This window comes from Anas acuta, chromosome 2 (genome assembly GCF_963932015.1).
Source record: "Anas acuta chromosome 2, bAnaAcu1.1, whole genome shotgun sequence".
Taxonomy (NCBI): domain Eukaryota; kingdom Metazoa; phylum Chordata; class Aves; order Anseriformes; family Anatidae; genus Anas; species Anas acuta.
The window spans coordinates 75678841-75750929 of record NC_088980.1 but is presented as its reverse complement, the minus strand read 5'-3'; positions in this window follow the sequence as shown (position 1 = coordinate 75750929).

The window sequence follows — 72089 nt, the reverse complement described above, 5'->3', positions numbered from 1 at the left end:
TCTCAGATGCATAGTTTGGCCACATCAATTACACTGCTTCAAAATGATCACATCATCACAACTTTCAAGGCATATGAAAAAGCTTGATTCTATATTGTCTTGTACTAGTTTTCCTTTATAAATACATTGCCAACTGGCTAAAAAAATAAACTTGTGCAGAGATTATTTATTGCATGTAGCTTGCCTATATGAAGATGACCATACAGAACAATAGAGAATTTATTCAAAATATTTCAAAACTTCTTAATTTATTGGTGTCTTAAATACTTACTCTCAGGCCTATGTCTGACATTTATACTTTATGCAAAATGTGGCCAAATAAAAATGACAGGATTCTGCTGCCAGTTCATACTGAGTGGCCCATGCAATTAATTACTGGAGTCAGGCAAGTTGATTTCTAGGCAAAGCAAATCCCCACTTTGACACATAATCAATCATTTTCATGTTCAATCTTTGGATCAGCAAATTGCAGTTATAAGAATTACAGGGCCTACTACAGCACATATACTTCTTGAGTTTTGCATCTCGGGCTTTGAGAAAGCCTAGCAAAAAATTACCAATTAAAGCAGAGTATGTTTATTTATTCCTTCCCCTTACTGTCAGCACACAATAATTAGCAACAGAAAAATTATTTTACTATCTACGTAAGTATTAATCAGGGGGAGTTGAATCCTTAAAAGCGCTGTCAAATAGCATTAGAAGTACTCTAGATACTAGAGTACTAAATACTAGATACTAAAAACAGATCTCCCAGATACAGACATGCATATGCTACTATCTGCCTTTTCAGTCACAGAGTCATAGAATGCCTTAGGTTGGAACGGACCTTAAAGATCATCTAATTCCAACCTCCTGCCATGGGCAGGGACACTTCCCACTAGTCCAGGTTACTCAAAGCCTCATCCAGCCTAGCCTCGATCACTTCCGGGGATGATGCATCCACAGCTTCTCTGGGCAGCCTGTGCCAGTGCCATACCACTCCTTGAGTAAAGAATTACCTGCTAACACCTAAACTAAATCTCCCCTCTTTTAGTTTAAAGTTATTCCCGCTATCACTATCTGTCTGAGTAAAGCGTCTCTATCCCCTCAAAACCCCCTTTAAGAGAGGCTACAGTGAGGTCATCCCTGAGCCTTCTCTTCCTCAAACTGAACATCCCCATCTGTCTTAGCCTTTCTTTATAGGAGTGGTGCTCCAGCCCTCTGATCATCTTCGTGCCCCTCCTCTGGACCGACTCTAACAGGTCCTCATCCTGCTTACACTGTGGGCCTCAGACCTGGATGCAGTACTCTAACTGCAGTCTCTACTTCCTCCACTATGTCACAACTGCCTCCAGTCTAGGACTTTTAAAAGTAGCTCAGAACTAATTACATATAGGCCATATGAGCTTTTAGCCTCTACTACAGAGATTTTGTGGAATAGTGAGCTTTGCAAAGGTTGCCTGATTTTTTTTTTTTTAATTTTTTTTCCCACACAGATAGCAGGAGGAGTTATTTTTAAGGAGAAAAAAAAACATCACTATCACCAAGATATATTTGTTTGTGAAATTGTATACTAAAGAGTTGAATGGGCATGAACAACTGATTTATTATGCTGTCTAAAGTTATCTGATATTTTTATGTATATCTAGAAATCCAGAGAATGTGCAAAAACACCATCCAAGCTGCAGTCAATGCATGACAATATGAGAGCAATGCTGAAAGTAGATATTTCAAGGTTTATTCTCACATTTAGATGATTTCCAAATCAGAGTTAGGGGCCACATATGTAGTAGGTTTACATGGCAAAGTTTTGGTAGCAGGGGGCTGCATGGGGTGGCCTCTCTAAGAAGAGTCTAGCAGCTGCACTAGTTAGATAAGGGTCAGTTTCAGCGGGCTCCAAAGGAGCCTGCTGCTGGACAGAACCGAACCAGTAAGCAATGTTGTTAGCACCTCTAGGAGAGCAGATTTAAGAAAGGGAAAAACAAAAACAAAACAAACAAACAAAAACAAACATGCTGTACAACAGCAGCTGCGAGAGAGGAGTGAGAACCATTCCTGCAGACCCCAAGGGCAGTGCAGAAGGAGGGCAGGAAGTGCTCCAGGCAGGCAGCAGCAGTTCCCCTGCAGCCCGTGGAGAGGAGCCCCCGCAGGAGCAGGGGGTCTGGGGGAGCTGCCGCCCAGCCGTGGGGGACCCGTGCTGGAGTAGTTCTTGAAGAGCTGCTGCCTGTGGGAAAACCACGCAGGATCAGTTTGGGAAGGACAGCATCCCATGGGAGGGACCCTATGTGGAGCAGGAGCGGAGAGTGTCCGTGAGGGAGAGGTGGATGTGAAGCATTAGGGACTGACTGCAGCCCCCTTTCCCTGTTCCCCCACTTGAAGGGACAAGGTGGTAGAGGGTGGATAGAAGGAAGATGTATTTATTTTGTTTTCTTTGTTTCTCACTGCTCTAGTCTGTTATTGACAGGCAATATTTTCTTCTAATCTCCCTACAGTGAGTCTGTTTTGCCTGTGATGATAATTGTAGACCGATCTCCCTGTCCTTATCTCCCTTAAGTCCTTTTCATCATATTTTCTCCCACTTTCCCTTTGAGGAATGGGGAATGAGAGAGTGGTTGTGGTGGAGCTCGGCTGCCCACCTGAGTAAAACCACTGCAACATATTACTTAACAGAGTTGCTGACAATATAAAATCAATTCAGTAGAAAAGGGACTGACACCCTGAATTTTTGTATGCGTGGTGCTTACTAGACGTTTTACCTGATTTTAAAACAGGAGTTAACATTTGCAACATAGAGAATGTTATTTTTTTTTTTTTGGGGGGGGGGGGTAGGGGGGATTTTGTATTTTTTTTTATACATATAATCAGATTTGAAAACTGTAAGTTATATGTTCTGTTCAAGTGGATGACCTGGGGTTTTTGGTTTAATTTATTTTCTATTGTTTTTTCTACCTTGTGTTTGCATTAATACTTTATTACAATAATTTTGTCACCAAATTCTATTCATGATTTCAAACTTTTTGACTACAAAAGAGTGTGTAATATTTTGTAAATGAAATCACAAACTTAAGATATTTTTTATTGTTTCTTTGAAAAGGTGTTTTACTAAGGTTCTGATAATTTGACTCTTATAAGGTTATTAAATCTTATATAAGGTTTTAGGTTATATTTATTATAAATGATGTTTTTATTCAGCAATTTTGAATTGCTGAGAAGAGTAGGAACAACAGAAAAATATATTCAGAACTTGCTATTGCTTACATCTGATGAAGATCAAATGCAAAGTATTACAAAGTTTTTCCATGTTTGTCTTGTAACAGTGGGCATCCTCCTTGTATTAGTATACATGACTATAGAAAATACAGGAAAGGAGAAAATTTGAATCCTTAGCTGGATAGCTCAGTTAACTGTGAAAAAGCCTAACAAAACAGTCTGTGGATTATTAGGCAGTAACAGTCTTAGAGATTACTAAGCATCCATTTATTAGGAAGAGAAAAAGTAATGAATGGAAGCATCCCAATCCTTCTGTATGTGGAAGGATTAGGATACAAATGGTGATAATAAAGACAGAAGGAGTCACTGGATGAGTGAAAGACAATGAAAAAGACAAAAAGACAAGTGAGAGCGGAAGTGCTTGGCAGAGAAGGTGAAAATAAGATGTGCGTGGGAAAAAATATGACAAAGACCCAGCATGTCTCTGGTCAAAAGCAAAATGTATCAGACAAGCAGTAAGCCATTAGACTGCAGAGATACTGAAAGACATGAAAGGTCTAAGTAACAGGAAAGTGATACTGTCAAAATGTTATTTCAATAAGACTTTTCCTGAACTCATTCATTTTGGAAAGAAACTGATTTCATACAAGTAATTTCAAATTCAAAATTATTAATTTCTCAACTGCCTTAACAAAAAAGGAGAATTTTCAGTCCCATAAAGTGGTGCTTTCAGGTAGCAAAAACACTTAACTGCTATAAAAATATTAACATATTTATGTTTCTTACCAAGAAATTCTAGACAGACATCAAAGACCATATTTCAAATTTCCATTCAGTAACCCTCCATAAGAGCATGGACAATGCTAACATTGCTATCAGCTTTGCTGCAACACCATTAGATCTATATAGTGAGCTTCCTTAGGGCTCAAACAAGGTTCATTTCAGTGGAGCATAGTCATATAAGAGCAATGAAGAAAAATACAATTCAAATTAGGATCAAGTACCTTCATGACAATCATTGACCAATATGTAAATGGCCTTTTAAAAAGTATAGAAAAGAAAAAAAAGTACATTTACATACACATGTGTACTGCAGCATGTATATAAGAAAGCAGCAACATATGAATCGATATCAGCAAGTATAAATGACAATGAAAACACTGTTGCTTGCTATTTGGTTGTTTTAGATAGATAGATGTATAACGGTACAGTTTTGTTAACATAAAGGTGAGTGGCTTCTTCTTCTGCAATGGCCTTGCATGCCATAATGAATAGTCAGTTTTGAGTATTAGTCGAGAAAGAGAAAAGATAAGCTATAATAAGGGAACTGCAATGTGAAAAAATGTTTATTTTATTGTTTGTTTTTGTTTGTTTGTTTATCTATTTATTTATTTTACAGAGTGTTCTACAATCAAACCTTTATGGAGCAGTAACCTTCAACAAGAGTTAGATAGTGAAATACTGTTGAAAATAGTATACCTACTCCATCGGTATAATTCCTATCATATTAGAAATAATGTGACAATGTATATAGGCCTACGGCACATCTAGAATTGGTCAGTTTCTAATACTTTTTAAACGAATTAAAATCTTACTCTAATGCACTTCAGTAACTGCAAATCTAATTTTTCTTTGTATAAATATAACACATTGCTGAGGGTGCATTTGGAGCACTGTATAATTCTGGTTTCTATGTTATAAAAGAAAAAAAAAAAAAGATATCATTATAGTAGAAAGAAAGACAATGAAAGTGTTGAAAGTTTTAGAAAACATGATCTATGGAGGGAGGTTAAGATGACAGCATTTGTACAGCCTATACAGAAAACAAGCTATTGGAGATAAAATAAATATAGAATAATTGAATCATAGAATATCCTGAGTTGGAAGGGACCCACAAGGATCATCGAGTCCAACTCCTGGCATCACACAGGCCTACCCAAAAATTCAGAGCATATGACTAAGAGCACAATCCAAACACTTAAACTCTGACAGGCTTGGTGCTGTGACTATGTCCCAGGGGAGCCTGAGTGCGCGACAACCCTCTCAGTGAAGAACGTTCTCCTGATATCCAGGAAATAATGCCTATAATGCCTAATACCTATAAGTACCTTCCAGGAATAACAAAAACAAAAAAAAAAATGTTTAGTTTAATTTTTTAGTTTAATTTTCCATTCTAACTAAAAGGAGAATGAATGCCCTGAAATTAAGAAAATGATGGAGGCCAAAAAATAAAAAACAGTATATAACAATGAGGCCAATTAGAAAATGGAATAACCTGCCAAAATAGCTATTATCATTGAAAATATTCAAGGCATACCACAGAGAGAAATACTGGGAGAACCTATAAAAAAAAATTCTAAGTGTAATCCTAAAAAGATGGGCCAGATCACCCAACAGGTCATTCTTAACCCTAATATATATGATTTAAGGATAACACAAAATAATAAATCACCAGTAACAAAAATAGCAATGCATACTGGTAGGACTTTTTTGTCTGTTTGTAAGAAATACATTTATATGTAAATTGCAGGTTTTTAAAAGAAAATTGATACTACAAACTTGGAGTTGTTTCCCCATATCAGTTCCCTCAGGGTTTAGGAAGTACTGTGGATTTATTTTTTTTCCCTTTAAATCTAAATAATGGTCTCAAAAGTACATTTATAGTTATTAGCTAGTGCCATACAGAGACTGAGAAATTAGTTAGGCTGAAGTTGCTTAACAATAGTGTCAAGTATTCCTGCAAGTTTAAGGAGGTTTAATCCTGTGCAAAATGATCTATTAGCTAGCTCCATGCTCAAACTTACATTGCTTTTATTCTGAATGCAAGCAATTTTTCAGTTTGATATACAATACCATTAAGTACTTTTAAGTCCTCATTTAAGAACATTTATATATTAACATTCTGAGAACAATGTTTCCCAAAAGCATAAAATTTTGTCATTGATACTAGTCTATTTTCTTTTTTCTTATATTCTTATTTCCCCCCCTCACTTTTTGAACCTTTCTAAAACAATCAGGAAAAGAAACCTCTCTATTTTGTGAAAGAACATTGAAAGACAGCTTAATGGCTTTAAAGACAGTTTATTTTAAAATTAAGGTAAATAGATTCAGTTAATGGGAGAATCTATGCTTTATCAATGTATAATTGCCATGCAAATTACAAAGAATTAGAAGTATGCTCCTTCAGTGAAGGATGAGAAAATTTAAAATATGCCTGAACTGAAGTTGCTTGGAATACAATTGTTAATAAATAAATAAACACATTTTATTAAATTCACACAAAACACAGACCAGGACATGAAAAAAGGCCTCTGTGACACACTAGATCATAATTCAGTATTATGTTTTCCCCGCCTGCTGCCCATTAAATCTGATGGCAGTAGCACACACACCATGAAAAAGTCATGAGGTCAGCCCATGAAGCAAAGAGAAAAGAAAACAGCAGCAAAAACAACCCCCCTAAACTTTATAAAGGGTTGTTATAGACTCTTTTTAGTTACCATTTTCTGGTGTTTTTAGAGATCAGTTTTCAGTGTTGTTTTGCAAGTCTGAGAGGTTCAAAGGCTTTTGAAAGTAATATGAAAGGCGAGAAAATTCTGTACATCAAATGAATACAAAACTGTGGGCAGTTTTCAGCTGCTATTTTCTTTAAAAAATTACTAATCTCACCTCTTCAACACTAGGTGTGATATTTGGCAAACTCATTCATTTGCGATTTTCTCAGAACCTTGCAGTCAAGTTGGGAATTATTCCAACTTAATGAAAATATTTAATATATATATTTTAAGCAGAAGATATTTGGGACTGCAGAATCAGAAGAAAAACACTTTAAATTTTTGTTAGAGATCAGAACTTGGTCCACAGCAAACTTCACATTCTAGAAAAAAAAAATAAAATAGAGAAAGTTCTATTTTGTGTGGTAGAGCTAAGGAATGGGATAGATTTATTTTCTAGACCATAAAGACAGTGCAAGGAAACAGTATAGCTTCTCTAGAGCTGACACAGCAGATCAGTCTGTATATTGAATATATATTGTATATATCTTTGAACAATTCCATCTACTTTGGATTCATAGCTTCTACATATTTCTCTTAGTATGTTTTACTGTTGTATTGACTGATAATATACATTCCAGAGTGCTGTCTGAGAATTTGTCCATAGCGCTTAGGTGTTTGGACCAACTGGTGTTAATTACAGAATTTTTATTGCATTCAAATAATGACCGAATTTCATCTTGTTTTAATTCACTGGCCTAAAAGTTCATATACATATATACATATACATATACAATGTAAAGAAAGTTCAGGAAGAAAAAGGCTTTCCTTCCAAGAATAATTTGCATTAATATTACTGCACTAATCTGAACAGATCCAGCTGTTCATCATCCCTATGTACATATAAGAAAAGTGAGCTGGGGGAGATGAATTGTTATACTTAAATTCACAAAGTAGCAAACTAGGTTAGTATTGATTTATTTTCTTGTAAGAGTATGACTTTGTTCCTGTTCAGTTTGCATTGTTTAAAGTGAGAGCATGAGGCTGTACACAATTTTGCCTTGCAGATTTGAGATAACATATCCATTTCCTTAAAATGCAATTTCTGTTGCTGTACTATTGCTTTCATTCTCAGTTCATGCACTGATTGATTTTTCTCACCAGGTGCTGATAAAAAGGTAATACAAGTACCTATTTTGGGAAATATATATATATGTGTATTCTCATTGTTTGCAGTGAAAAATGCAAGAAATACGTATTTCAAAAACAGACGTGAGTATTTTAGCCATCTACCCCTGTACTCCGTAGTATTTTATCCTGCTTTACCTCTATGAAAGGTAAAGGCTGCATGAAAGGAAACTATTAAGGAATAATACTGTGTTAAATTAAATAAGACTGACTTAAGGTTCCTTGGGAAGCAGTGGTGATGTTTCTGGTTTGGAATGTTTCTATCTGCTCTTGACTACTCAGTGGAAGGATACCCGGAGTGCTGGTATGGAAATGCTGATACTGAACCTACAAAAAGGTAGAATAAGCACAAGTAAGGTAGAGACAGATACAGCCAGCGATAGTGAAATTATGTTTAGGTAAGGAAATATGTAGCACCATGTTTGCCTGTGCTACCTTCTTTTCCTTGATAATACATTTTTTTTTCAGTAATTTCATTCAATTTTGTTGTGAAGACCATTCCAGAGTCATCTTAGTCAGGTCCTCAAAGTGGAAAGGCAAACAAATACTGGATTGATATGTCTGGGAAACAGGAGGACTGGAGTCCAGGGAATCTTTCAATTTTTTGGAGAGTGCAGTTTGCCAGGTCTCTTATTCTATGAGTATATTCAAGAGAATATTTAAAGATTTTATACCACATTCACCTGCTAAACATGCTACTTACACAAATAAATACCTGTTAAAACATAATTAAAAATAAAAATGGAGGCTTTCCTTCAGGAAAAGTCATTAAGGCAAGCTAACCTAAAATCGCAATTCTAAAGTATAATCCCTCCTACACTCACATATTTGTATTTTGTCTATACCGACAGTTTCACAAGTATCTCTGTGAAACAGAAGACAGAGGAAGGAGCTGACAATTACTGTAAATCGCCTGCCAATTATAAGCCTGTAGGAACTGTATGATACTATTGAAGCTCTCTGCAGTTCTTACACAAACTAACAGAGACTGTTTTCATACCCAACAGCTTTCTTACCTGGCTAATCATAATTTCAGAATTACATAAAGACAAAGAGGTCAAATCTAGCTTTACTCACATAGTTAATTTCAGTTAACTCAATTAAATGAATGAAGTTGTTTGACTTGCAGTAGGGTAAGTGTCCTCTTGCATTTCATTTTCTCCTGGAGAAATCACTTGAAAGATTAAATTCACCAGAAAGCAGGATTTCCTGAGATTTCTTCATCACAAACGTTATTAATATGATTTGAAATTTAAGAGGGACCATTTGATTGTGACATATCCAAACACTAAGAATTTAAGAATTTAATTTTATCAATCCCATGCTCTTTGCAAATCCAATTGTTTTCAAAGGGATTAAGCCTATTCAACCTCTGCATCCATTAGGAGACTACGAAATTTGTAATTTCCACTTATGCTGGGTTTTGACTGCTCATTTGCTCATGGCTCAGCCATGAACAGTTTTCAGAATTCATTTTTATTTCCAGTAAAGGTAAATATTTTTGAAACATTTTAATTTATTAAGAAAACAACTCATAGAAATGCAATGGCTCTTTATAGACAAAATTGTAAATCCCCAAAGCTCACAAGCAACTTTTTTCTTTGAATTTCACCCTCCCCTCTCAGCCCCCCCTCCCCCCACCCCACTTCCTCCCTCTCCAAAAAAAAAAAAAAAAGAAGAAAAATAATTGAACTTCAAAATCCAAAAGAAACAATACTAAAGAGATTTCAGGACTCTTTCAGTGCTGCCATTGCATGGGTAAATACTGTGCATTCTGTTAGAAAACCTGCACTGAGAATTTTCTTCTTCTATACAGTTCTTTGTATTCTTAAGATATAAATAATTATGTACTCCAAATTAATTAGTTACATTTAAGAAATAGCTACAGGCTACTCAGTCACAGACTGTCCATGACTATTTCTTTTCACACATACTTTTATTTCCTAAATATAGGGATCATCTTCATTTATCAAATTAATTAGAAATATGGATCATTTATTCCTGAAATGATGCATAATTCTGATTAAATACATATATACACCTTTTTCATAAATGAGAATCATATCTGAAGTGAGGAGGTATACAGAAGCAGATCATATATGAACCATGGTACCAATGACATTGTTCACAAGTAAAATCACAGTTGATACTTATAAAATCAGACATTCGTCCTATGCATTATTATAGTGTTCCTAAGGCACAGATTTTCTTGCCGTGATCAGAAAGTAAAGAACTGCCTTATTATTTTTTTTTTTATTATTATTTTTTATTTTATCATCTGGGAATAGAAAATGATTGTCAAAAAGGTTATTTTTGCCCCTACGTTTTCTTAAAAAAAATAAAATCAAAGAATAATACTTTCAGTTAAAAGGAATTAAAAAAAAAAAAAAAGAAACCTTCAAAACAAACATCCACAAATTCCTTACAGCTTACAGTTGAGAGAAAAGATAAAAAATAATATTAAACTGATACCATCCAGAGTTAAATGAAGCTACATCAAGATTACGAATTAAGATCAGTCCTGTATGCAGTCTTGTGTAAATTCAGATCTTTGGTAACATTTCTTTTTACCTCACTGGACCTGTCTCTTCATTATTTTCTCCAGGTTATGATTTTTGTGGTGAACTTTCTATATTTTTAGGATTGCCTCAATGTTTCAATATTTCTTTGTAGAAATATTTATGCAACTTCTAAAAATGCAAGACTAGTATGCATTCTCTTAACTTTCAATACATTTGACAGTCAAAATAAAAAATGACTGAATATAGCTAAAATAAATAATCATAATAATAAAAAATAAATAAATAAATAACATTATTGAATACTTCATCTTCATATCTCACCAGTTATACCTTTGGCATGAAATTACTCCTTGGATGTGAAATACTGTTAGGGTACTTTGCTTAACTAATCACAGTTTATTTGAGGTCTAAGTGGAATAACTATATTGGACCTAATAAGCCAGGTGATAATGACTTGAAGCACTAAAATACCTCACATTTTTGCAATTGTGGGTTTCCATGATCTATTAGAAAATTTCTTCTCTAAAACATATTGAATAGTATCACATAAGTAACCTGCAAAAATGCATATGATGAAGTTTTATGTGGTCTTTTTTATTATTGTGAGGTCATTTTATTTATTTTATTTCCTCCCCACTCCTCCTTTAACCACGGTCTATTTGCCAGCATCAGGTAAAGAATTTTATGGAACACTTAGACAGTGGTGTATTACTCTGAATTCTGATTAACCGAAGGGGTCAACTTTCATTAGAAACTGCATAAAACTCAGTCCATTAAATTGTCTGTTTCAAGCTCACAGTAATGGCTTACAGTTTTGATTACATTAATTAGTGTACCTATTGCATTGCCAGACTAAATGCTTATTGTAAAGAGCACAGAGAGTTCTGGCATAGAACTAGCTTATAGGGAAAAAACAGTGGAGGACTGTAGACTTAAAATTTAATAGATTAATATTATGACAGGTAAATTATTGTATCAACAAGTTGGAATTTTATATTAATTATAGTAAAAAAAATCATTCTTTTTTACATATTTATTTTTAAATTTGTGATACTTTGCTGTTTTAGATCACATAAGTCACTTTAGCTGTTCATAAGACAGTGCCCAAAATAAAATACTTTTATCTTTGTAAGAAAATAAATATATGGAAAGTTTTTCTAGGCTCTTTTCTGGTCTAAAATTGTCTTTATTTCCACTGCAGCAGTTGATAGTACAAAACATATAATTGGATCAAGCTGTTGATCTAACTAGATTGATAATAGAATCATACAATCATCAAGGTTGGAAAAAACCTCCAAGATCATCTGGTCCAACCATCACCCTGCTTCCAATGTCACCCACCAAACCATGTCCCTAAGCACCATGTCCAACCTTTCCTTGAACACCCCCAGGGATGGTGACTCCACCACCTCCCTGGGCAACCCATTCCAATGCCTGATTACTCTTCCTGAGAAGAAATTTCTCGTAGTTTCCAACCTAAACCTCCCCTGGCACAACCTGAGGCCTTTCCCTCTCGTCCGATCACTGGTTCTATGGAAAATGACAGTTAAACATTGGAAAAGATTCCCAGGGAAGGTTTTAGATACGCTTCTGCTGACAGTCTTTTAAAAGCCAGTTACACAAACATTTGTCAGGAAGGACATACCTTCTCATCTTTCCGTGACTGAAAGAGGCCATTCCCCAGGCAGGCTCCTACAAAAAATAATAAATACTTAGCATTTTGGAGAATATCTAAAATAATATATATAATTCCTTTATTCATCCAGTCAATGTTCAAATCAGATCAAGAAAAGGGCAGAAGTAGTAAATATTCCTGATTCTAGAAGGCATGTGGAAAAATCTCAAAACAGACTGATCTGCCCCATGCTGGGACACCAGAAATGCAAGAGTATTGCACTTATGGGTCTATATCCACTGATGAGGCAGTGATAGCCTTCTGCTTAGCACTGTGAAGGATGTCACACGTTCCTGCATCATGCAGCATGGTCACAGACAGTTCTCTGCATAGGACCACTCATGGATCAGATGACAGCAGTCAGCTCTTGTAGGAAAAGGGGCTCTAATTCATTCCTTGAACAAGAATCACAACCAGCAAGCTACTCATTGATTAATCTAGTTTTAATAGTGAACTATATCTCAGAAGCCTTAAACTAGGAGCAATTCTTCCTGAAAAGAATAAAAAAAAAAAAAAAGGAAAAAAAAAAAAGTGATATATATATATATATGCATACACATATATGTAATTGTAAGAATTGTATTAACCTCACCAGTCACACATTCCAGGCTTTCATCAGGAAGAGGCACAGGGCTGGCTTCACCTCTCTTCTAGGAAGGTGCAATAACTCGTCAGCCAAAAGTTGAATGTCATCAAACAAAAGTTGAATGAACCAATGGTACTAATATTGGCAGTATTCCTGGCATTAATCTCCCTCTATTATTTCTGGGCCTCCAATGTCTCTTTCCTTGTCTAAGCAACATCACCATGTTATGTCTGTGTTAAGGCCCTGTGTCTTTTAGCTTCCCTGACCTCCTCATATCTAAGATGCATACATAACTTGAAAGAACAAAGAAGGAAAGCTGAAATTGCATCTCCTAAGTGTAAACAAGTTCTCCCCATCCTTTAAAGTTCTTGGTATGTCCTTGCCACAGAGGTGAAGGTCCACACATAGATGCTAAAGAGGTATGCCATTGAAGTTGCATGTCTTTTCCATCTTAGAATAATAGAATCATTAGGGTTGGAAAAAAACTCCAAGATCATCTGGTCCTTCACTGCCTTCCACACCTTTTCTACCTGTGAACTATAGCTGCCTTTCCTCCATTCAGAAGTATCATTTCAGTTAATATTACTGCTTAGGTCAGGTGGCTAGATACTGAGAATTCCTACATAATCCATAGGAACAGAAATTCTTCCTAGAGCTGGTTCAGAGCAGACGATAGCTTGAGTCTCTCACTGTAGAAAGTTAGCCCTCTCTGAACACATAGGCTCTTACACCATGACTATTTTTTTTTCCCAGTCTTTCCTTCCCCTCCAGTTTTCCAAACTCACTCTTTAGTTAACATAACCAATATTTTATTACTTCACTGCTTAAGGTAAGAGTGAAGGTGAGGGTGACACTGCCACTGATTTTGTAATACCACCCTCACAGAAAAACAAACAAACAAACAAAAAACATACCATACACACAAACAAAACAAATAATAATAATAATAAAAAAATAGAGCCCTGGAAACAGGACTCTTTTCTCTTTAAAAAGAGTTTTTACATTGCTTTGTGTGACTGCCTGTTACAACATCAAAGTTCAAGACACAATTTTTTTCCTTTTTTCTCCTCTAATGATTTTTGATTACATTTGCCCTTGGCAAAAGTTTCCAAATGATCAGTGCAGGACTGAAATGGGTAGCAGTTGTGTAAGCTTGCTATGCAGTATGCCAGAGCAGCACTCGCACTCGCAATGTCTGAAAGATTCAGGGCTGGAAAATAATGAGAAAAAAAGGAAAATATACATACAGCTGTACAGCTGGGCTAGCATGACCTGACTGCACTAACAAACAATTTTATATATATATATATATATTTAAATCCTTCAATTTTGGCTTCTCTATCCAAAGCAGTCATGAAGATATGTGCCTTTCAAAACATTGTTCTTAATTGTTCTTATCATATGATATATGATATAAGCTTGCTCTGACTACAGGAATAAGAAAGCTATGTAAGAAATAGCAGAAATAGCTATTCTTAAGTTTCAAATCAGAAATAATATAAATCTAGCATAAGTTTGGATAGGCTGCATTAAATTACATTGATTTTGCAAAGCTATAAGACGATCTTAAATTAGAGTCTGTCAGACTTACTAGTTTTTCTCAAAATTGCAGTTCTGATATATTTTTTAGAATCAATAGCTTTGATCTAGGTAAGTAGAATACACAGGTAGAATACACAGATTTTAAAAAGTTAAGCAGAGTTCTAAAGTTCGAAAACCTTTTTGTGTACAGAGAACAAACATCTGTAATTACACCTTAGGCAAAACAGACTGGGAGTTCTGGACTGTTGAGGCAATTTCTCTTGGAGAAGAAATTAAAACCAGATGAAAAAATCGCAGAATGGTAGTTTTAAAAATGCAGTTTGGTATGTATTTTAAAGCTTTTTGCCAATTTCAAAAAAAAAATAAAATAGAAAATGATGAGAAAAAAAATCATTTCAGCAAGATAGAATAAAAAAGAAAAAAAAAATGCCTCTTTTTAAAACTTGCATATTAGGGAGTTTTACTGATTTTAACACATTAATACACCAACAGCCAAAATTGATACATTTCCAATGTATTGGAAAACAATACCACCAACAACAAAACACAATAAAAGTATATCAGAACAATACAAAATAAAATGGTGTTTAACCTTATCCAAATAATTCTACATTACACAAAATATACATATACAAAGTAATTAATTTCCTTGTCTTACTTTCCTTATTTTTTCTCAACAAAAAAATATTAAAAATATACAATAATATAAATATATAAGGTAATTAATTTTGTTGTCTTTCTTTTCAACAAAAACTATTAAAAATATAACATTTTCATATCTCTTTTTATTTCAGATTAAACAAAAATAACTATTAGAATTTTCCAGTGAATGGATGTTAAGTTATCTGGTTTCAAGTTAGCTGTTATCCAATATTTTAGATGGCAAGTGTGTTTACTCTAAACTGTGGAAATACATATATTTTACTTCATCTTATTTGTTGTCAGAAGGTTAACTACAATAATGAAGCTGATACTCTTTTTTACAAAATTCCGAGAATGGAAATCTCTGTTTCTGTAAAGTGATGCAACTCCAGTAAAATCAAAGGATTGTTGCCCATCCGTATTTGTACTAGCAAAAGATACGATATCAAGTTTTTTTATATATTTTGGTATAATATGGATATTTGGAAAGATTTACCATCATATAAAAAGGAGAGCCAGAAAAGTTATTGTTAAAGCTAGGGTGTTCTTGTTAAAGCTAGGGTTATTGTTGTGGAACACATTTGCATAGTCATTAGTAGAGGTGATATAAGCATTATACCAATTACATCAAAAACCTTCTTTGATATTGTTTCTCAAAGACAATTTTACGTTGATGCCAAGAATCTGTGGAGCTCTGTTAATTTCAAGTATGTTTGTATTCAGTATTAATGGCAATACAATAGACCACTAGCTTTTATTCAAAGTCAGATGTATATTATCTTTCCAAGTTCTGTTTCATAGAGCACTGTGAAGATTTCATATATTGATAGAATATGAAATATAGGATGCCTGCCCTATCCAGATGACATCTGTTTTTATTCTAGAAAAAAAATATGTGTATATGCTGACCTATAAAAATGTCCCATATATATTTCTCCTGAGGTATGAAAGAAAAAAAAAAGTACACTTTTTCTGGTAGATATGATACCAGGCACCATAGAAGATTTGATAAAAGTTAATGTGCCGTGGCAGCCAAAAGGGCCATCCATATCCTGAGGTACATCAAGCATGGTATTGCTCACTGGTCAAGGGAAGTGCTTGTCCTGCTCTGCTCTGCACTGGTGCAGCCTTGACTTGAGTACTGTATACAGTTTTGGGTGCCACAAGATAAGGACATAATAGTTTTATGAGAGAGCATCCAAAGGAGGGCTATGAAGATGCTGAAAGGTATAGAGGGCAAGACATATGAGGAATAGCTGAGGTCTCTTGGTTTGTTCAAACCAGAGCAGAGGAGGCTGAGGGGAAGCCTTATAGCAGCCTGAAGCTTCCTCATGAGGGGAGTGGAGGAGCAGGCACTGAGCTCCGCTCTCTGGGGACAGCAACGGGACCTGAGGGAATGGCATGGAGCTGGGACAGGGGAGGGTCAGGCTGGGGGTTAGGGAAAGGCTCTGCACCCAGAGGGTGGTCGGGCACTGGGACAGGCTCCCCAGGGCAGTGGTCATGGCACCAAGCCTTCTGGAGTTCAAGAAGCATTTGGACAGTGCTCTCAGACACAGGGTTTGATTTTTGGATGGTCCTGTGTGGAGCCAGATGATTCTGTACTTGGGTGGGGCCAATCCCAAGCACAAATACAGGCTGGGCGCAGAATGGATTGAGGGTACCCCTGAGGGCACCTAAGGGTGTGAGTTGATAGGAAGCTCAACAAGAGCCAGCAATGTGCACCTGCAGCACAGAAAGCCAACTGTATCCTGGGCTGCATCAAGAGCAGTGTGGCCAACAAGGTGATTCTCTGCATCAAAAGACAGGACCAAGGTCAAGGGAGGTGATTCTCCCCGCTCTGCTTTGCTTTGTGAGATCCCACCTGGAGTCCTGTGTTTAGCTCTGGGAAGCCCAGCACAATAAGGACATGGATGTATTAAAACAAGTCCAGAGGAAGGCCACAAAGATGATCAGGGGGCTGGAGCACCTCTCTTATGAGGACAGGCTGAGGGAGTTAGGGGTGTTCAGTGAAGGGAAAGCTCCAGAGAGACCTCATAGCATCCCTCCAGTACCTAAAGGGAGCCTACAAGAAAACAGGAAAGGGGCTTGTTTTCATGATTTGTAGTGGTAGGATAGTAATGGTTTTAAAGTAAAAAAGGGCAGGTTTGCATTAGATATAAGGAAGAAAATATTTACCATGAGGGTGGTGAGGCACTGGAACAGGTTGCCCAGAAAAGCTGTGAATGCCCCATTGCAGGAATTGTTCAAGGCCACAGTGGATGGAGCTTGGAGCAACCTGGTCTAGTGGGAGGTGTCCCTGCCCATGGCAGGAGGTCCAAATTAGATAATCTTTAATGTCTCTTCTAATCCAAACCATTCTTTGACTCTATGATTCTATGATTCCTGTGGGTCCCTTCCAATTCAAGATAGTCTATGATTCTCTGACAGATAATCACATTAGAATTTGAAATCAAGGGGCAATAGAAGCTTGGGTGAAAAAGAAGGTTTTGCCTTTTTGCTCACATGGACAAGACTATAAGCAATATTTCTTCTGAATTTTACCTCTGAATTTACATGTTTATAATCCAGTAACTTATAACTTCAAGCAAGAGGTAATGATTTTGAGAGAGAAATCAAAATCAGTCTTCTTGATCAAACTCCAAAATGATTTTGTCTTTATAAATTTCTCAGCTTAAAGAGTCTCTGATAATGAAAATATTAACAAACTGAAAAAAAGGTAATTCAGATATTAAAACTATCATTCTTGTATATTTCCAAAATAACAGAACTCTATCTACTTCTATAAGATACAGATGTGAAATGAATAAACAGGTTCACTTTTTTTTTTCCTTCATGCTAAAAGGATATTTTCTGAGTTAAATGGATATAGATGCATATATATATGTGTGTGTGTATACATATTTTAGATGAAGCAAGAGATCACATACACTGTCTGAAAAAGGTCAGAACCCAACTAAACACACAAAAAAATCAAATGCCCAGAATATACACACAGTACAACTACTTCATACTTTTACATCTAGAAAACAAACAAGCAAACAAAAATCTACACTCATATACAGCAGCCTGCATCCTTCCTACTTTGACAGTGCAATAAATTACCAAAACACAAGTGAACAGGTGTATTTAAATGACAAACAGATACTCTCTCTGAAACTCTACATAGTGTGAAATGAGAAGTCACAGCAGATTAAAAAACAAATGAGAAGCACAATTTCAGATTGCCATCAAAGATAAGAAAGTTCTAGGAGAAGATAGTGTTCTCCCAAGCTGTTTCATGCTCTTAACCCTTACCTTAACCCTTTTCCTCACAGTGGATAAAAGAATTGTAAGCACTAACTTCTGCAACACTATAGCAAGGAAGAGTCAAAATGCAATTGAGATTGACAAGGACAGGAAGTTTGAAGACAGCTGACATAGTTAGCAATGTATAAAGACAGTGCCATGATTTTTAAGGCTGGAGTCTTGGCTCTAGCTTCCTTTTATTCCACTACTGAAATTAATGGCCACTTCTGAAATATTCATGCATCTGAATGTAGTCTGTTCACTGTACCTACAACATTCTTTTTTCTGACTTTGTCCACAAAGCAATCTGGCTTTTTTTCTAATCTCTTTCAGGATTAGGTAAGAGGGCAAGAGGACACACTCACCACCAGTGTGTTGTAGGGTAACATCATAATACTGAATCAAGAAGCTCTGACATGAGTGCACCCTCAAACTTCCTTTACAAAAGTTAACATTAAGAAACAACAAATGCCATAATAACAGTACCAAGGTAACAATAAAGCAAGCAATAAACAGGTGGATCAAATTGCCACAGAATTTCTCTAAAGCACTTTCAGGAATCTTTTCAAAGTTTGAAAGTCTATCATAAATTTTCTGTAACATTTTCATCTGAGATTTGCTTTTTTTTTTTTTTTTCTCTAAGTGATGACTAATAGAATGACAGCAGTAGATTGTCATAATAGTCTTGGAGGATTAATCATTTTACTGAATGATTAATCATTTAATCAAAAATTAATCATTTTACCTTTCTCAGCTACATCTTCAGAACTGACCTTAAAACACCAGACTGACACTCCCAAGCCCAATGGTGAACACTTCATCTTCTTGTGAATTCCACTAAAGCTACTAACACTCTTAAGTACATCAAATCCAACCTTGCTTTTATTATGCTGACAAATTTTGCTCCTGGAACTTTTTGCTGTTTAATGAACACTGCCATTACTTTTTTTTCCAGTAAAAAATAATGCTTATTTATCCAAACAAAATACTTTTTTTTTTCTTTTTTTCTCCCCAACATAATAGCATATTAAACACTTTTGTTCCTAGCCTCCTTCACCTGCCTTTGCCAACATAAGACTAACACCCAGGAATAACACTACTTTGAATGTCTCTCTCTTTTGGTTGTCTGAATAGTTTTCAAGCAAAAGATTTAAAGTAGAAGCAGAAAAGATGTGGATGTTTGCTTATGTGATTAAAAGCTCGTCCACACACATGAAGGTGCACAGAGGCACAGCATCAGGAAGGAGAACTCCAATAAACCTATCAGAAAAATAAGTCCTGGCTTTTCCCACAGCTGTCCGAGGAGAATCTCAGCCCCAAGCGTGACACCCATCACCATGGGCCAATGCAGCACGTCTGGAGATCACCTTTCCTACTGAGGAGGATCACTGTCCACAAGTATGGGATATGTTATGGGATGCAGGGAAAGAACCTTCTAGGACTGTACAGGGTGTTATAGGCTCTTTAAGGGAAGAAACAAAGGTGAAGAAAGGCAGCGATCAAGGTGCTTTAGAAGGGGGTGGGAGAAATAGAAGGATAAGGGGATAAAAGGGGCTGTTCTGTGCCAGTGGGCAGGTTGAGTATCTGAGCACAGCTGCTGGAGGGATCCAAATTACATATACATGTGTGCATGTGTTTCCCACTAATGGACCTTCATTTTAACTGGCTGTTGAGGGGAACAGTATAAAGCCATTGACACACTGATGTTGATCTGTGGGGCCAGATGTATAATGTTTGTGTTTTCACATGTACCTATTGGGAATCCTTCTTTGGCTTTGCTACTACTTGGACCTGGGCACAGAGCTGCAGCAGCCTCATCTCTGTCAGGCTATGAGATTCAGTAACTCCCTAACACTGGGGACCACAGTATGCACTTAGGAGATAAGAAGAGCATACTAAAATCATAAGGAGAGGTGCATATATGAATTTAGATAGAAGGACAGATAAACAAATTGAGAAAAATAAAATGACAATTGCTTTCTGTCATAACATGACAGACTTTTAGGATTTAATCTGTGATATGTTTAATTTCCTCATACCAGCAAATCAAAGATGAATATGTATTAGCCAAGTGACCTAAGGCCTAAGAAAGATCAATAGGTCACCTGGCTCTAGAATCTCTGGAAAGAAAGTAGCTCTGGAAGGAAAACCCAAACTGGTGCAAAGAAAGGGATTTGAATGAAAGAGGCTTTGGGGAATACCTTTATTTTAAGGAAAAGTGTCAGCTGGCAGATTTAGGACACTGAAGTCCTAAGTAAACAAAATGCCACTTGTGAAATCTGTAAACAGCAGGCTGCATGGGGTCCAGTATTGTGTGATATTCTTTCATAAACAAACAAGCAATCACTGAAAAGTGCCCTGCTTCCAACTATGGGAAGGAATGGGGAGACTGGTGGTGGCTGACTGATCCGTCTATTGCTCCTACTGCTTACAGCTTAGGGAAGGCTGGGGCTGCTTACAGCACTGTTGTACAAGGCAGAATCCAGCTACTCAACAGTTTCTCCACAATAAAAAATAAAGAAGATATTGAATTAGTATAATTTGGGAAAACAGATAATATGTCATACATTTATCTTTCTCTCTTTTCTTTTTGTTTCTCCCTCAACAACAGGTCATCATTATTTGATTGACTGGTTGTGAAGAGATAGAAGAGGTCACTGAGCAGTCAATGTGGTCTAGTCTTCCCAGATTTGGGGGTAGGACTCAGGCCAGTGTTTAAGTATGACACTTTGAAATTGAGGCTTCTGTTGCTAATGAGGGCATGGTAAATCAACTATGTATATACAGGAATAACATCTGCATATATGAAAATGTATATCTAGCCCAAAACAGATAACTACCCTTAGGAAGAAAGATACATTACACATGCACTCCGTGCATATACAGATACATAAATATATATAAAATACATGGCTTCTGTTTGATTAAGTTCTCATCTTGAAAATAATGTATTAATTCAAAAAGACAGTTACTTAAGAAAGACCCAAGACAATACTTCAGCTTCTGTTTTCAGAGCATACAATATTTGCTTGTGTCTCAGCTATCCCTGAACACCTAATTAAATTAATATTTCCCTTTATCTCAGCATGGTAATTTTTCTACTAGGACCCTTTTCTACTAGAGGTCCAAGGCAACTGGTCTTATTGAAGAACTGGAAGTAAAAGACACTTATTGTTGACTGGATTTTAAAATTTGCCTTCATCAGCCAGCTAAGCTGTGCATATTATGAAATGAACAATAGTAATTAAAACCCTGAATTTCCATTCTGGAAGAAATTATAGAATTTTTTAAAACATTTTAGCTTGCAAGAAAAACTGCTAGTGACAGAATTCCTCATGGAAGCAAAACTTATTTCAGAGGGGAAAAAAACAAACAAACAAACAAACAACAACAAAAAAAAACACATATGTAGTCTGGCTTAGCTTTTCTGAAAACAAAACAAAGCCTGACCCAACTGGGACCCTGTAGTCTGCCTCTAGCTGTGGTAAAAGCCTAGCAAAGTATTGAAGAAGAAACATAAGGATGTTCATGTTCTTAAGAACATTGTTTCATGATATTACAACTGAGGTTTCTTTGTAGTGAATCATTCCACAGGGACACCAGGTTTAATATTCAACTTCCAGCAGCTGGCATCTGCTGCTTTAGAGAAAGAGGAACAAAATAATTCTCCTAATTATCTGAATCATTATTCTTCTTACTTCACATACTATGTCTGCCTCCTGGGTCTTTTTTATACTGATCTCAATTTCCACCAGTTGTCTGAAAATCATTACCAAAATCTTGTCCTTTTCTTCAGGCCTTGTTCCTCCTCTTTCTTTGAGAACCAAACATGATAGGTGAGCATATTTAGCATCCTTTTGGTTGCACCCTTTACAGATTTATATTTATTCCTCAACAAATTTATCCCTTTGGATCTCTGCTCGTAATGCTAGCATAGCCTTTTAAAAAGCTTTCTCTCAGAAGTGTCTCAGGATGTTTTTTTCTATTTGTTGCTTCATTTGCTTAGAAGTTTCAGACTTAGGTGTCAACATCTTGCTGCATTGGAGAATATTTCTAACTCTACAGTATCCATGTTATTATTATTATTTAAAAAAATAATACATTACTGTACATAGAGATATCTTTTCCATTAATGTGGGTGCTTGCATGTGTAAAATGTCTTCCTTTATCATCACCAGCACTGCTACAGCATTTCTTGCCTAAACACTTAGCCACACACACTTTCCCATGGGATTTCTGTGGAGTAAGGCAATGTCTGGTACACTTAAAGAGGTCAAAATATCATTCATGTTAGCATGTAACAGTGTGTTTATATCCTCAAACAGCACAGTTAATTAAAAAGTTCCAACAAAAACAGATTTGGAATGGAAGCTTTTCAAACAAGGAGCATGAACAAGGAGCTCCTGCCAACCCAAAGATCCTGTTATACTCAATGCAATCAATGGTGATCTGAATATATTAATAAATAAAAAAATAAATAAAATGTTACTTTCCATTCTGCTGATCAAAATGCTACTGAGCAGTTAGAAACTAGATTATTATATTCATCCACACCTTTAATCCTCTATCATGCACTCTGATATAGTTTGGGAATAATTTCCAGATGAAAAATAGGACCTTAGCCATACCTGTGAAAATTCCAATAGTACAGCTCCAGGCAAGGTTATTTGTCAAGTAATTCAAACACACTCTTAAAAGCCATTTACATCACCTGAGAATCTGACCTTCTAAATGTTATGGAGAAGAGTTCAAGATCCTTTATCTCATGATAAGAGATGAGCATGTAAAATAAACACTTTTTTTTTTTTTTAATTAATAGATTATCAATGATTAATCAGCCTTCTGCCTTTAGCATTGAAAGATCCTTACACTTGGTTTTCTTAATAGCATGTACAGAAGGATGTGCATATCATGCTTTAATCCTTCTTTACTACTGTGATCTCAAGCAAGGATGTATTCAGGATAACCTCTCCACTCCAGAGAAATTTGATTGGCTGGTCATCCATCAGCCAAAAAATGGACATAACAACTTCAAGAAAAATGAAAAGCAAAAATGAATATCTAAATATATATTTAAATACACAGGATTCAAGCACATTGTAAATACTGTCAGGTATTTTAGTACAGAAAAATATGAATATTGTGAATTTTGAACAATACCATTGAGATTATAGGGAATGGAGAAATGAAACATTTTTTACAAAATCTACAGAAAGACAGCAGGAAAGCAAAAAGGATTTGGCCAAACAAGCACAGCAGGAATACTAATTTAAAATTTGAAAACTAAACGCTAAATTGTAATAAAAGTACATGCTGGGTCTATTTTGAATTAGCAGGTGTTCAAAGTGTTTTACAGATTAGCTATTCTCCCTGGAACAGGTACAAAATTTTAGGTACAAAGCTTATATTATTAATATACTGTGAGAAGAATCCCTGTTTGAATACAAAATTAGCATAATCTGCAGTGGGTTTGAATCACACTGTGGATATTGCTGTTTATCAAAAAATATAACACTAACAATGGCTGCTGACTTTGTTACTCTAATAATTACAGTGAATTCTAATGATAAAGGTAGTGGTAGCAATAGAAGCAGTAGCTTATATTTCTCATAGACTTTCACTGAGTCCTGAATAAAGTTAAAAAGAATCCTTTGTGTAAGTTATCAGACTATTTGTCAGATAGCCAAATTTAGTAATACATTTGAAATTCTTCATCAGAAACAAAAAACATACAAGTTCAGCAAGTTTCTTGGGGGAAGAAACAAAACCAAACCAAACCAACCAACCAACCAAACAAAAAACAACAGAAGGAACGTGATTCTTTCTTTCCAATAAGATGTATCAAGGGAGTCGAAGACCCTCATCTCAGTCCTGGTTACTGCCAAACCGCCTGCACTTTCCAGGGCCACTGGGTTTCCTCAACATCTTGCCTCAGCTCCTCAAGGGGATGCAGTGTATGTAGAGTGTGTCTTCATGGCATTCTGCAGCAATCGCACAGCCTTCTCTCACCTGTGTCTTGTTTGTGTACTTCATGAACTATTTTAGTTTGATAAGAATTAGATTCAACTCTACATTGGATTTAATTCATTTAGCTAGTTTTTAAAGTGTTAGATAACTTTTCCTATCCTTTGGCCAGGTAGATTTGCTCTTGAGACATCAGCACTGTGGGTATTTATGGCAGAGCAGAAGCAAGATTTTTGCTTAAAATTTTGGTACCTGTTTGCCCATTTTATGTAAACAGATTTGTTTACTTCAATCAGAATTGTGTTCTAATTCATCTGTTTTACATTTCAATATCTGTGAAAAAATGTGCTTTGTTGGAAAACATCTGGAGACAGATTTTAAATGGATGTTAGTATATAAATGTTGAGACAGATAAATACTGAGATCATCAGAAAATAGACCTAAACCAATCTTATATTTAAGTCCTATTAATTTCATTGTCAATTGAGTTTTGAAACCTTCTGGAAATCCTATTGAGCAAATAACCACATCTTAATAAAATATTGTGTCCACTGACATCTACAAGTTTTCACGCAATTTTTTTTTGCAAATATTTTGTTATCTGAAAGACGATGTTTGTTACCAAAAAAGAGAGAAATGACATTTTACCCCTATCACATTTTAAATTAACAAAACCAAATCAGAGTACCATGTTCAGCTGTGATCTCCATATTTGGTCCTGATGCCATTTCTTCTACCTCCATCGTAACAAGGTTTTGTTGCTTAACTTCAATAAGTAGGGGAGCCTTCACTGAAGTCAAAACAGGTACAGATTGTCCTTCCTCCCCCCTTCCTCCTTTCTCTCTTTGTTTCTTATTTTCTGAGGAGGTTTGGGTCATAAATGATAGATTCTTTATTACTTGTTTTGGTCTTAATCTTACCGATATGACCTACTTCCAACATCATTTAAAAAATACTGTTATAGTTCAAGGACCCAGCTTTATTCTGCTCTGGATAACAGAGAATAGGATACAACATGTAACAGCTTTGACAAAGACTTGTCTTGCAATTAACATAATAGAAAGTGGGTCCTCTTATTGGTCATACCATTTTAAACCTTATGTTTTTTAAATTATTTAAGTATTTTCATAAATAAAGTAGTGAGACTACAAAATCTGCTGTATAATTGTGCTGGAAACATTGGGTGAAACATGCAAAATTGATTTCCAAAGTATAGCAAAGCTTTTGCTCATGAATGAATTTGCTCCTCAGAGAATGAAAAGTAAGGAGAGGAAAACCTGGTTCTTTAAGCTATCTTACAGTCAAAAGTAGAAACATCTGCTAAAGTTATGTGTAAACTGATGGTTAGACACTGCAAAGGAAATGAAGTTGGTGTGCATTTCAATATGTTTTAAGTTTCACAGACTTATAGGAGGATTACTCTTTAAAGTACTATTCTTAATTTATACATTTGATCTGAAATACAGGCAAGGAAAGTTGTATGGGGTTCATCAAAACCCTTCTAAATAGCTGTACTTGTTAAGCTACTGTTCTGTTTACACATGACTATTTGCTCTACAACATGGAGAAAGTTCTTTGAAGGCAAGAAAAAAAAAAAGAAACAGCATATGCTTGGTAATTATTAGCATGTTTAACAAACATTTTAATTTCCTTGTCAGAGAAGGAACCAAAAAAAAAAACAACAAACCAAACCAAAAACAAAACAAAACAAAACAAACAAACAAACAAAAAAAAACACCTTAAAATAGATCCTAGAGAAAATATGTCCAAAAATGCAGGTAGAAACACTAGAAAACTACAATCATGGTATTAGCTATGAGTGAGCTTGATAAAAGGCAGGACATCTGCACGCCTTACAAGTAATCATTCCTTCAGCAAGAAAAAGCTACTTACTATAGAAAATGTTATTTTCTAAGTTGCATGGGTTTTCCTTAGTTGGGCAGCTGAGCTCCACCACAACTACTCTCTTATTCTCCCTTCTCAAAGTGAAAGAGGTAGAAAATGTGATGAAAAGGGCTCAAGGATTGAGATAAGGACAGGAAGATTAGTTTACAATTGTTATCACAGGCCAAAAAAAAATCAGCATAGGGAGATTAATGTAATTTATTACCTATTACTAAAAAGCCAGAGCAGTGAGAAACAAAACAAACTATCTAACTAAATAAAAATACCTTACCTCCATCTGCCCTCTCCTATGTCCTCCCACTGAGCAGCACAGGGGAATGGGGGCTGCGATCAGTCCCTAACACTTCATCTCCACAGCTCCTTCACAATCACTCTCTACCCCTGCTCCATGAGGGGTCCTTCCCACGGGATGCCGTCCTTCCGAAACTGATCTTGTGTGGTTTTCTCACAGGCAGCAGCTCTTCAGGAACTGTTCCAACACAGTTCCATACCACGGGGTCCATATGTCAGGAGCAAACTGCTCCAGCACGGGTCCCCCACGGCTGGGCGGCAGCTCCCCCCAGACCCCCTGCTCCTGCGGGGGCTCCTCTCCACGGGGGGGCTGCAGCTGCGGCCCGGGGCCTGCTCCTGCCCTGCGGGGGCTCTCTGTGGGCCGCAGCCTCCTCCAGGCCACATCCACCTGCTCCACCGGGGGCTCCTCCACCCACGGGGGGGCTGCAGCGTGGAGATCTGCTCCATGGGCTGCAGGGGGACAGCCTGCTCCACCGGGGGCCTCTCCCTGCACAGCCCGCAGGGGAACTGCTGCTGCCTGCCTGCAGCGACCCTGCCCTCCTGCTGCACTCACCTGGGGGGGCTGCAGGGCTGCTTCTCCTCTCTTTCTCCCTCCCTGTGAAACAGCTTCTTGTTGTTATTTATTTTCTCCTTTCTTCAATATGCTCTCCCAGAGGAGCAAGCGACATCGTTTCTTGGCTTGGCTCTGGCCAGCAGTGGAGCCGTTATCTAACGTGGGGCAGCTTCTAGATTCTTCTCACGGAAGCCACCCCTATGGCCCCCTGCTACCAAAACCTTGCCACGTAAACCCACCAGAGCAACTCTTCCGGTGAAGAAATTTTTCGTAAGAACCAACCAAAACCTCCCCTGGTACAACCTAAGGGTTTTTGTTCTTGTCACTTGGGGCTTGGGAGAAGAGAACGATCCCACCTCTCTGGAGCCTCCTTTCAGCTTCCTGTAGAGCACAGGAAGGGCTCCCCTGAGCCTCCTTTTCTCCAGGCTGCACAACCCCAGCTCCCTCAGCCGCTCCTCACAAGACTTGTTCTCGAAACCCTTCACAAGCTTCAGAGCCCTTCTCCGCACACGCTCCAGCACCTCGAGCTCTTCGCTGAACACAGTGCTCGAGGTGCAGCCTCAGCAGAGCCGCGCACAGAGGGACAGCCGCTTCCCTAGTCCTGACGGCCACTCTATGTCTGATACAAGCCAGCTGTAGAGATATTTATATACATATATATGCAGCACTAGTCCATGTTCCTTGGAAAACCGGTCCAACTCTCTTCAAACCCCGTACATTGATGGTTTCCTCTAACTTGCACTGACTGGATCAGCTGGATCCTCTAAATCCCATCTTACTGCTTCTGCTTCCTAAGCAGGTGACAGAAACTCCTAAGCGGAGAGCAGAGGAGTTGTAGTTCTGTATCCAGGAAATATTTGGAAGTTTGGAAGATGCTTCCCTTGCTCAGCTGCCTTCCCTACGTTAATCAATCAGCCGATCTTTTGCCTTCCAGCAAAAGTCTTGATGCAGTTCTTAAGGAAAGTTCTTTCTGAAAATCCTCAGCCACCTCTGTGCACGCCAAAGCTTTCATGGCACTGTGCAATGCGCGGATGGCAGCGATAAATCAGGTTGTGGAATGAATGGCACCGCGTGGGGAGGGACTTTTCAGGTGGCTTCGCGCTGTTTCGCAGGTCCCTGAATTAGAGGTAATGAGGAAACAAGCGGTAGAAACAAAACCTTGAGGGAGGCTGAGATCAAGAATTGGCTACAGTGTTCAAGAGGACCTTTGGGCAGTGGGCAATTGCTGGCTGGCTCCAGGCGCGTGTCTGAGGGTCTCTGACCAACTGGGATTTGGGCGCGTGGACAGCACATGGGGCTACGGGGAGAGGACATGTAGGAGTGAAAAAGGGCAATAAACGCCTCCTGTTCTACAGCCATCAGGAGTCTGTGTCTTGCGTCCCTTCAGCAACACAAATATTTGGCTCCAGATCCAAAATGTCATGTATTTGGCAATTTTATTTACGGTAGCACTCCCCACCCCTCCCATCCCCTCTTTTCCCTTCCCTCCCCTCCCCTCCCCTATGCTCCCTGTCCCTACACTCCCCTACAATCCCCTCCCCTATACTACCCTAGAAACCCCTACACTCCCCTACCTATACTACCCTACACACCCCAACACTCGCCTCCCCTACACACCACGACACACCCCTACACTATCCTACATTCCCCTCCCCTATACTACCCTACACACCCCTACACTCCCCTCCCCTATACTACCCTACACACCCCAACACTCCCCTTCCCTATACTACCCTACACACCCCTACACTCCCCTACACTCCCCTCCCCTATACTACCCTACACACCCCTACACTCCCCTCCCCTATACTACCCTAAACACCCCTACACTCCCCTCCCCTATACTACCCTACACTCCCCTACACTCCCGTCCCCTATAATACCCTACACACTCCTACACTCCCCTACACTCCCCTCGCCTATACTACTCTACACACCCCTACACTCCCCTCCCCTACACACCCCCACACACCCCTACACTCCCCTATAATCCCCTCCCCTATACTACCCTACACTCCCCCTTCGCTACACTACCCTACATTACCACCCTCTGCTCCCCTCCCCTATGCTCCCCTACGCTCCCCTCCCTAATCCTACCCTACACTCCCCTAAACTCCGATCCCCTACACTACCCTATACTCTCCTACGCTCCCCTCCCCTCTACTATGCTACACTACGCTATGCTACACTACGCTATGCTACACTACCCTATCCTACCCTCCCCTAACCTCCTCTACACTATCTTCCCCTCCCCTCCCTCCCCTCCCCTCCCCTGCCCTCCCCTCCCCTCCCTTCCCTTTCCCTTCCCCTCCCCTCCCCTCCCTTCCTTTTATTCCCTCCCCTTCCCTCCCCTCTTGTCTTCTTTCTTTCAGGTAAGTTCAGATCGCTTCAGTCGTTCTCGTAGCTCATATCCCTGGCTGATTCATGGGAACCCATCAGCAGCAACCAGAAGCGCTCCAGCTGCTGTGTCACTAGTTGAGCAACAGTCTGCAACTGGGAATCGCTGACTTTGTTCTGTGGCTCAGACAGGTGCCTTGCAGTTGCACCCTGGCCTGGACGTGTCCTCTTGCTGTGTCCCCACCTACATCGCAGTTCTGCTTAGAAGCAGCAGCAGGCTTTGGAAGATGTCCCACTCCTTCCATTTTCAGTGGTTTAGCTTGGCTAGCCGGGTGGTGTCTGTCAAGAGAAGACAACAAAGAGATTTGGGTTAGAAACAGCTAACTGAGTAGTTCCTTTCCACAAGGGCAAGGAATATTTACCCGTTCCTAATGGAGGCTGCAGTGTCAGAGATAACGACAGGTCCTTCCGAGAGCTTTGAAATATCCCTTGGGGATGCTGAGTCCAGAGGACCAGAGCAAACCTGTCTAAAGTACACCGTGGAATCACTCGGAATTACTCCCTGGCAGAAGCATGTGTCCGATACGGCTTCAGCTGGTTGCAGTGTTCTTCTGCACCTCATACCTAAATTAAGATAAGAGGTCTCAATGCAGATGGAAAGGTTGAGAAATAGAGAAATCACTGATGTGCTTTGAGAACTTCTAAGGACTGAGAACTAAATAAAGCCAATGTGGTAACATTAAGGATTGGTTAGAAAAGTAAACGTTAAAAACAAGTAAAGGAGAAGAACAAGTAAGCTTTCTTAAAGGATCTACTGTACTTAAAGGATCTTTAAACAAGTAAATAAGTAATGAAATATATACGCAGAGAGAGAGAGAGAGAGAGAGAGAGATACAGAAACCTAAGAAACTGCTGCGCAGCTTAGCTTCTTGCTCTCTTTTCTAAAAGTCCTAGTGAATACAGCATCTGCGTGAGTTACAAGCATTACCCTCAGTCCAGCACAGGTACACACGAGAGGACAGCCTGCAGGTTGCGGAGGCAAAGAAACTGCTCTGGCTGGATGTGAAGAGCCAAGACAGAAGTTGCTGTCAGGGAAAAGATACACAGAGGGGATGGATGAAAAACATGGAGTGTGCTTCCGACCTTCACAACGTCTAAGCAAGCGGAGATGAGGTTGTGGAAGAACCAAATGAGCTGTTGATCTAGAAGCAGCCTGAAGATTGTCCTTAAGCAGGGCCTTGCGGTCTTCATTTTTATAGCATTGCTTGCCTTCAAGTGCACGATCATGATTTTATGAACTTTCTACCACTACAGAAATGCACCGGATTCTTTCACAAAACTTACGGGTGGTACTTGGAAATATTGGTCAGCATTCTCTATTTCCTTCGTCATCTCAATTCTCTTTTGGCCTGGGAAGCTTTTCAGAGCAGAGGAGAAGATCCGCTGTAATACGGAGTTTTGGATACTGCAAAGGAAACGAAGAATCGTACTGACAACTCTTTCCAACCTCACCTGCAACCATCACAGAAAAGAATACCGAAAGAACGCCGCTTTATCATGGGAAGCATACATTTGAGCATAGGTGTCCTAGAGCTGAAGCCAGGTTAAGCAGGTTCCAAACAAGGTGAAGGAGCACACCCATAAAGCGTTTCCATTAAGCTGTGCTTGCAAACAAATGGTTTAAAGACTTAGATTTTCTTACAAGTGAAGAAGGAAAAAATAAAAAGAAAGAAAATTACCAGGACATCCAGTTTTCCTCTAGCTTGCTTTGCTTCTTTCCGAATCTGAGTCTGGAGTGACAATCAGGGAGCAGCATTGTGCAGAAATGCCAAAGCCTCCCCAGCTTGTTGTACCTTCATCGACAAGGGCTTTGATACTGCTGCCTCCTCAGCACCATCAGCAATTTCCTAGGAAAGCTGGTGTCCACCGGGTCAAATAGGAATGGGAAACCCCTCTTGCCACAACTTCACACTCACACCAGAGTTGGCAGGACAGGCCGATGGACAGAGAAGTGTCTGTAAGAGTGTTAGAAAACAGACTTTAGATTTCCGTCAACCCAGGAAAAATTACTTGCTCATCCCTTCAAACTGAACTCTCAGTAGAAGGAGGTGATCCCAAGCTGCATTCCTGACATCTATGCTGCAAAGTCATCCAATGGGACATGTTACTGTACCAGCCTGTTACGAACAGGAACAGGAGTTTGAGGTTATGCTGTTTGAGTAGAATTAAGCTCAAAGAGTTAGTCCTTTGGTATGTTTTTTGTCTGCAAGTCTTTTCACTCTTTCCCAGACAATGTCTCCAGCAAGCTAGCTGCTTGCTTCATTTGTTCTGTTCTGTTCTGTTCTTTTTGATTCTGTTTTGTTTTGTTTTGTTTTGTTTTTTCTCAGCAAGGATTCTTAGAGAAATGAGATTAAAGTGATCATATTGTATGTCCATCCCTCCCTCCCTCCCCTTCGCTTGTCCAGAGCTTTTACCTTGTCCACCAGCTTGAATGAACTCGGTCATAGGCGCAGGTGTGTCCAAGCCATTCTGTTCCTAGACATGTTGTGAAAACAGACAGCTAAGTAGTGGGGAGAGGACGTGCTGCTGTCTGCAGTGTGACCTCAGCGCTTACCAAACAGTAGGGAATACACAGAGAAGGGCGTTAGGAAAACTTCAAGCCCCAGACACATTTATGTGGAAACCATATTTCCCAAGATAACGCTGGACACAACTGCATAATCAAAATGTATTCATTTCTTGGTTCATCCAACTCCTAGGTTTTAGTTTTAAAAAGTATCTGTCTTGGCTTAAAGCACTCTTCCAATCTCTATTTCCAGTTACTAGGATTTCCTGAAATAGCTCATCCCATTTTTTTCTTTGTACAATCTCCCAGCCTCTTTGTTTTCCTCTCCCCAAGAAACTTAGAGCTGCTCTCTTCATACTTGGCAACTAGATATGGAGCTGTATCAGCCAGAAGGAAGTTTCCTTCACACCTTCCGCTTCTTACGGTATCTGGACCTTTACTCTTACTCGCCCTTCCTACATTAGCACAAAGAAAGCTGTTTGGGAGATCTGATGTCTTGTTTTCCAGAAGCTACCCTGAATCACCTTTACGAGAGCTGTCCCACGCTGCGAGCACAAGTCTTGCAGTCTGGCCAGATATTTGCCTTCTAAGTCGATAATCAAACCTGTCGAGTTAAGAACACGTAACTGATGGAAAGGAAATCCTTTTATTTTGATCCGAATTCACCTTTTTTTTTTTTTTTTTTTTTTTTTTTCCTAGACCAAGACCGAATCGTGGGAAACCAGCAAAACTCTGGTGAAAAATGAAATGAAAACTGTTAAGGTCAGGCAGCTTGCCCACTGCAATTGCTACCCTGAAAGCAGATGGAGTGCATCTTCATACCCCACAGCCTGAGACACTAGTCGACAGGCCAGCCCATGTGATGAAGTCCATTGCTGTCCTGAATTTTAACGTGACAGGGGGACTCTTAAGCCTCTTGTTTATGCTTTAGTACTTGCGGTCTCTGGGAGGAACAGCACACTCTTCTCCGTCTACCCTTATTTGTTGATCGTCTGTAGGAAGAAGAGAACGTGCAGAGGCCCTCAGCCGTACATTGGGTCTGTTCTCACTCTGTGCAGCTCCATCATTGAGCAAAGTACCAACCTTGATGCTTCTGTCAGGACTTGACACGAACTACAGAATACTAAAATGAAGCATTCACAAGAAAACCGCATTGTTTTCCCCAGCCAAGCATCAAAACACTTACAGAAGGGCATGGTCCCTCTCTGTGCACCTCAAGGGGAGATCCACAAATCCTCACGTGGTTTCATCACATCCAGCACCCTTCTCTGTCCCTCCCAGCTAAACGTGCGCAGAGGCAGCTGTTGCCAAAGTGCTGTGGTGACACAATTCCCTTCTGTTTCTGAAGTCATCACCGCAGGCGCCTCCCAGTGACGGCACAACAATCTCTGTTGCTAACGCGTATGTCTCAGAAACAGCTAGAGAAGTACCACTATGCCCAAACTGACTTGAATTAGAGTAGTTCAAACATTATTCCCTGCTCCCCTACATCTGTGGAAGGTGTGGGATCAATCTTTTCCTTGAGAAGGGATTACAGACCAAAAGAGCTTGATTCTGAGACGTTGCCCGTCCTTGTAGAGCAGTTCACCTTTTATTTCCATGTCAGAAAAAAGAAGGTGAAATCAACAATTCTCTTCCTCCGAGCTGGGAATAGGAAATAACCCCAATCATCCAGGAAGCCTTAATAAGGAAACTATGCACTTCCTTGTTAAACATCTTGTTTCTTGGGAAAACTTTTCCAGTCCTTTGCAACTGCGGTGGTCTGAATCGGCTGGGCAGCCGAGTTCCAGCACGGCCGCTCTCTCCCTCCCCCTCCTCCAAGGGAAAGGGGGAGAAAATACGATGCAAAGGGCTCAAGGGCTGAGATAAGGACGGGGAGATCACTCAACAACTATCGTGACGGGCAAAGCAGACTCAGCATAGGGAGGCAGTAAGAGTGATTGCCTCCTACCAACAAACTAGACACGTGAGAAACAAAGGAAAGAAACCCCAAACGTCTTCTCCCCACCTGCCCTCTTCCACCTCCTCCTCCCGAGCAGCGCAGGGAAACAGGGGACTGAGGGCTGCGGTCAGTCCCTGATGCTTTGTCCCCGCCGCTCCTTCTCGCTCCCTCCCTGCCCCTGCTCCCCGTGGGGTCCCTCCCACAGGATGCCGTCCTTCCCCAGCTGATCCCACACGGGCTGCCCACAGGCAGCAGCTCCTCAAGCACTGCTCCCACACGGCTCCGTCCCACGGGCTCCATCCATCCATCCATCCCCCAGGAGCAAACTGCTCCAGCACGGGTCCCCCACGGCTGGGCGGCAGCTCCCCCCAGACCCCCTGCTCCTGCGGGGGCTCCTCTCCACGGGGGGGCTGCAGCTGCGGCCCGGGGCCTGCTCCTGCCCTGCGGGGGCTCTCCATGGGCCGCAGCCTCCTCCAGGCCACATCCACCTGCTCCACCGGGGGCTCCTCCACCCACGGGGGGGCTGCAGCGTGGAGATCTGCTCCATGGGCTGCAGGGGGACAGCCTGCTCCACCGGGGGCCTCTCCCTGCACAGCCCGCAGGGGAACTGCTGCTGCCTGCCTGCAGCGACCCTGCCCTCCTGCTGCACTCACCTGGGGGGGCTGCAGGGCTGCTTCTCCTCTCTTTCTCCCTGTGAAACAGCTTCTTGTTGTTATTTATTTTCTCCTTTCTTCAATATGCTCTCCCAGAGGAGCAAGCGACATTGTTTCTTGGCTTGGCTCTGGCCAGCAGTGGAGCCGTTATCTAACGGGCTGCAGCTCCGACCTGGGGCCTGCTTCTGCAGGGGCTCTCCATGGCCTGCAGGCCTCTTGCAGGCCGCATCCACCTCCTCCACTGGGGGCTCCTCCACGGGCTGCAGCGTGGTGAGCAGCTCCATGCGGGAGCCATGGGCTGCAGGGATACAGCCTGCTCCACCAGGGGCCTCTCCACAGACTACCGGGGAACTGCTGCTGCCTGCCTGGAGCACCTCCTGTCCTCCTTCTGCACTGCCCTTGGGGTCTGCAGGGATGGTTCTCCCTCTTTTCTCTGCCAGCTGCTGTTGCACAGCAGTTTTTTTCTTTCCTTTTCCTTTTCTTTTTCTTAAATATGATTTCGTAGAGATGCAGACATTGCTTATTGGCTCAGCTCTGCCCAGTAGCAGGCACCTCTGGAGCCAGCTGAAACTGACCCTTATCTATGTTGGGGCAGCTTCTGGATTCTTCTCACAGAGGCCACCTCTGTAGCCCCCCACTACCAAAATATTGCCAGGTAAACTCAATACATAAGTATGGAGGAAAACTTTGAGATAGTAGGATTTCAGGAGCTGCAAACATAAACTGCTAATGCAATTACATCATACTGAACTAGAATACAGGAAAAAACTCACAAACCTAAATCGCATAACTTGCAGTTTCAGATTACCCAGCGGTAAAAATCTTCATAAGCATTATTTCTTCAAAGGAAAACTGCAGTGGTGCTTACCACCTTGATTCCCTAAATTCTGCATGCATGTTATATACTTTGCTATGATGTGGATTAACTAAAATGGTTAAATGAGACAAATTATCTCATCTTCTTTCTGGATAATATTACATTGCAGCATACACCTTTATGAAGGATTTGGTAAGGTCTACTGGGGATGCCTAGAAATGCAGTTAATCAGCGTCAGATATTTTGCAAGCCGTTAATCATAGAAGATGGTTATTTATTAAATGTTCATGCAGAAAGCAACAAGTTCCAAAGGAAATTGTGTGATTCCCACATAATCTTATCCATAAGTTTTCAATTTTAAACACTATGTGCACATACACTGTCAGATGTGGCTGTCTTCTAGATCTAATACTGAGGATCTGAAAGAGAAGTAAAACTGTAGAAAATATTGCACATTTATACCACTTTTTCTTGTAACTCCTGCATTATCTGGTCTGCATAATTGTTTGTTCAGGAAGACTGAAGATTCAGTTTACGCATTTGCTATCCCACTGAAAAGTGCATTTTAGGGGTCATGATAGATTACCATGATCATGGTTGAGAGGGTACATAGAACTTCAGATTAAATTTCAACAAGCACATATGTGACTCTGCAAAAATCTATTTGATCATATGGTGGTAATTTAGTGGGGTTTACTCATCTGCCTATGTTGCTCCTTGATTACAAAATCACACCACCACAATGATTGTGGAGACTGTTCAAATAAACAGACATTTCTACAAATCCCTCAATGCCTTGAGGAATTATTAGGGGAAACTGAGCCTCATATAAACAAATTGGAAATGGAATAGCTAAGAGAAATAAAATTGTGAAAAGGCTTGTTTTCTTTCTAGAGCGATTTTGCTACTTTTGTGTATTTTTAATTGTGGCTTTATAATTTGTAACAGGCCCTTACTCAGCCACAACATTGAGCTACAGTTGGCTCAACATTTTCCTTAATCATAAGTTCTCAAACCCAAAAAGCTTTCACAAACACCTCAACAACAACAACAGCAACAAATGGGGGGGGTGGGGAGGGTGGGGGGTGGGGGGATGAGGAAGGGGTGTGGAGGCAGAAAGGGGGAGCTTTTGCTTCCACCTAAAACCAATTATTTTTTTAAGAAAGTTCAAAATAGCAAGGTCAGAACAGAATTAAGAAAAATGTGAATACATGTATATCTTTTCTACTGCAACCATGAAAAGCAGTTTCTTGCTCTTAGACTTAGTCTAGGTTAACTCAATGTCTCTCTACATTACAGAAAATCCCTTCCAAATTTTATTCTTACTTTTGATGTTTTACTTTCGTTGTGGTGTAACCTGGAAGGCAAATAAGCACCACACAGCTGTTTGCTCACTTACCCTCCGGGTGGGTTTGGGAAAAAGGATGGGGAAAAAAAAAGGTAAAAGAAACCTCATGGGTTGAGATAAAGACAGTTTAATGGGAGAGAAAATACCATTCGCTTATTCTGTGGGGCATCCCTCAAAAATGTCTACTTAGTGTGTATAGTCCATGGTTTTGGGCTCCATCTGTCATAACTGTTCTTCAAGGCAGGAGGTGTGGTGTTGGATTGTTGCATGCTGAGGCCAATCTGTTAAAGGAGCCTTTGATGGGTCTGGGAAGACCCTGGCCCAGTGAGGAGCCTTGGAAGGCCCTGTGAGAAGCCTTCGAATGCCCTGGCCCCATGAAGAGCCTTTGAAGGCCCTGTGACATGCTTTTACATCCAGGTTTTCTACTTGGGTGACAATATCTTGCCACAGTGTGGCAGCCCAGAAGAGTTTGTGCACTGCCGGTTGCCCTGCTTTCATTGCTGTAGCAACCCCACAAGGTATTTGCCACCATCCATCCATGAGTCAGTATAGAGAGCACTGGCCATTTTTCTTGTTCATCAGAATCTAAAGCCAGCTGGATGGCCTTCAACTACACACAAAACTTGTGAAAATCTTGTGTTTCCTTTTTTCTAGTCGGTGCAGACACAGCTGTTATTTTGTTTTTCATATCCATTGGGATTTGATGACAACCATCTTGCCATTTTATTCCTAAATACTGGATCTTCTATGCCTGTCCTTTGACCTTTGTTTTATTTCAAAACTGTAATTCAGAAGGATTTGGACTGTTTTCCTTCGTTTCTCAAGAACTCCTGCCGTGTTGGCCCACACAATGCTGCCATCAATGTCTTACAGGTGTTCAGGAGCTTCTTTCTGTTTCAATGCAGTCTGGATCCGTCCATGGCAAATAGTAGGGCTGTGTTTATACCTTATGGGACAGTTAATTCCAGGTGTATTGGATGCCCCACCAATGAAAGCAAACTGTTGACCTCACTCTGCTGCCAAAGGGATTGAAAGAAATGCTTTATTGATCTCACTTGTGGCATACCACTAGGCCGCCTGTGACTCCAGTTTGTATTGAAGTTCCCACATGTCTCGCACTGGCTAGAGTGTGTGAACTCAGCAGTGGCGTGACTTCATTCAGGCCACCATTGTCCTCTGTTAACCTCCACTCTCCATTAGACTTTTGCACTGGCCATGTGGGACTATTAAAGGGTGAGTGTGTGAGAAATAAAGTCGTGTTTTTGCAGTGGAAAATTCCACTAACTGTGCATATTCAAAGCTGATTGTGTAGATATAACGGGGGCATAGCAGTGGTGAGTATGTTAAGCAGACAAAGTGAAGGTCCTACTGTCACAAAATAAGGAGGATAGCTAAGAAGAACAAGACAAGTGGTGCAAAATGAGTAAAAACAAAACAAAACAAAAAATAACAGGCCCTCCAGTCATGAGAGAAGAAGGAAAAAAAAAAAAAAGAAAAGGAAAGGAGAAATTAACAGTTGGTCAAATAAAATTGTACATATATGGCGTAGTAATAAGTGTTGAGTAGTTTGTGAACCTGTAGTACTCAGACAATGAGGAAACAGGAGAGGAATAAAGTTTTGGGTAATAGGGAATATAAGGTTATGATATACTTTTGCTGTGCACTCCTGCTTGCAGGACGCACGCCATTGCAATCGTGAATAAAAATGCTATTTCACTGAGATCCTCGCCTGAGTCTGTTATCGGCTACAGATTGTTTCTCACAAACTGGAGGCTTGTCTGGGATCCAGTCACCTTCTGGGGAGTCCTGTTACCACTGAAGCAGGAAGACATGCTGATCACTCCTTGGCTCTCCAGCTGATGAACCATGAATGGGAATTAGGGAATCTGATACTGAGATATTGCTGCTGGTGGTGCACTGTTGTGGTAGCAATCGGTACCTGCTGTTCTTTGACCCTCAGCTTTTGACTCTCAGTGCCTTTGCCACTCATTCCCAGCTAGGCTCACTTCAGTGTTCCATACAGTAAGCTGTTGGGATCCCCCTGCCACTCTACAAATACAGTTGGGTTCTGTTCCTCTATAGTTAGATGGCATTAGAGTACACTGTGCGCCAATGTCCACTAGAGCCTTCTACAATTGTGTGTCTGGTGTGCCAAGCCATTAAATCCACACAGTCCAATAAATTTAATTATTCTTTTCCTCCAACTGACTGGAGGCAGGGCCCCTGTAGTCGTGGTCATAGTATTCATTACTCTGAGACACTGCCAATGGAAAGTGGAGCAATGACTGTCCTGGAAGAACCCAATTTTTCCATTGTTTTTCCTTACAACTCATGAAACCATGCTTCTAGGGCTGAGGTAGATTTCCAATCCTATTTCCTAACATCCTCTCTGTGGTCACAGGTAAAACCACAGGGTGGTATACGGTGTGTACCAACTATATCCTCTCTCTTGAGCAGAGGAACACTTACTCTTACTCAGCATGAGCTAACAATGTGAGTTTGCAGCACAGAAAGACAAATGTATCCTGGGCTGCATCAAAAGAAGCATGGCCAGCAGGTTGAGGGAGGTGATTCTCCCCATCTTAGGGAGGTGATTCTCTCCCATCATCCCAGGGGACTTACCAGAGTACAGTATTTGGCTGTTTCAGAGCCCTGCTAAGGGCTTTTACTGAGACAGCCTCACAAAGTTGAATACTGAAAGTATTTGCAGTCCAACATCTGCCTGTTTCAGAGACTTGCCAAGGACTTTCACTGAGAGTCTCACAAAGTTGAACTTATTTGATAAGATGACAGATATAACAGAGTCAGAATTGTCATTGATAAATATACTTACTTCAATAGCACTAATATATGATAATAGTTCAAGCAAAATGCTATCCCCAGTATTCCTTATCAAAGAGAGAAGGCACAGAGCTTACCAAGAAGACATCCCTGTCTTGGTGGAGGAGAGAGAGCACAGCCCCTCGTAGGTTTCCAGTTTCTTCTTTTCTCCTCAGCTTTTTTTTTTTTTTTTTTCCCTCACTCTAATTTCATCTTCTTCTTTCTTCTCATTTATTTATTTATTTGTTTTACACTAACTCCTAACACTCTTTACTCTTTTATATCCTAATCTTATCTGTTCCTTCCTCTGGGGTGATGTTTAGCATGATTCGAGAGAAGAGTTGACTATTAGATATCTTTAGCAGGTACTTCTTAGGCTCATTATCATATTTTGGGGCAAGAACTTTAATATCAATCTGAGACATAATTTACTCAAAATGTTTCACTCTGTGAATGTTTGAGGGCACTGTGTCACTAAAAATTCTGCCACCAAACAGGGATGTTCCACCAACTCAAGACTCCTTACTTCAGCAACCTCTCATATCAAGGTTAAGGACCTGTGTCCACAAAGTTTGTATGAGAAATAAACAAGAACAAACTGCTCAATTCCCCTTTGCCAAAACTGGTGCTTAACAGTTAAGCTGACTGTTCTCCACAACTACCAGTTCTACCCTTCAACTACTAATTTTGTGACCTTCTGAATAAACACTATTCCACCTAAGCAAGACCAGCTGGATGCAAAGGAATATATCAATTTGCCCCAAAGTTAATTATACTCAAACTACTCCCTTGCTTTAGAGAACTATAAAGGAACTGAGATGAAACAAATCAATTATGCTGTTCATTATATTATTATATTAATATTTGAAAATTCTTCACCACCCCTACTTAACTATAACTGAACTCTTCAGAATATAGGTCAAGCTTCTTCTGCAGATGTGGTTAAAATTTTACCATAGTACTGTCTTCATACCCTGCTGTGTACATGAGCATTCATTATATCCAGCGCAATAGTATAAGGATTACTTCAAGTCACACCAGCATCAATGACTCCCCTGCAATGAAATGCAGCTGCGGCTCAGCCTAAAAAGCAAACATTGTGATTATGTATTTTTCCTCTGTCAACAGTCTTTACCTCTGCTGAACCAGGAAATTTAGAGGGGTTAAAGTCCCAGCATCAATTTTGCTTTGAGAAAAGCACCTTTTCTCCATGATGATTCCTGAGTAAAATAAATCAATGCATTAGCCAAACTGTGCTAGCAACATGCTCACAACGCTGTTATTCCAGAGGTGCTAACTGAGATGTTGTTTGCACTGGACTTTGCAAGGATTATTTAGTAAGGTAGTTTTTTAGGAAACAAAGAAAAAAAAATGGTTGGAAATGTTATATAAATATGATTTTATTATAAGAATATGAAAAGTGTCTCAAACAAAATAAAAGAGAATTTTCTTTATTAAAGGTGCAAACTAAACTTTCAGCTTAAACAGTTCTCACCTGTCAAATGAGAAGCAAACAATAGAATAAAATAGATTTTAAGATATAAATAAATAAATACTTGAGTGAGCTTGACAGTGAAAACACCTGGCATTACACAAAAATAAAAAGAGGTTCTCAAATTAAAAGAGAGCTGGTGCTGCCACACACCATCAAGCAGTGATCCCTGCTTACAGACCTTGAATCTCCTCTCTGGGGCTATGTCTTCTTGTATTAGGCCCAGGGCAGGGGGGAAGTACCGGGAGGTTACCAAGTGATGGAAACCTGCAGTGATATGTGAAGTGCTGTGCACCCATGAGCCAAAAGGATGAGATCCTGAAAGAATCCAGAAATAAACCAGATACAGGCAAATGCAGTGGAACTGCATCACACCTTCACTTAGGTTCTCTTCTGCCCCAGTAGGAGAATTATTTTCCTCCTTGTATTTTAGTGGTATTAAAAAATAATAATAAATAAATAATAAAAAAACTAGTGACCTGAGCAGCTTTTAACAGCTCCCTGTCTGCTTCTGGTTCATCTGTAACAGCTAACATGAAGTGAGACAAAGAGGAACCATGACTGTATCTTTTATTCTTGTTCTCCAGCTTGAGTGAAGATGCAGCTCTTTCCTTGCTTGTGAGCTGCAGCAAAAACTCATGAAAACAGTAAAATCTATGCCACTTATCCCCATGAATATGTATAAGACTAAGAAAAACAAGAGCTTTCTTGGGGAGGGAACAGAAAGAAGACTAATAACAGAAAGTAAGAAATAAGAATAATAGCAGAGTTAGACTGGTTTGGGGATTCAGAAGTTTTAAATCCTCCACCAAATCATTCTTGTCCATTGTGAAGAAAACTTATTTTCACCCATGAATTCTTAATCAGAAAAATTACTATAGGTAGCCGACAGATTGGCAAGTCCAATCTGGAAAAATAATAATAATAATAATGTAATGGCATTTCAGTGTCTTGTCAAATCAGAAGAATAACTCACTGTGCATAAAGCCAAACCTGTACAAATCCCTGAAGGATTTGGGCCTAAAGTTATGAGAGAAGGATGAGATGGTACAATATTAAGGAGCTCTGCTTACTCCTCTGACATGCTGTAAAGTTTTTGTTTTTTCCCAAGAAGTAGGGAAATGCCTGGAGAATGCAATTCAGTGTTTTATTAATGTACAATCTGAGCTCACAGCAATTTAGGAGAAGGTAGAAAATAGCATAATTCTCAACATTTTGACAGGACATGTTTAGCTCATTTCTTCACATATTGAAAAGGAAAATTATACTTTCATTTCAAAATTGCCTTTGCCACGGTTTCCGAGACTGATATCTACTGCCACTGTTCATGTATATTGTTAGCAGTACTGTAGCAGAAATGTTTCTGTCTGGTTTTATATCTCTGATTATCCAGGTCCTAAAAGCCATTTTAACCACTTTTTTAGGCAACAAAATATTATTCTACTACATTATGAAAATTATACAACAGGACACTCAGTTAATGTTGCTGTATTAAAGGAAACAATCGTTTGTTTAACGTGTAATGAGTCACAGCATCTTTTAAAAGTGTATGCAAGTTCTAGCAGTTACTCATGAAAATATATCCATTCTCTGCTTGCTTAGGTCTAGTTATACTCTTGTCTCAAATTCAGGTCTCAGAAAGACTGATTAACATAGTCTGTACCAACTATTTGATCTAATTGCATTGATCAGGGGCAGGGAATTCTAATCCATGGGATACTTTAACTCATCAGTATCTTTGATCTGATATTTTCTTCTATTCATCTGATGACCATGGAGATAAGACAGCAATTAATACACTCAAAAGTTGGTTAATCCTGACAAATTTTATTTTGTATGCATGTTACAGATTGGTATTTTTGCTCAAATAATGATAATGAGCAAAATATATAAAAGAAAGAGGAAAAAATGACAAAAGTTGTTAGAAAAGATGAAAATGGGATGTAGTGAGACAACAAAAATTTGAAAGTTGGACAAAACATGTAAATGCCTCATAGAAAAACACTACAGAAATATATAATTGATCAGTCATACTTTTACTATGACTAGTTAAATTTTGTTATTTTTGAATGAAATACCTAATGCTGATAAAGGACAAAGAAAGCAGACATGGAGGTATCACAGAATATATCTTTAACCAGCACCTGTGGAATAGACTTTTATGTTCTTAATTCATACAAGCATTACTTTTGCCATCCCTATGCATACACGTGTCCCTGTAGTCTCTGCTTCACTGCAGTCTCTGCAACCTGTCAGAGAGATGACTGCAGGCCACCTTGGGGGAAGTGCACTACGGAAGCTCAGTGGCTGTATGTTGTCATAGCTCAACTCACTTCAAGCTGTGAATTTGCTTTTACATTGTTTTTACTTCTGTTATGTTTTAGAAACTGATTCTAACTGATATTAGGAGATTGAGAAATACTGAGGAAATAACTGGTTTAGAATAATAGGCTACCAGTCCCTAGGACATCTGTCTAAACAGGAAAGAAAGGGAAAATCTGATTGGTGCTGAAATTCAAAATCATAAAATGTTTTAAAAAATGGAATAAATAAGAACTATTCCAGTTTTCACTGCGATATTGAGTGCAATGAAGTTTGAGTTCATTTAGCAAACTAATCTGGCAAAAAAGAAACAAGAAATGTCAGAAATTAAATATCAAAAATCATATACATTTTTAGTTAAGTAGTTACTGGAAATAGTGCTATAATAGTTGCATAAGAAATCAATTAAACCAAGTCGGTATGTTTTATATTATAGACATAATGATTTCCCAAGGAAAATCCAGAAAATTACATGGGATAGAAAAGTTATTTTATGCTCACTGCCATAAAAATCTTAATATGCTGGGTTGTTTCACTTTGACATTATCGGAACTATTAGTTAGAAATGTATCTCAATAAATGTACTGCAAACCTCTTAGGGAATAACTCTATGCTGCTTAAAGACTTACATGTCTCTCTACACAGGAGTATCAGGTACCCTTCTGTTAGTAAAGAAAACAGACCAGTTTGAACCATCCATCTTCATTTGAAAGGTAACAAAACCAGATCCTTCTTTTAACACAATAGTTGTCAGATTTGACAAACATGTAAATATAAATGAGAAATTGTTAACCAAACAAGCAATATTTCCTTTTTATTCTGTAGCATACATCTGAAGTCTGTCAGTTCTAATATCCCTCAGTAATTACGAAGGCCCTCAAGGCTATTAGACACCACATGATATGTTTCACAAAATAGTGGCTTTGGTGGATATTCATATTTTGCTTCAGAAAGGTAATAATTAGTTTTGCATACTCTCATAACAGATCATGTATGGGATTCCTCATTTATACAAGGAGATAAAGAATGAAAGCTAAAAATAAAGAATTTATTCTTTCCTCTGCTGCATATAAAGAAAACAACTGTGTTGAATGCTAAGGTCTATTCTGAGTCTGCTTAATATTTAGAATTTCATTAAAATTTTATTGAACACTTCCTTACATTTTAAATTACATCTAGCAAATTTATAATGCATTAGGTCATTTTATGCATGGCCTATGTAGTGCAAAAGGGACAATACTGTCCAGTTTTAGCATTAATATAGAATGAAAATGCAGTCTTCTTTCATTACGCATCCTGGCCAAGTAAAAGCTATGTTTATGGTGCAATTGAGAGAAGCGATACTATGAATGAGGGTACATCTGAGCAATCTGAATCTTCGAGAATCTACATTTTAGAAAATTCCCAGAATTAAAACCTTCAATGTTTTTCTCTGCTTTCCACTGTGGAAGCCATGTTTCCACATGTTGAAGCCATGTGGGGGACACTAGTGATGTCAAGGGAGAAAGAATTGGGACTTGCTGAGGCTGAGTGATAGTGAACACTTTATATCAGTGGATTGTTTCTCCTCAAGGAAATGACAGTCTTATGATGAATTCATCCCCTTTCATCCCCAATAAGAGCTTACCTGGCAGGCTAGGGATACCTAGGGTTTTATTTGCTTTCAAGCTGCCAATGTGTGGTGCTGACATGGATGGTTTTCAGGAGGGGGCAGTGGATGGAAGCATATCATAACCTCTTTAAGCAGTACAAATAATTTTCCAAGCCTTTTAATCTTTAGACTAAATTAAAGCAATTTTTAATGATACACCAATAAAAAAAGTTCAAAAAATAGTCAGGTGCACAATTCCAGTTTTCAAAGATGGATGCCTTGGTGACTTCAAAGATCATGAGGTACTCTTAGAAATGAAGAGAAAGAAAATAATAGTTAGCATGAAAAATATGCTTGTGTTCACTTTGCCACACCAAAAATTAACTTGATGATCTTGAATCACAGTTCTATGTACGTTAGTTTTTCTCTTGTGAGCATATCCTTAACTCATAGAAGCATTATAGGAAAATACGTTAATAATTTTCCTATAATCACTAAAGTTGTTGAAAGGATGTCTGTATGGAAATGGAAATAAGGATACAGATCAGTACCTGAGTGATTTCTACCCGTATGAATGCTTTTATGTTCTAATAAGTGTTGATTAACTTTTTTTCCTCAATGAGTAAATTATTATATTAAGAAATAGGATTTCAAAATTAGTTAATATTCCTGTAAAATATCCTTATTTATGATAGGTAGCTTGCTAGCCATGCCTTTGAAAAAAAATAATGGCTGTGATTTCTTTAGTAGGAGAGAGATCCTCCATGCTCACGGTGTCATACAAACTTCTTACAGTTATACAAAGACAAGACAAACAAGAGATTGTTGCACAGACTGTAGAAACTGTGTTTGGGAAAAAATCCTCTTCCTCTTGAATGAGAATATTCAAATCATCAGAGAGAATATTCAGGCCATACTAAGTATTCTTAAGCTATGAAAGAAGGATAAATTACTGGATGCACATGATAGAATTAAATGATTCCTTAGAAATATATATATATATGTGTGTGTGTGTGTGTGTGTGTGTGTGTGTATAATTTTTCTATAGAGGAAATAAAAAAGTAAGCATCATTTATTTAAATTTAAAATAATCAGAAGTATATTACATAACTATAAAAGCAATATTTTAATTTTCTAGAATATATACTGAGAGTAATAGCAGCAGTTTGCTGCTGCTGTTTGCACTTCTATAAATCTACTGTAACATGTTACATTAATTTTTATTTAAGGAGCAGGGGATCATCAGAAAAAAGCATTTCAATTTCGTTTATGACCCTCTATCAAATTGCACTGCTCTTTTACAAAGTCACCTTTCTATATGTGAACTCAAATTGTAATTGTGCAAGTTAGTTCACTGGCTATGAAGGGGAAAGAAAAAGGAAGAGAGAGAGAAAGGAAGAGAGGTAGAAGGATAAAGTGATATCAAAGTATAGAGGAGAAGAGAATAGAGATTTAACTTCATTTACTAAACAGAGTACAGAGAATTGAGTGATAATTTAATAAAAACAAATATAATTAGTAGATTCAGACCTGACGTAATTATAGATTACTACATAATCTCATATCTAAGTCTGCCCAAGATGTTACTAGAAAAACTTCAGGATCAAATACAGTAATCTTCTGTTGATGGGCCAACACCCACTTTAAAAACAGAATGGATTAGAAATTGCATGGAACAGATTAGGAACAGATTAGGAATTGCATGTCTACTATTATCTAGGTATATATTTAAAAGAGTCTTAAAACATGCTGTTCTTTAAAATATTGTGACAAAAAACAGCCAGAAAGAGGTGATATTTGTGTAATATATGCTTATAAAAATAATTGCAAAAGTTAAGTAAAGACTATCAGTAGTAGGTGGGACGTTCTTGAATACAAGATTGTATAAAACAAAACAAAACAAAACAACAAAAAAAATTACCTGTCATAAAAAGGGACAAAGACGTTATGTTTATGTTAATCTGACAATGCTGGATCATCGTCAACCCTAAATTTTAAATGCTTTCTTATTTTGCCATATCTTGAACTGGAATGGGAAATACACTTGTGTTTGTTTATGCATAGGAGCTTGTATGAGAGCTGTAGTTAACATATAGTGTTTGGCAATATTAGCTACAAAAAAAAATTGTAACATTTAACCTCTTCTGCAACGTTCACCTGAATTGAAATATATTGGCAATTAGTTGATGATGAAAGCTTTCTCAAGTACCTCAGAATTTCATTACTTTGTAAAATCGTTCTTCAGAGATGCTTAGTACAGAGCTAAAAATGCAAAAATTGATGTATTTCTTAGTATGCTCAATTGCTGACATTTTCAATGAAAAAAATGACATCATCCATATTCGCATCATCCTTCCATATCCTCAGAAAGGACACATAAATATGTGTGGACCAGTGAGCCCACAGACTATTCCAGTCAGCCACCTGGTCTGAATGACTAGACATCCTAGACATCATAGATTTAGTTTGTATATATAGAATTATAAAGAACAATTAATGTGCACATCCCAACTTTGGACTAAATATCACACAATATATGGTTAATGTTCAGTGTGTATAACAAGTACATAATTAATATACAAAAGTACAGGGTTAATATGGGTTTTAAAACTTTGTTACCATACTTTCTTGATATCTGAAATCTTAACTGCAAACTTAATGTTACCTTAGAATAATTAAATAAATAAATAAATGAAGTGGCTGCAGTCAACAGGAGCCAACACACTTATGCGATTTATATATTTTATATATATTGTATATGATATAGAAATTACTTACATTGGTAAGTATGCCTTTTCATCTGTTACTCAGTCTTAATATCTGCTTGGCAACTGATTTAGTGAAATTAGTTAAAGAGACTGGGAGGATAGCATTCTTTTGAACAGACACCTGGCATGCATCAGTTGCTATGGTGATTACCCAGATGTGCAAACAAGTAGAGGAAAAAATAATGATTCAATATTCCCATGATAAAAGAAACAGAATTTCTAATTGATAAACAGCAAAGGTATAGCAGGCAGTCTGGATTTTTAAACCACAAGGAAAAATGTAGCATTACCCTGCCTAAGTAACACTAGAAGGCAACTGCAAGAGTTTCAGTTTATGTTAGAGGAGTGAGTAATCTGCACCATCTAGTGCACTAGATTAGCATATGGTGTCCTGCTGTGCCAATGCCATTTCCCACTCTGACTTGTAAAGGGGACAGGTCCTCTGAGAACACATCTGAGGATCAGATCAGCCTTCCTCTCCTCCTCTACCCCAGATTCTCAGCCTTGGTCTTATTGTGACTGAGATATGACAAAGGAAACTGAAAAGAGAGAAGGGAAAGTTTTACTATTTCTCCTGCTCTGCAAGGACTATATAAAACTGTTATGATTATGTGTACAACCAGATTTTTAATGTATGCGTATGTCCAGCAGCAGATTGAACAAAAATAAATATTCCACTTACCAGTATTACATTGCAGTACTACCTCTATTCATGGTTCTCAGATGCCTATTGTGCTGCTCCAATTATGACATCTACAGCTGTCTCATGAGCTGTTGCATCACTTGCACAAATGCACAGAGAAGAAAAGGTCTTCAATATGAAATGATATCTGTGAATCTTACCATTATAGTACTTCACTCTGTATCAGGACCTATTACAACAGCATACTTCTTGGGATTAAATCTAGGCTTGCCACTACAAAAGGCAAGATAACATTTTGCAAAGTGGGCATTGAAGCTAATTGGAACCTAATGATGTATAGTGAAAATAATTGCTTGCAAAATAAATTCTGTGAAGAAGACTGTTTTATTAAATGACATAGAAAGAATACCCCTAGCTTTCTTTCTCCCTGGTGATTTTGAGATAAAGAAGGTGTGTATGCAAAAGCAACATCAGTTGTACCACAGAGTGCAGAGCCAGATGGATATCCCTATGTTGAGCAACTCCAGAAACCACCAGGGAAAGGAAGAAAGAGAAATTGAATGACTGTGATTAAAAGTCTAAAGTTTCAAAACATCAAAACACCTCATTAACATTTCTTCCCCTGGACTCTATATAGTACTTCTTTTTTCTCTCTCTCTTTTCCACCACAGTAGTTTACTGATCTATCCTTGATTCTCAGATTCATTCTTCATAATAAAACCTGCAGAGATTCAATTAAAATGCGTCCTGCAATATTGCACAGCCATAATCTCTTATATGATATTTATTGCTAAAGTCACCTGTAATGGTTAACAGAAGCTTCCAGAGAGATAAAACTATCCATTATCTGCATGAACAATTACCTTATTGACAATCTTCTGGTATTATCTAAGTCACATAGAGCACATTGACTGTCTTACTACATGCATTAACCTATATGACTCCCATATGAAAACCTCACTTCTTATTCTTGCAAATGACATAATTGTACAAGAAATACAACAAGTAAATTAGGGATATAATATCTTACTATCTGAATGCTCAATTTTTAGCAAGTTATTCAGCTGGAGATGCAAAGCTAGAGATTTCTTATGTGTTGCATTCCGCCGCCACACATATAAGTGGAGATTCCTAATTTCCCATTCTTTAGAAAGGTGTGATGAACATTTATTTCTGTCTTGGTTCCATCCTACCACTTGAAACAATCTAAAAGCCAGTTGTCCAAAAAAAATCTCTCAGGGGTGGAAAATAAGACTGCTTATAACTAGCTTGGTAAGTTTGTTATGTGAATGAATTTAAGTCATCCACTTTCCACAAGCAGATGATGACACCCACATACAAACAAACGGATTTAAGTAAAATGAGACTTGAGATTCATTTAGGTCTATCCAAGGTCTCTTTTTACGCAGTAGCGTATACATATATATACACATATATATATTTAGTTAATATTATTAAAGAAAGGAAGGAAGAAGCTAAGGAGTGGAGGTAGTGTAGTAAGGAAGAAGGGAGAAAGTGTTTGGTAGATTTTGTCTCTGATGTATATGAGAAGCCTTTTCTGAAAACCTTCTCTTGAAACTTCATTTTGGAAATCCTACTTCCAACAGCCAAATTGGGATACTTCAGGTTGAAAATGTATTGATCTGCAACTTATGTTCTTTATCCAAACCTTTTTATACTCAGAATTTTTCAAAACCAAGATCTGGAGAAAATGCTAAATTATAGTTAAAATACAAGGTAACCAAATTCTTAAAAAAGTTAGCAATATGACTGTGAATTTTTAATTTTCTCTCTCCACACAGATAAAGACAGTTGAAAGTCTTTAAAGCAATTTACTGGAAAGATGGAGGAAGGTATTTCTCTCAGAAAATCAGGAATTCATAATAACAGGAAGGGTTAATTTCACAGGGACATTGCAGTGACATTAACATGTTAGTTTGTGTTTGTCATTATTCTGTCAGTTGAAGAAATGACTTCATTTAAAAAAAGAAAAAAAAAAAGAAAAAAAAAAAAACAGTAAACGACCAATTACAGATTACAGTTAGGTGACCCTAACTTTTATCTTAATCCTCAATTATTTTATGCATCAAAAGGCCACCATTTAATGCCTATTTCCTGTTAAACTTGATCTGGTTCTTATCTCCTCAATGTATGTAATTGGTTTCTGTGCCCATTTTAAATTACTACTACTCTCTGAATCTTCTCTCCGAAGAATAGCAATTATGCATTTGATTTTAGTAACTGGTATAGACCCATAACTCTCCAGATACTTACAAAGTCTTTGGGCTGAAGAGGAGTATTTGAAAATTATTCTTGCTTAGGGACACAAGGCTCATACATTTTCTGTTCTCAGAGGAGTAAGAAAGAGCCAGGGCTAAACCTTGCTTCTGTGATAGGATAAAGTTCATTGGAAGCAGATGCAGGTAAGCTATCAGGTACACAGTGAGGACATGAACTCCCTAGTGTGGTATTGAGGTTCACTCTTGAAGGAATGACTGCTCTGCAAAGAGCAAATCTGTGGCAATGGCTAAGGCAAATCCAGGTAGAGTGCTGTATAAATCCTCAAATCCTTCTCCCTTCTTTGGGTGTTTGGAATACTGCTTAAATCACAGAGCATCAGTAGCAAAAGTAGTTCCATCACTTAATGCAAAGAATAGGTTATTTTCTGTTTCTCCTGCTTTGTGCTGAAAGAATATTTTACAGGAGGGACTATCTCACATGCAGCTTCAGAAAAGCCACAGGATTTCACAGCACAGGATAGCAGGGACCAACAGGACTAAAGCAGACTTTTTATTTATATTTTTTTCCCTACCTTTCAGAGAGGGTTTGTATTGGTTTCAAGCCTAATAGCTGTTAGCCAGAATCTAATTAGAAGTATTTGTTCTCAAGAAAAGCTCAGGGCCAATATTCAATTAGCAGTAGCCAGTGTGATGCCACGCTAAAACTGCTTTCAGGCTTTAGTGCAGACTTTTCATTTGAGGTACAACAAGGGTTAACACTTTGTTTCTGCAGAATGGCCTATATGAATACATCAGTCTTTCACTTGTGTGCTTAGGAATAAATAAATAAATAAATAATGAATTGCGACATCCTGTGAGGTCAAGTAGCCTGCAGCTAGGTAGATCATGGGAAGAGAAGATGACGAAGGAAACAACTGGAGAGATTGTGTAAAGAAGAACAATATGCAGGGATCTGGAGTAAAATAAATAAATAAATAAAAATAAAAATAAAAATAAAAATAAAAATAAAAATAGAAAAAGAAAGCAAGAGAAACAAGGAATAAGGGAAGAATGAATGAAAGGAAGGGCAAAGAAAATAACTTGACCACTTAAGAAATCAAAAGGCACACCATCTAGGATAAAGTAATAGCAAAGCAATTACTGAATGTTGTACCACCTATCTTTCAGATATGCCATTCTCTTTGGTCTGTTAACAAAAATCTTCACTTCTGCTGTCTTAGTAGAGAATCCAGTTTTCCTTTCCACTAGCTTGTTTTTTTGTTTTTTTTTTTTTTTTAATAGCTCAAGGAACAATGAACCATATTTATTCTCATCACTATACAAACTCTACTCCAAGAATCAGATTTGGAGTTAGGATGATTTAGCTATCATTATTTACCTACGCCATTAACCACAGAAAACAGCTATTTAATTATTTAATTATTTAATTCAATTTCTTTTTAATTAATGATATATTCCCTGTGCATAAAAGAAGCTTTCTCTCTCTCCTAATAATCTCCATCAAAAGGAGTTAGTTATATGTATTTTAAGAAGTCTCTCATTTCATTCAAAGGTTTGTAACTTTTAAAAGTGGAAATTACTCTAGTTATCTCCTTACTTCATGAAGTTCCATTGAAACAGTGTCCTCATACCACTTCATATCTGCACAAACTGTCAAAAACTTCATCTTTTTCCCAAAGCTGAATCTGAAACTTATTTTAACACATAGTTCTCTAGAATATATATTAATCAAGACACAAAATTTTCTTTGAACCTTTTCTGCTGTTTATGTTTTAAGCACTGTTGGGTACTCCTAATTTTAAGCATGAAGCTGTTGTCTGTATGTTAAGCTTATCTGACAGGAACCATCTTTAGTTTTTGAAAACCATTTCAGTTAATTTGCTTCTCTGATTTGAACCCTCCTTGTGCTAACCTGCTTGGTATTCTAAGAACCCTCTTGGGTTCTTCAGCAATTTATTTCTCCTGCTCTACCCCCTCCTCCCCTTTTTTTTCTTCCTTATTTTATTTTACTTTATTTTATTTTATTTTATTATTTTATTTTATTTTATTTTATTTTATTTTATTTTATTTTATTTTATTTTATTACTTTATTTTATTTTATTTTATTTTACTTTACTTTATTTTATTTTATTTTATTTTATTTTATTTTATTTTATTTTATTTTATTTTATTTTATTTTATTTTATTTTTATTTTATTTTATTTTATTTTACTTTACTTTATTTTATTTTATTTTTATTTTTTACTTGAAATACTGTTTTTTCTTGAAGCATTGAATTCTTTTATATGCTTGTTTGCGTCTTCAAAAGATTTTCAATGTGTCCTTACAGAAACATAAGACAGTACTTTTCAGTATAAATATTCCTTGAAGGTCTCAAAGAAATATTTATAATCAAGCAAGTTTTAAAATATTTCCTCATTATTATTAACTCCTTCTGGTCATGTTCCTTGGACTATATTTTTAAAGTGACAGTCATTTCAATCAGGGCAACAACGTGAAACACAGCTTACATCTAGAGGACCCATATGATGCAGTATTTTTAACATGGATATAGTATGCCCAAAGGACACAAATGTGTTTATTGAAATTTCAGAACAAATTTACTAGTGCTAGAGGAGACTATCAATTGCTTAGATTGTACCAATGTATTGTAGATTGTACCAATGTATTGTATGACTTTTTAAAAAGTTGTTGAAATAAAACATTTAAAATTTGCGTATGATCATCTCAAAGTGTTGAAGATCATATGTATCTGGAAAATATTTAATATATTTGGACATGAATTTAGTAGGAAAGAGCAGGAATTCTCTGGTTTAAAATTATTATGGGCTAATAATTTTACCTTTTAAAAATAACTCATTTAGGAGCCTGTATCAATTTATTCTCTCTTTAACATTTAATATTTAATAATACATTTACCCCTATCTGGGGAAATATTACCTCCCTAATGTGAGTGAGACTGCCTGAATTAAACTAGAAATTACTGACCTCTTTAGAAAAAAAACTGACGAAGATGGAGAAAATCATTTATTTAAACCCATTTTATTTTCTCATCTATTCCTTTTAAGAGTACCCTCTTCCCTCTTCAAGAGGCTCACGTGAATATACAAAATTCTGTGTGACATTCAGTGCTTATCACTGATGGGATCCTGAGAGAGGCAGAAATACTTCTCTGTCCTACGTCATAACCTCTTTCTTACTGTATTGTTAGGAAAGTATAATTACAATATAATATTAACAATATGTAACAATATAACATTAATGTCTAAAAGTGGTTAAAATTCCCAACTTCTCTTTCCTTATTCAACACTTATGAATAGTATGTCATACCAAGTGCTACTAAATCAAGATTTTGCACTTAGCTACCATATGCATAAGATAGCAGATAAACAGAGATCTGCAACCTGCCTTCTTGATCCTTTGCCTCTGCAAGCAAACATTAGAATTCCTAAATGCTCCAAATATCAGAATAGTTTTCCCCAACTCTGCACTTCACATACACATAAGAAAAATGTCACATTGCCTTGCACAAGGGTTTAGTTATTTAACACTTTTGAAAAATCATGCAACATTACTTGACATGGGGCAAGTGATAGGGGTATGGAAATTTATTTAACAGCATCTTTCACACACTTATATTTGAATGTTTTTGAAGAGTTTCACAATTGTTACATTTTCTTCCTCTCTAGTGACGTGGTTTTGATTATAGTCCTTCAGCCCTCTGGAGAGAGAATATCATTGTGTCACTTTTTTTTTCAGCTGGTGGTATTTTGATTTTTTCCATTATTCCTTCACTGAAAAAAAAATAAAATAAAAGCACTGTCCTTAATGCAACATGTCTATGCCATACTCCAAGACTGTTTTCCTCAATTTCTTTTAGACTGGAAGAAAACACTAATGCTAATATTCTCTCTCCCTACTCAACAGTATTTACAAAACCTCCATACTGCAGGTGTTTTAGCAGCCCTTTCCTGAGTGCATTGGAGCTCTTGCCTATAATCTCTCTCCCCTCTGTAAGGCATCATAATGCTGGCCTTATTTTTATGCCATCATTGACCATTTTGCTTTCACTTCCCTTTCTGTCTTTATTTTATATTATTATTATTATTATTATTATTATTATTATTATTATTATTATTATTATTATTATTATTATTATTATTATTATTAAAGCCTCAATTGAGAGGCTTTTAATACTTCCTCCTTAGTTGGTTTAAATAAAAACAAATGCTAAAACTGATGCATCAATGACATGCATTAATCATGATTAAAACCTGTGGCCATGGCTACATGAATAAAACAAATATGTTGAGGTTTTCTTCACTTCTCCTTTTTCTTTTCCTTCCTACAGACTCATTGATTGACTCTGTTTTCGTTGTTGTTGGTTTTGTTTGTTTGTTTGTTTGTTTTTTCCCCTTTCTTATTCTGTAGATGTCACTTGGAGTTCAGTTATGGTAAAGGATTCGGTATTTCTTACTGCATGTACCTCAATCCATTTTTCCTTTGCCTCAACTTCTACTGAAAGAAGGTGTTCTTCTCTCCTTTATTGCAGATATGAGTTGCAATAGAATATGTATGAATTAGTGACAAAAATAGGGTATGAGGGGTAAATAATCAGCAGTGTGTCACTCTATTGCCCCATGATGAAGTTGTATGCAATGGTATTTCAGTACATACAAAAAATAATTTCATGATATTTCCTTAAGGAACTAAAGCTCTCTTTACACTGATGATCCTCTATTAGAAATCCCCTCCTCCTCCTTCCCCCCCCCCCTTTTTTTTTAAATGATCTAGAATATAAAAATCTAGGCAATCTAGTCCAAAGGCAGTAGTTTATTGACTTTGTGTTTTTAATTGTCATTTTGGAAATAAGGAAAAGAGAGTTGGAAAAAAGATAGAAGTTAGTATTTATTCACTATGATGGAGAGGGTACTTGAATGATTTCTCAGCTTGATCATAACCTTAGCAAAAGTGACTCAAAGGGAGAAATGAAGAAATTTATATTTATACCTGATTGGATTCTGCAATTATATGTTGGCTTGAGCTACCAGTGAAGGTAAAGAGAGCACTTCTGGAACATATGGTTACACACAGTTAAAATTCTAACTATGAGTGTTTTTTTTGTTGTTGTTGTTGTTTTGTTTTCCTGAATGTCTAGCTACAGTCTACAATACTTTTAAAGTTATGCTTTAAAGTTATACAAGATTACAGGTTGAAAAGTTACGTATCTCTTCTCTAATAATAATAATAATAATAAATTATCAATAATTCTTTTTTTTTTTTTTTTTTTTCCACTTTTTCTCATTCTACCACACACTTCCACACTTTACTGGGAGGCAGTTTATCTGTGAAAAATATTGAAAGTTTATATCTAAAATACATATTCATAATGCAAGATTTTAATAAACTGTGACAGATATTTTTATGCTGCCACTAACAAAACAAGTGAATTTAATTAAAAAAGAAGATGAAAGAGAGTGTGAATTGACATGAGCTTGTTTCATGCAGAGTGCCATAATGGATTCAAGAGCCACCAGAGATCAAGAAAAGGGAGGGATGAGAACAGAAAGGAATTTTGCTGGAGGGGATCTTACTTACTGAAATTGTAGAGCATAGGGAGGAAAACAAAAATAATATTAAAATAACACTCAGGAGCCTCTGTTGTAGATAAATGGTACAGATAAACTAGGGATTATATATATATATATATATTTTTTTTTAAAGAAACACTTGCTGCTATGAATTTGCAACCATCCTTATATTTTGTGCTGGCTTTTAACTCCACATCATAAAACACAGAATCCTCCCTTGGACCATGTTTTTTTTTTTTCTCTGTCTCTCTCTCTTTTTTTTTTTTTTTTTTTCCTTCCCTCATTTTCTATCATGTAGAGAAAAGAGCTGAGCATCTGGTTTTGCAATTTGGAGTTGTGCCCTTGGCTCTCAATAAATTACCATATGATCCAACCCGTTTGCACCTGTGCAAACTGGTAGTCTCTAGCCAACCCTATTTATTTTTTCAGTTGATTCTGCTAGATTTAGCTAAACTTTGAAAAATCATGTATAAAATTAAAGCAAAAACAAGTAGTCTAAATATTGACTTATGGATGTTTCTTGAATGTATGTCAATCCATTATTTTTCATCTATTTGCATTTTTGTAAACTCAAAAAAAAAAAAAAAAAACAAAAAAAAACAGCACACACACACACACAAATAAAATAAAAAATAACCAAATAGTTATAAGTGAACATTGCATATTAATGATACATTCCTTTTTTTCACAACCAAAAGATGGGAATGTTGAGGGCATTGGCCTTCTTAAACAATGAAGAGAGAATTTAATAAGAAACAGGTAAGTCTTTTACCCTCTACACTTAAAAAATTCTCTTGTGATCACATATAAACACCATGCCTTTGCCATACATTTCACAAAATTACAAAAATACAACTGTATGACCAAAACAATATTTTTTTTTAATGCCAAAGCAATGCCTAAGACATTGCCACTTTTGCTTGTAATTAAAGACTAATAGGTGAGTCAGGTATCCCAAGACAAAGTGTTGGATCATTAACATTAACAAAACAAAAGGGTTACTGTTATCATAATTACACATCGAGAAGATTGTGGCTGCTACAAACCTCACTCAGGGTTTTGTTTTGGTTTGGACGTGTTTATAAACAGTTATTGAAAAGATAGCTTTTTAAAAGATCCACTTCCTGTTTTTATTTTTAACCAAATTAATTGTGTATCTTTGTGTTTAGAAGCAAGCTACTGTAAATTCTTCACACAATCCATTAGTATCTATGCATCCATATCTATGGTAATTCTATATAAAACTTATTAACTTGCAGAAATGTTATCTATCTCGCAGTGTACTGAAAATGGACTCCATCCAAAAATCAACATCATAAAAAGCAAAGATTTCCATTGTCTCTATAAATTGGAAATCATTGGTCCATGGTGTGAAATATACTTAAGAGCTTTTTATTCAAAGACTGCAAGACTAATAGCACACATTTTCTACAGCAAATACACGTTTTCATTCTTCTTTTAGACACACAAATTCTCAATACATTTACTATGATGTACTTTTTAGCCATGTATTTTTAACATTTCTTGTTCCATGTCTACATCTTCAGAAATAGTCAGCTACCAAAATATTTGATTTTGATTTGATTCAAGGATCTTCCAGAAGTTTCAAATACATCTGCTTCTTACCTTTCAGCTTCCAAAAAGCTGCCTGGCCAACATAGTAACAATTTGTAGAATAGGGAAACTTAAAGAATGAAAACTAATCACTTCAACATGTTGCAAATCATAAACTCCATGTTAATAATCATTTTCCCATGGGATGACAACAGCTGTCCTCAGATCTTTTATATCATAGAATGGCTTAGGTTGGAAGGGACCTTAAGGATAATCTAGATCATATTTTCAGTGATTCTAGTTTAAATGACTACCTTCTGACCACAAATAATCTTATTTTCCACTGTGAGTGACATAATCACAACTGTATTGCTTGAAATAATGCATTGGTTTGAAGGCAAATGAGTATATCTGAAAGGTTAAGATAAAGCTAAATTATGCTTAAGGCCTGCATCTATTTTTAACTAAGCTGGTCAAGTCCCAGGAGAGATCTCAGACACAATCCTTCATATAGACCCACTCTCACAATTTGCTGTTGTGGACAGAAAAATTTCGACACCAAATCTAGGATTTAACACAGCTTAGCAAGGCTCTGGGAAAGCACTGTGAACTTCACTAGAGAGGGAAAAGCTTCAAGCATATTTATTTGGGAGGTAAAGAATTAAGTCTGATGAAACTTGGAAGGAGAGATGCAAATTTCAGGCTGATATATCTATCTGAGATCCATAGAATAAGTTCTAATTTATTTTATGAGTTAAAGCTCATAACAAAATAATAACATATGCAAAATTAGAACTAAGTTGTAAGCAATTATATGCCTACTTTTGCTGTTTCTGTTTTACAGAAACATAAAAAATTATATGATGCCCAAGGCTTTTCAGCTTTTTTTTTTCCCCTTAATATTATTACCTGTGTAATTAATTAACTTTGTAATGAAAGATTTTATTTTTTCCTATTACACCATTAGCTCATTACACTTATAATAGTACAAATGATCTGCAGAAGTGTTATATCACAGAATCACCTAGTGCAACTCCAAAATCACCTAGGGCAACCTCTGACCTAACACTAACCAGTCCTCCACTAAACCATATCACTAAGCTCTACATCTAAATGTAGAGCTAAAAACCTCATCTAAAGACCTCTAGGGATGGTGACTCCACCACTTCCCTGGGCAGCCCATTCCAATGCCTCACAACTCTAGCAGTAAAGAAGTTCTTCCTAATATCCAACCTAAAACTCCCCTGGCGCAATTTTAGCCCATTCCTCCTCATCCTGTCACCAGGCACATGGGAGAATAGACCAACCCCCACCTCCCTACAGCCTCCTTTAAGGTACTTATAAAGAACAATAAGGTCACCCCTGAGCCTCCTCTTCTCCAGGCTGAACAAGCCCAGCTCCCTCAGCCGCTCCTCATAAGACTTGTTCTCCAGACCCCTCAACAGCTTTGTCGCCCTTCTCTGGACCCGCTCAAGCACCTCGATGTCCTTCTTGTAGCGAGGGGCCCAAAACTGAACACAGTAGTCGAGGTGCGGCCTCACCAGAGCCGAGTACATGGGGACAATCACTTCCCTAGCCCTGCTGGCCACACTGCTTCTTATACAAGCCAGGATGCTGTTGGCCTTCTTGGCCACCTGAGCACACTGCTGGCTCATATTCAGCTGACTAACAACCATCACTCCCAGGTCCTTCTCTGCCAGGCAGCTTCCCAACCAATCCTCTCCCAGCCTGTAGCTCTGCTTGGGGTTATTGCATCCCAGGTGCAGGACCCGGCACTTGGCCTTGTTGAACTTCATGCAGTTGACCTCAGCCCATCGGTGCAGCCTATCCAGATCCTCCTGCAGAGCCTTCCTACCCTCGAACAGATCGACACACGCACCTAACTTGGTGTCATTTGCAAACTTACTGAGGGTGCACTTGATCCCCTCATCCAGATCATGATTTTATTCATGAACATTAATGCAAGTATATTGGTTCAAAACAAAAGTTTTATTGTGTCATCTCTTTACAGGGAATACCTGAGTTTGCATATATATATTGATATGATATCGAAATTTCAAATGTTGTTTAATAAAGCTGCAGCCATGCAATCAGAGAGCAGTTGAGACCAGTGGTGGGGATCTGTCACAGACTGTGAATAATAAGCTTCAGACAGCTGAAGACATCTTCAAAGTGAACACATCAAACAGCTTCTAGCCTAGCATATGTTTGTATCTAGTCTACAGGTAACAGCTGCAAAGTAATAACTATCTGAATCTCCTTACATACAATTTACAAGAATAAAAGGGCTAAATAGTTGCCAGCTTCAGCTATGAAGAAACATTTAATGGACAGAAGCTGGTGGTTTTATAGTAAAGATTTCATTGACACAGACAGTGAATGGTACAGAGATTTTATTATATCTTTTGTCTGGTAAGACAAAACTACTGTGGCTATCTCCTTTAAGACTACTTTTTGAGAAAATAATAATAAAAATAAAACAATAAAAACTCCTATTCTAGTTAATTTAATAGATCTGTTACTTTTCTGCCTTAGGATGCCCATTTTATATAAGTAAAATCTATACTTGCTAAATAAAAGACACTCATATAAAACAACTTCATAAAATGATGCTCTGCTGCACAACAGTTCTCGTATTAGTACCATGTCCTTCATCTTTTAAGTTACCTTACAATCACTTTTTTATGTCTTTATCTCCATCACCCTTGTAAATCTTTCAGTTCCTCTCCTGTAGCTTACTTCACAGCTGTCCCAGATGGACAAGTGACAGCATATGCTATGGCTGATTGCAGCTTGCATGTTGCTCCTGCTAGCCAGTGTGCTTATAGACTTAACGGCTGGACAAACAAAACTGGTAATTGCTGATCTCATGAAACTTGCTGGATTTTAATTATCTTCATGACCTTTAATCTTCCATAAATTTGGCTGAAACTGATAAATGCATTGAATAATTCTTGGAGGGTAGAGCATATTATTACAGCATTGCCTTTGTTCTAAAAGAAATCTAGAGAAATATTTCTGAAGATACTTAAGACAAGTGCTAAAGTGACAGAAAGTCAGAAAATTAAGGATTAAAGTCACAATATTGCCATGATATGGAAATTGGTGCCAAAGTTCAGCACAAATACAAGTGAAAACTTGCAAGGTCATAGAATCACAGAATTGTCTAGGTTGGAAGAGACCTCAAGATCATCGAGTCCAACCTATGACCTAACACTAACAAGTCCTCCACTAAACCATATCACTAAGCTCTACATCTAAACGTATTTTAAAGACCTCCAGGGATGGTGACTCCACCACTTCCCTGGGCAGCCCATTCCAATGCCTCACAACTCTAGCAGTAAAGAAGTTCTAACCTAAACCTCCCCAACGCAATTTTAGCCCATTCCTCCTCATCCTGTCACCAGGCACATGGGAGAATAGACCAACCCCCACCTCCCTACAGCCTCCTTTAAGGTACCTGTAGAGAGCAATAAGGTCACCCCTGAGCTTCCTTTTCTCCAGGCTGAACAAGCCCAGCTCCCTCAGCCGCTCCTCATAAGACTTGTTCTTCAGGCCCCTCACCAGCTTTGTCGCCCTTCTCTGGACTCTCTCAAGCATCTCCATATCCTTTTTGTAACGAGGGGCCCAAAACTGAACACAGCACTCGAGGTACAGCCTCACCAGAGCCGAGTACAGGGGGACAATCATTTCCCTGGACGTGCCGGCCACACTGCTTCTTATACAAGCCAGGATGCTGTTGGTCTTCTTGGCCACCTGAGCACACTGCTGGCTCCTATTCAGCTATCAACCATCACTCCCAGGTCCTTCTCTGCCAGGCAGCTTCCCAACCAATCCTCTCCCAGCCTGTAGCTCTGCTTGGGGTTATTACGCACCTAACTTGGTGTCATCTGCAAACTTACTGAGGGTGCACTTGATCCCCTCATCCAGATCATCAGTGAAGATATTAAAGAGGACCGGTCCCAGCACCGAGCCCTGGGGAACGCCACTAGTGACCGGCCTCCAGCTGGATTTAACTCCATTCACCACGACTCTTTGGGCTTGGTTATCCAGCCAGTTTCTAATCCAATGAAGCGTACGCCAGTCCAAGCCAAGAGCAGCCAGTTTCTTGAGGAGAATGTTGTGGGGAACAGTGTCAAAAGCCTTACTGAAGTCAAGGTAGACCACATCCACAGCCTTTCCCTCATCCACCAAGCACGTCACTTTGTCATAGAAGGAGATCAGGTTTGTCAAGCAGGACCTTCCTTTCATAAACCCATGCTGACTGGGCCTGATCTCCTGGTTGCCCTGTAAGTTCCACGTGATGACACTCAAGATAATCTGCTCCATGAGCTTCCCTGGCACTGAGGTCAAACTGACAGGCCTATAGTTTCCCAAGTATACCCTCCAGTCCTTCTTGTAGATGGGCATCATTTTTGCTAGCCACCCGTCGACTGGGACCTCCCCCAGTAGCCAGGACTACTGATAAATGATGGTAAGTGGCTTGGCCAGCTCCTCTGCCAGTTCTCTCAGTACCCTCGGGTGAATCCCACCCGGCCCCATCGACTTGCGTACATCCATGTGCTGTAGCAGGTCACCAACCATTTCCTGGTGGATTATGAGGACCACATTCTGCTCCCCATCCCCTTTCACCAGCTCAAGGTTCTGGTTTTGCCACTAAAGACTGCGGCAAAGAGGGCATTAAGCGCCTTTGCCTTTTCCTCATCTTTTGTAACTAAGTTCCCCCCCCCGCACCAGTAAAGGATGGAGATTTTCCTTAGTCCTCTGTTTTGCATTGATGTATTTGTAAAAAGATTTTTTGTTGTCTTTAACAGCAGTAGCCAGATAGAGCTCCAGATGAGCTTTGGCCTTTCTGATTTTGTCCCTACACTGCCTCGCAACATCCTTATAGTCCTCCCAAGTGGCCTGCCCTCTTTCCCAAAGATTGTAAACCCTCTTTTTCCTCCTAAACTCAAGCCACAACTCTCTGTTGAGCCAGGCCGGTCTTCTTCCACGCTGGCTCGTCTTTGGGCATGTGGGGACAGACCGCTCCTGTGCCATTAAGAGAGAGAGAGTTGTCTTTGATACTGAGAACAAGACAGGAAAAAATAAGATTAATGATAAACATGTACGTGGAAAGACAAGCCAAAATGACTTTAGTCATCTGGCTGGTCAACTGGCTGGTTAGGACTCACAATTCCCTTTTAACTTAGTCCATCACTGGGTCTACTGGAATCCAGCTCTTTGAGAAATGATGTATAATTGTAAGTATAAGAAACAGATGGCAAAAGGAGAAGCATATAGCAGCAGACCTTTCATTCACAGGCATTTTTATCATCAAGAGTTCTGTGGAAGGTTCTTCTGGTAGCTTTTGATTTAAGGTGTGGAAAAAATTACAGCAAGAATAGAAAAGCACATAGCAAGCCAAAGTAAATTGCTACCTGTACTGGGTCTGGCTGGAATGTTAACTTTCCCGGCAGCAGCCCATACAGTGCCATACTCTGTACTTGTAGCTGGAACAGCAGTGTTATCACACCAGTGTTGTGTCTACAGCTGAGCAGCAGTGGCACAGCATTGGGCCTTTCTCTAACCCTCCTAGGGGATGGGCGAAAAGTGAGGAGAGAAACATCACCAGGGCAGCTGACCTAAACCAATCAAAGGGATATTCCATACCATGTGGTGTCACACTCAGCAATAAAAGGTGGAAACAGGAAGAAGAGGGGAGGGGTGGGCTCTCATTGAGAAGACGTCGGTCCTCCTCTTGAACACCGGCTGCGTGCGTTGAGGCCCTGCTTCAAGGACGTGGTCAATCATCGCTCATTTGTGGGAAGTAAAGAGTAATTTCTTTCCTCTGCACTTCCATATAGCCTTCATTTATTTTGTTTGTTTGTTTTCCTCCCTTCTTTTTATTTTCCCTTTTTCCCCTCCCTTTTCCCCTTTCCCTTTTATTTCCCCTTAGTTAAATTGTTTAGTTCATGGTAGTCTTTATTTAATTATTATAATTATTTCCCTTTAATTAAATTATCCTTATCTCAACCCATGAGTTGTTCTTTGCTTTACTTCTCCCCCTCCTCATCTAAAGGAGGGGGAGTGAGAGAGCGGTTGTGGGGCTTAGCTGCCCAGCACGGCAAAACCACCACACTACCAGACTCAATGAAAGGAAAAATAGCTGAAATGTCTCTATAAACTATTTGTCAAATAATGCCAAATAATGAACACATCTGGAAAAATCAAAGATGAGTAGAAAATTTGTAATGAAACTCGGGTTATAGCTGTTGGAAAAAAAAAAAGTCTGCAAGACTAGTTCATCCATCTATTATTCTGAAACGGATGAGAGAAAATCATTCATAGTCAAAACATCTGAATTATAATATTACTGAAAGATAGTTTTTAAAGGTGATAAAAATCAGCATATGGCATTTTTATTGATGGTAGCTTGACTGCACCTGTTTTACCATCTTTGAAACTACTTCACTAAAAGTAAGTCACCTCAAAGCCCTTAGAATATCAAGATTTGCCTACTATTTCTGTCATGTGCATCATTCTCAGTCTTTGTGACACATTCAAAAGTCTATGTCACACATTTGGATCTTCAGATGCAGAATAAAGTTTCCCAGAAATCAACACAAGAGGAATCTGTCTTTCATTAATTCTCAGAAGACTTATTGGTGAGAATCTCTGCGGTCTATGTTGGTCTTACCCCCTTGGGAGACAATCAAGCATGCTGGCCTGGAATCAGGGACATAAAAATACAGCAAAGATGTACTTCTCTGATCATTTAACGTGGTTCAGAAGGAGGTGTTCTTTCACACTAACAAATATCAAAGTAAGCTTGGCAGGAACATATTTTTCAGTAGCAGACAAATGAAAGGTATGCTCTGGCTGAGACAAATACTATGAGTTATTATCTATTGCCTTCTCAAAAGAATGGGTAAATACTTAGGCTATTCAAAGAGCTCCAGTGAGAGGATTTTAACTACAATACTTCTTACAGAACAGTTTAAATGTATGTTCAAGAGGAGAAGAAGAAAGAAAAAAAAAAAAAAAGAGAGAGAGAGATATGCCCCACTGTTAATTTACAAAGTTCAGTGATTATTCCTTGTAGGGCTAACATGATGCCAGATAAAATCATGTATTATATAAAATACGGTAAATGAATACACTTAGATGTAAACAGAAATCAGCTTGAACACTACACTTTAAGGAATGCAGACTGTTGAACTTCTCCTGGAATGTGGACACCAGAATCAGAAATACTATAACTTGCTGGTGAGACATAGAAAGGCTTAACTGGGATGCATTTCTTCCTGTTATGACTCATAGAAAGGTTGAAAAGTTAATGATACTAACCTCAGATCTGTAGCAATATACCATGTGCCTGTGTACCTGTTAAACACAGGATTATAAAAAGGTGCTAAAGGTGACAAACAACACTGTATTTTCACTTGTAAGGGAATCTCAGACAGAAGAAGATGTATATACTTGATAGAAGACACTGAAGAGAGCAATAAATTTTCTTCCTACAGTCCAGGAATCTATATTTCCATCTAACAAAAAGTAAATAAACCAAGTGATCATTACCTACAGAAATATAAAATAAAAACAATGAAATCAGTCAAATTAATATAACTATTAATTGAGGTATAAAATCTGTTTAATATTCTGTATTGATTGATATGAATCCTGCATTAAAAAGAAAAGAAAAAATCCAAATAAATTAAAAGGAAACAAGTGCTCTTTAGTTTTTGTTTGTTTGTTTGTTTGTTTGTTTGTTTGTTTGTTTTTTCCTCTTGGGTATAGGGAAAATTAATACATTTTTGCAGCATGTTAACTAAATTGTTAGTGAACATTCTAAACCTACACCCTTGATGTTTTATTTCACAATGTGAAAGCACTGTGTACCAGCTTTCTATTGTGAGAACTAGGACACTGCAATCAAACAGAGAATACATTTTCTCTGTGTTTTGGCATTTTAAAGTCTATGCAGAAATAAGAGTCTTGTTTTCTTGTATCCCATATCAGATGTGGATGAGACAAAATGATTATGTTCCCTTTGGCTGTCTTTATATAGATTCATTTCTTGTCACTTTATGTTCATGATGTAATCCAATTTAATGTGTGTTTTTATCAGATGTCTGAGGTGCAGGGGAGCAGATCACTGTCTAGGTCACTTGTGTAAGAAGCACCTTAAGGTACAGAACTGTTATCTGGAGGATAAAATAAAAATATTCATAATTTCAGAGCTAGATGTAAATTAAACAGTCTTTTTTATCGCTGTTTCACAATGTAATATAACAATATATATATATTTAATGCTATAGAAATTCTTCTTACTTTTGTTAAACTATTTAGGTGAAGAATTTTTCAAACATGAATTGACCATTGCACCAGTGGTGGTTGGGATGAAATTAATAATGAGTTAACATATAACCAAAAGGGAAATATCCCATGTCAGTTCTTACCGTGTAAATTCCTGAAATTCTTTTTTAGTATTGCTGCTATGAGAAGAAAATGCAAACTTCCTCATACTTTATCTCCTATGAACCTGTCCTTTTCAATCTGTTCCTCTCATGTCTTTCTATGACTCTTTAAAAAAATAAAATTGTTTGTGATCAATCATATTAAGTTGGTGGAACAAACGTACAATATTCTAATTAGAACATGTTTTACCCTGATTTTGTTGATGGCAAAAGAAGCAAACAAACAAAAAAAACAACAACAACAACTATCTACCTCACTTTATTTACATAGTAAATAAGTAGCTGTAGTTATAGTAGAATGAATACTAATATTTTAAAGTGAAATAAAGGAAATTAATTAAGGAAATTCAATATTAGTTTCTCTCTAAGTATCATAATGATCATGCACAAATTCTCTCTCTATATAGATATATATATAATATATAATTATATTATATATATAATATAATATAATATAATATAATATAATATAATATAATATAATATAATATAATATAATATAATATAATATAATAATATATTAATAATATATTAATAATATATTAATATATTTATTATATAATATATTTATATTATATATTATAATTATAATATATATAATGTGTATATATATTATATTATATATATAATATAATTATATTGTATTATATACATATATTATATATATAAATAATAATATATTTTTATATATAATATTTAATGTAATATTTATATATATGATATAATTATATAAGATAAATATTATATATATATTATATTATATAAATATATTATATAATATATTATATTATAATTTTTATATATATATTTATAATATATATATATATTAATATATATATTATATAATATAATATATATATAATATATATATAATATATATATAATATATATATATAATATAAATATATTATATTATAATTATAAATATATTATAATATAATATATTATATTATATAAATATAGATATATTATATATCTATATTTACTTTTTCATCTGTTTTATCATTTCTTATTGAATTCTGAACACACTCAGTTTGAACTGAATTTCACTTTCATTGAAATTGAGTTATCTCATTACATTATCATGATCATTATCAGCCCATCAGAAACCTCAAGATCTCTATCTAAAATGAAAGGCAGAAAACTATGCACTATGTACCACTCTTGGAAAACAAACAAACAAACAAAACAAAACAACAACCTAATTCTTATACAGTGCTAGGAGAGCTCTAGAAGACGCCCACTGAGCTCCAGAAGATGTCCAGTGACAGGGTGTTTGAGCTGCATGGCACCGTTTCATTAAGAGACAGACATTTTTAATATTCTTGGAACTTTAGCCTTGATGATCCATTGCTTCCATCTTCATGTCTGTGGAAAGTAAAGATAGTATGCCATTCTATTGGAAAGGTGCAATTTGGAGAAATCATATCTGAAATGATTATCAGGTGCTTCATCTTCTGGAGTACCAGTATTAATTCTGTCTGTTTTCTTGATTTATTAATTGTTCAATTCAGTGTGAAATATATACAAAATAATGCATCGTATGACCATTTAAAACTAAAAAAAGGTGTTTTTTTTTTTTTTTAGCCAAAATTTGTTACTTAATCAAACCTAAAATAGAAGGAAGCCCTTCTGTAGAAAACTGAATATCCTCATATTAAGGTGTTCCTTATTATTATTATTATTATTATTATTATTATTATTATTATTATTATTATTATTAAACATAGTGTCAACTGATACCAAAAGGTAGTTCACCAGATTATTGAAATCATTCCACCAAAGACAACTAATTGTCTTCTTTAAAAACTTTGTCAGAAGAGGACTATATCTGTTTTAAGACATGCTTCCAGATCAAAAGATTTTCAGAGAGAGGAAATGGAAGCCAAAATAGTTCCCATCAAGCAAGGAGGAAAGTGATTTTCCCCTCATCTCAGGAAGAAGATCTGTCCTATAGTAATAGATAATAATTTAGAATATTACTTACTCATGGCAATGTTTACCCAGATATCACTGTGCAATTTGGTGTAGTAATAGATCTAACCTCAAAATCAGTATGTGTGTTGACAGAAAGTCAGACAAGCCCAAAAATGTCATCAGTAACATTATCTGTTGTTCCAGAATTAGCAGGGTCCCTGACAGCTTCAGAGTTATCCTGTCTGTTCTTCTGTATGCTATGGACATGTGCTTAAAATCTACATTTGTCAGTTAATAAGATTTTAAACATAAGTTTCGCAATTGCTACTCTTTTTCTGGAAGATCCTGAGGCAAATGTTCAAAACCAACATGAAGATCTCAGCTTGCATATTAAAAATTATGCTTGTAATTCTTCAGCTTTTGAGTTTAAATATTTCACTGAAGATGTACCATAAAGGACAAGAAATCTAAGGAAAATACAAATGCAAACCTCTAAGATTCTTCTTTTGCCTCCCTCTCTCACTTTTTTTTTTTTTTAAATTTAAGTACTATTGATTGAAGATTATAATATCTTGAGATGTTTTTGGTTTCCAAGTACCAAAATAGAAATCCTAGTAAAGAGACGAAAAAACAGCCAGGACAGAAGCAACATACTGTATATTTTTCTCCTACACATGATATGTCTATGGGACAACACAGAATATTTCTGGGAATATGCAACTTCCAAAGGATGATCTGTGTTTACCACAATAAACACATGACGTGTGTTTATTGTGTCTTTATTACAGTCTAACTTTTAGGAAGTCAGCGAAATTTTAATGGCACAGTTCTCCAAGCACAAGATCTACATTTCTGTAAATTACTTTTATCATCCATTACACCTATTATTACTGGTACCAATAGATCTTATTCTGAATATACCTCTTAATATACACTTCATTAAAAAATCATCATTTTTTTTTTTATTATGTAGCTGTGCCAAAGATGCACCATGAAAAGTATCAAACAACACTTTTAGCAGTAAAATTTTTCATTAAGAAGTCTATTATTTAAAGGTTCTGAGTGCCTCCTCAGAGGTACATAATGCTCTTGACTTTGTTAAATTCACTGGAAGTTGAGGATACTCATCATTTTGTATGATGTTTTTTGTACTTACTAGGAGTGAAAATATTGCAAATAATTTTCTGACTAATTATATGCTGTTTTGTACATACTCTAGCAATGATACTTTCAAGGGTTGTCTTTACACACACTCAAAAAAGAGCAGTTTTTCAGTTCAGCTTTTTTTTTTATTTATTTAGTTTTGATTCAACATAGCTCAAATACAGCATTGTTTTGTATATAAAAACGTGCTTCAAAGCACAGGTAACATGGAATACAATTGCAAAAATCAGAAATCTTAGCTATCCTGAACTGATATTGTCCAAAAACACTTTCAGGCTTCCAAGTTTCAGTCTCTTGTCAAGTTATATATTTGTCACTCAAGTTTGAGAAGAAAAACACCAAACAAACAAACAAACACAAAACAATAAAACAGCAACAAAACACAACAAAACATCCAAATTAAAAAGGGAACAAGAAACCAACCAACCAACAGTCCTTCTGATGACATCACAGCACCATTCATTGTGGTTCTTCACGGTCATTGTTTGAGCAGTACACAGGATTTTTCAGTTCATTTTTCATAAGCTTTGTAGCTTTACACAAGCCACCCCATCCTTTTTGAAATGCTTTAATCCTGGAATCCTGGTCCTTTTTTTTTTTTTTTTTTCTGAGGAGATCTGTAATGGAACCTCCAGTCATTCACAGAATATATGGTTCACAAAAGACTTGAGAAAGACTTAAAAAGAGAGAGAGAGACAGAGAGACAGAGAGAAAAGGAATTAAAACAAAAAAAAGTGTGTAAAAAAAAAGTGTGGGCGGGGGGGGGGGAACACCAAGGTTTCAGTGAAGTACAAACAAAAATGCTTAACTTAGAGAATGTTCAGGAAAAAAAAAAAGATAGAAATAAATAAATTGAAATGATCAGGTAACTGAATAAAAATAGAAAGTTTTTAAGCAACTTTCATTCTATCCTATGTCCTTCCAGGCAGTTCATTGATTTCAGACTTATTTTCAAGTCAGTGTCTTTCTGAGATGCATGAAACCTTGCAAGTACCTTCTGGTCCTCCACGCAACACACTCTGGTCTCAAAACATCTTCTTGTGAGCATATGTATTTGATCCCCAGGAAAGCAACAGTCTTCTCCATCCCTCTAACAGAGAGAACTTGCACACTCCTCTTAGAAGACTGTGATATGCAAACCCAAGAAAAGTGAATAATGTCACCCAGTAAAAAGACATGCCTACATGACTCAGTGCAAATAGTCATGAGCTCATGCTTCCAAGGTGTTGTCATGGGAGCACAGGTCCATCTCTAGGCTAATAAATCCTTCCTCTCAGCAAATTTTCTCCTCTCATGAGTTTGAGAATGTAGCTGCAGAACTTCTAATAGAGAATTTCCTTGCTTCAACCCAGGACTATATACAGACTGCACCTGCTACATTCTTTCTGCAAAAAAGTAAAGTAAGCTTAACCTTTGTTACTCTGAAATTGAATACCTCTTGGAGACTATAATGTGTTTAACTGATGCAGGTGTCCTCACTCTCTTAATGACAACAGAAGCAGTGGAAATATTAATATTGTCTCAGTATTATTTTATATTTTCACTTTATGAAATTTTGATCTAAATGTAATCCATCAGGGTCAAATACCTGATGCAGACCAGAAGCAAGGAGTGTAAAATTATAGAAGAGAAAGAGAAAGTATAGTGAAAGCCTATAACTTCCTGATTTGTACCAAGGCTCATCACACTCAGGTTTGTGTTCATTACCCTGTCAGTCACATATCATTATGCTCATTTGGTCAACTTTAATTCTTGATCAAAGTAAGTCCACGATGCTCCTGTGTCAGGAGTCAAGGATTTTTCTTTTTTCTTCCCTTTTAGTTGGCTAATTTATAATTAAATTAAGAATCTTCCTGAAGAATCATTGTGCATATTTTCTCTCTTTTTAAGGAAGAAGATTAATAACCTTCCATCATAGACCAGATGTTCAGGTGACATAAATCTTGGTAGCATGACTGACTCTAAACATACCTATCTCCAGAGAAAGACCTGCTCTCATCCCTCAGTTTGAGTTTTTCCCACTCTACACATCTTCTGAATTTCGTATCAATTTGGCATATAGCATTCATCAAATATTAATGGTGATTTAATGTAAGATTAAACACTATTAAAACAACCAAGTACCCTATCCTTTTTCAGTATTACTTGGTTGTTCAATCTGTCGTTTTACTTTCAAGTCTCTTAATATACTCTACTGTCACAGCATCAGCTGATTTCCTCTGAAATGTAAAAATCTTTACAGTAATCTTTAAAAGCTTTCTTATAATTACCTCTGTTTGGATAAGCAATTTATACTTATTAATCCCTAGCAGATACTGTCATATTCTGACAGGTCTATTCAGATAGAACTGAGGAGCTAAAATTACATCTGCTGTATTTCCTTTTGTGGGCCAGATTCTTCTCTCACTAACAATTGAAGTATTCCAGACAAATAACATTGCTTTCACCTCCACTTTCAGGATTTTCAGGAAAACTTTCCGCATTTTTTTGAACACTTTTGTACATAGGGTGTCACAATCTGACCATGTTAATTCTTCAATTCTTTCAATTTTTTCTTGCACTGCTTGTTTATTGCCTTTAATTTAAATGCTTAATTTATAAATATAAATATAAATATAAATATAAATATAAATATAAATATAAATATAAATATAAATATAAATATAAATATAAATATAAATATATAGTGTATTTACAAAAGATAAAAACCTAAATAGAGGGTTGCATGACTTTTGAATTTGCACTTTTCCCTACCAGTACAATGTTCAATATATTTCTCAAAACAGCTTTTCTCATTCTCAAAACAGCTTGCAGAAATTAAAATTACAGTAAAAGTAATTCTCACCCAGTGTAATTCCAGTGAAGGGACAATCTTAAAATGGACATTAACACCGCTGATTTTGGAGAAGGTATGCAAACATGCTGGCAGGCAGCAGTATAAAAATAGCAAGATGAGTGGGATGAACATATTTAATTTTCCAATGAATACATAATGTTTTCCATTGGTGAGATGAGTTAAATTAATCGTC